Genomic DNA, 72,089 nt, shown 5'->3' on the forward strand with positions numbered 1-72,089 from the left:
GTGACTTGTATGTGGTACTGTGGCCACTAACTTGTGCAAGGTACTGAATGCCTCCCAACTTACTAATAACTGAAAAGTTGAACGTGATCCACACATCACGGTAAACACGCACCACCCGTAAGGGACTGGTCGTCTCTGTCGTTTCCTACATGACTGGGTTAATGATCCAACTGGATAATCAATTCCTTAAAAAGGTGCACCGTATGTTTCCCCCCCTCCTCCTCACCCCACCCCTGCACTCCCCCTTCAAACCACCTGCCTCTCGACCCACAGCTACTCCCCACTAAACCTTGCCTCTCTACCCACAACTACTCCCATACCACCTCGCCTCTCCACCCACAACTACTCCCCCATTCCATTTGGCCTCTTCATCCACAGTTACTCCCCACACCACCTTGCCTTTTCACCCACAGTTACTCCCCACACCATCTTGCCTCTTCACCCACAACTATCCCCCCCTCCATACCACCTTGCCTCTTCACCCACAGCTACTTCCCACACCACCCTGCCTCCCCCCATCCCACAACTACCTCGTGTGGATGGTCAGCCACTAACAGCCTGTGGTACCTGTCGCTCAGGAGGGACCTGTTCGAGTCGACACAGGCCCCTCTGGGCACGACCTACGTGGGCGGCCTCTGCCACCCGAGCGCCTCCTGCTCCGTCGTCGAGGCCCAGTCCTTCAAGGCCGTGTACATCGCCGCCCACGAGCTGGCCCACTCCATGGGCGTGCCACACGACGGAGGCCCCGACGCCGCCCACTGTCCCAGGGAAGGATTCCTCATGGGCCAGAGTCTCACCCAGGCGTCCTACCGCTGGTCCAACTGCTCTAAGGACGCACTCGCCGCTCTGATCAAGTACGTTGTCAACTCCAGCAGCACTAAAGGATCTTGAAATAAGAAGTGTCGTTTACTTAAGACTTTAGCATTGTGTAGAATGAGGTATAACATGTTATTATGATTCAGTCTTTGTAGCCCAAACTTGTGAGACTTTCCATGACTCACTACAGGTTACGAGAGGGGGGATGACCCACTCATGTAACGCTCAGGTACATACATAGCTCACGGTGAAGCCCCACGCACAACCCTTACAGTTCTTCCCTTGTCTTGGCTCGGATATACGCCAAGCTGCCTGGAATCACAGGTGTATATAGGATAACAACAGGACTTACGGCAACAGTGGTTAACTACGACCAAATATAATCTAACCCAGATTAGTCAAATAACGAGACCCAGTTGACTTCATGAAATGCACTTATTGACAGCACATTCCACAGGTTCAACCAACCCCCGTCATTGTTCAAGCCCCCTCGAAGACGATCCTTGGCTCCAGCCTTCCATTAGTACTGTCTGAATCATTTACCACAGGCCAGTGATGGTCACCGACAGGTTTACACGTAACATGAGCTTCTCACAATGAATGACACCCTTTATTCATCCCTATGTATACACACGTTCATGCCCACAAGAAGGTTAATGCAACCTCCACATTTTGTCAGAAAGTTCAGTAACTTAAGGACGTGTTGTGGTGGCTAGCTAGCACCAGCGTTCGCCAGACCTTCGCCCGTGATCCAAACACTCGCGTCGTAGGGCGGCTGGCTCTCCTCCCTGCCGTCCTCCAGTCCTAACTCTTCCCCCCTACAGGAAAGACAGATGTCTGGAGGTGTCCCAGGAAGACGGGAGGATCGCTGGGGTACATGAGCTGGACCATAGCAGTGGGGAACTCCCTGGACAGATGTACCCTGCCGACGAGCAGTGTCGCCTAGCCTTAGGGCCAGAGCACAAAGCCACGCCCTCCAAAATGGTGAGTTCAAACGCCATCCTGTACTTTAGAATTGTAAACGTAATGATGTAACGTACTGTAATCAATCTATCCTGCTCCTGAGGTCGCTTAAACGTAATTATGTACCGTACTGTAATCAATCTATCCTGCTCCTGAGGTCTGTTAAACGTAATTATGTACCTTGCTGGAATCAATCCATCCTGCTCCTGAGGTCTGTCAAACGAAATTATTTCCCGTACTATAATTGACTGACGTATTCCATACCCATGGCCAAGGTTGGAGCAACAGCGGAGTCCACCTAGGCTAGGTATATGGCCATGCCTGTGAAAACAACGCGAAGAACGGCTCTCACGAAAGAATAATACGTACCGTATCCATATTCCACTTCGTTCATCATTAATTTTGGGTATCAAATACCTTCACGAAGGCTAGACAGTATCACACCACGACAGCAACTCATCTACAATTAATTCTTTTAGGGTTCTCTCGTCTTAACATTTGAGGGAAGCTGATGAAGTATCTGTTTGCTGAAGATAACTAAATAGAGGTTTGTAGTCTTCCAGTCAGAACAGCTCCTGCCTCCTGTAGAGGATCTGTCTGTGTCTGACTTGTCTCATGCCCTGCAGAGTGTCTGTGATTACCTGACGTGTACGGACGGCCTCAGGACCCAGGGCGTGCACCCGGCCCTAGAGGGCACCGCCTGCGGCAAAAACCACGTCTGCATCGCCGGCACCTGCCAGGATTACCAGTTCCCTGAGGGCCCACCACCAACACTACCACCACAACCACCCACCAGGATCCCTGGCTTCCCTACTAACCTGGGACCCGGTGAAGGCTCCGTCTTCCCCCCGGCAACCATTCCAGGCGAAGTAAGGCTTTGTGACAATCTCGTTGATACCCTGAGGCAGCCTGACCATATACTGGCTCCTCCTGCAGGAGGCCTGACCATATACTGGCTCCTCCTGCAGGAGGCCTGACCATCTACTGGCTCCTCCTGCTGGAGGCCTGACCATCTACTGGCTCCTCCTGCAGGAGACCTGACCATCTACTGGATCCTACTGCAGGAGGCCTGACCATCTAGTGACTCCTCCTGCAGGAGGCCTGACCCTCTACTGGCTCCTCCTGCAGGAGACCTGACCATCTACTGGATCCTCCAGCAGGAGGCCTGACCATATACTGGCTCCTCCTGCAGGAGACCTGACCATCTACTGGCTCCTCCTCCAGGAGACCTGACCATCTACTGGCTCCTCCTGCAGGAAGCCTGACCATCTAGTGGATCCTCCAGCAGGAGGCCTGACCATAAACTGGCTCCTCCTGCAGGAGGCCTGACCATCTATCATAAACTTTAAATCAATCAGTCTACACACACATACACACACACACACACACACACACACTCATAGGAATATATATATATATATATATATATATATATATATATATATATATATATATATATATATATATATATATATATATATATGTATGTATATAATGTAATTTGCATAAATGTATAACCCTTTAAGCACAACGATATGTCTTTGCCTGGATTTTCAGTCTGACGCATAAGGTTCACGTTTAAAACCTATTTGTCCCGTTTTCCTCAAAGGGTCAGTGGTTACCACTACATTTCTACCTGGTCTGGTCCAGAGACCCAAACATCGCACACAGTCTATGGTGTCACATATGGACCGTCTTCATTCGAATATTCGAGTATTTCACCCATAACTCTTGGCAGTCGATATTTAAGAATATTTTATAAACAGAAGACGATGTATGTAGGGGGAGGTTGGGGGAACCCCGTTTTCTTCTATAGAAAACAGGTTCTCGGACAAAGCAAGTCTTCGTCACCTTGCTTACAACAGCCTGATACTGTGTTAGCTTGATCTGACTCTTCACATCTTGCCCCTACAGGTGAACAGTGTCCCTGTGCCACTCCGCTGCAGCCTCATGGCTCCCTTCCTCCACGCCTTCATCGGCTGCGCCTCCCCCGTCAGCAGCCCCACGGGACAAGGCCCGTCTCCTCCTTCAGCAGCGCCCACAGGCTCGGACACCCGTCGATCACTGAGCCTCACATCCATCCCGGCCTCCAGCCGAACGGGAACTCTCGCTGTCGATGGCGGCCTCAGTGGCCTCCAGTCGAGGTCGACAGGCGACCTCCAGACACCTGGGGAGGTCTCAGGAAAAGCCTCTCGTCTTTCCCTCGGGACTCTGCCAGACTCTCCCAGCTCCGTCCCATCCTCTCCCAGACCCGCCACATCCTCGATAAGCACAGCCACGACCTCCTCCGCCACCGTCAAAGCCTCTTATCCTCCCGTCATAGCCAATGCCAACGCCAACGCAGCCTCCCCCAGCACCGTCACAGCTCCCGCCAGCAAGGGCGCAGCCCCTCCCAGCACCGTTCCAACTACTGCCAGCGGTGACAGAGCCTCCTCCAGCAACGTCTTGGCTTTTCCTGACGATGACTTCGCTCCTCCTGGCAATTCGGTGATTGGCGAAAGAGAAAACTCCGGAGCTGACGGGAGAAATGCCACGACTGGTTACACTGACGACAAGACTTGCGCCGAAGGGGACAAAGAAACGACCGCGACAGAGGACAGAAAACGCGCCGGGAGTGAGACAGAGCTTCAGGGAGCAGCCCTTGCCGAACATCCTGACGTGGAGACCCGGAATACGATGACTGAAACCGAAGAGGACGGAGGAGACAACAACAAGGGAATGGATGAGACGATGTCCAGCGACCGGACGACCATGGACTCGAACTTCACATTGAGCGCCCTGACACACAAGACCGCCACAGACCGGAGCCTCCAGCAGCAGACGAATGTCAGTCAAGGCGCAGCAGACAGGATCGCCGAGTTCTCTCTGCGGGAATTCAACGTATCGGGTTCTGGCCTCAACATGGCCCTCCCGCTGGAGTTCCTCCGCGGTTTATTTACCGCGCTACTCCACCACCAACCACAGGCGACAGAGGCCGTCTCGTCTCCCTCCTCGAAGACGGCGACGGGGAAAGCCGCGTCTTCCGCGACGAAGGAACCAGCCTCGAACAGCTTCAGCGCCTCCTACAGGAGCGCTGGTGCTGACGCGCCCCTGAGACTGGCCCATCACCGAGGGACTAAGCCTATCAGGTAACACTATGGCCACGAACCCTGGCGGGTACACTAGGGCGCGTGGGAACACCAGGACACGTACTATATTGGGGATACTTGGACACGTAGCCATAGTGGGTACACCAGGACACGTGACCACAGTGGGAACACCAGGACACGTGACCACAGTGGGAACACCAGGACACGTACTATATTGGGGATACTTGGACACGTAGCCATAGTGGGAACACCGGGACACGTGACTACAGTGGGAACACCAGGACACGTACTATATTGGGGATACTTGGACACGTAGCCATAGTGGGAACACCGGGACAAGTGACTACAGTGGGAACACCAGGACACGTCACCACAGTGGGAACACCAGGACACGTGACCACAGTGGGAACACTAGGACACGTGACCACAGTGGGAACACCAGGACACGTCAACACAGTGGGAACACCAGGACACGTCACCACAGTGGGAACACCAGGACACGTCACCACAGTGGGAACACCAGGACACGTCACCACAGTGGGAACACCAAGACACGTCACCACAGTGGGAACGCCAGGACACGTCACCACAGTGGGAACACCAGGACACGTGACCACAGTGGGAACACCAGGACACGTGACCACAGTGGGAACACCGGGACACGTGACCACAGTGGGAACACCAGGACACGTCACCACAGTGGGAACACCAGGACACGTCACCACAGTGGGAACACCGGGACACGTCACCACAGTGGGAACACCAGGACACGTGACCACAGTGGGAACACCGGGACACGTCACCACAGTGGGAACACCGGGACACGTCACCACAGTGGGAACACCAGGACACGTCACCACAGTGGGAACACCGGGACACGTCACCACAGTGGGAACACCAGGACACGTGACCACAGTGGGAACACCAGGACACGTGACCACAGTGGGAACACCGGGACACGTCACCACAGTGGGAACACCGGGACACGTCACCACACTGGGAACACCAGGACACGTCACCACAGTGGGAACACCGGGACACGTCACCACAGTGGGAACACCAGGACACGTGACCACAGTGGGAACACCAGGACACGTGACCACAGTGGGAACACCAGGACACGTCACCACAGTGGGAACACCAGGACACGTCACCACAGTGGGAACACCGGGACACGTCACCACAGTGGGAACAGTAGAACACATCGAGTGAAATGACAACAGCGGCAACACTGCCGATGTTGCAGTACAAGCAGTTTTCCCCTCGATAGATACACTGACACAAACACAGACAAACAGATAGATAAAACAGGCAGGAAATAGAGCGACAAAGAAAAATAATCACAATGATTGACGAATACAGAGGCGATCATACCTTAAGTGAAGGGCCAAGACAGATCCAGGAATCAGGTCGCTGATAATTAGGAAGGTCAATTTATCAGTTCGCTAATTACTTGACTGATCCAGTCATCAATTCGTTAATAACTAGACAGGTCCAGTCATCAGTTCGCTAAGCAGACATCTAGTCATCAGTTCGTTAATAACTAGACAGGTCCAGTCATCAGTTCGTTAAATAGACATCCAGTCATCAGTTCGTTAAGCAGACATCTAGTCATCAGTTCGTTAAGCAGACATCTAGTCATCAGTTCGTTAATAACTAGACAGGTCCAGTCATCAGTTCGTTAATAACTAGACAGGTCCAGTCATCAGTTCGTTAAGCAGACATCTAGTCATCAGTTCGTTAATAACTAGACAGGTCCAGTCATCAGTTCGTTAAGCAGACATCTAGTCATCAGTTCGTTAATAACTAGATAGGTCCAATCATCAGTTCGTTAAACAGACATCTAGTCATCAGTTCGTTAATAACTAGACAAGTCCAGTCATCAGTTCGTTAATAACTAGACAGGTCCAGTCATCAGTTCGTTAAGCAGACATCTAGTCATCAGTTCGTTAATAACTAGACAGGTCCAGTCATCAGTTCGTTAAACAGACATCTAGTCATCAGTTCGTTAATAACTAGACAGGTTCAGTCATCAGTTCGTTAAGCAGACATCCAGTCATCAGTTCGTTAATAACTAGACAGGTCCGGTCATCAGTTCGTTAAACAGACATCTAGTCATCAGTTCGTTAATAACTAGACAGGTCCAGTCATCAGTTCGTTAAGCAGACATCCAGTCATCAATTCGTTAATAACTAGACAGGTCCAGTCATCAGTTCGTTAAGCAGACATCCAGTCCTCAGTTCGTTAAGTAGACATCCAGTCATCAGTACGTTAAGTAGACATCCAGTCATCAGTTCGTTAAGTAGACATCCAGTCATCAGTTCGTTAAGTAGACATCCAGTCATCAGTACGTTAAGTAGACATCCAGTCATCAGTTCGTTAAGTAGACATCCAGTCATCAGTTCGTTAAGTAGACATCCAGTCATCAGTTCGTTAAGTAGACATCCAGTCATCAGTACGTTAAGCAGACATCTAGTCATCAGCTCGTTGATAACTAGACAAATCCAGTCATCAGTTCGTTGTTAACTTCGTGGGCCAGGGAGAACCATAGCCAGTGTGTCCTGGTACACATCCCCTGCCGACCTGACGCGCCGTGTTGTTCCTTGCCTACAGGCCAGCCTTCCTGCAGGAGGGGTCGAGCCAGGAACCCATCCTCGCCGCTACCGCCCCAACCCACACCCGCGCCGCCCGCACCGCCCCTTGCAGCCACCGCTGCGGGGGAGGCACCCGCCTCGTCACCCAGGTACGTCTCCACAACCATACCCTCACGACAGCCATACCCTCGGTGTAGCCACACCCTCACACACCCACCCTGCGTGTGAGGGTGTGGGGGAAGGGGTTGCCACGCACCTCCCGGCTCTCCAGGAACACGTAGTCCACCCACTTTAATCCCCCCCCCCCCGCGCCTGGGACAGTGTTCACTCTGCCACTCTTCTTACTTTTTAATGCATGACCTATTGGCCCCTTGACCCATGCTGTCTCTTGCGTAGATGGTGTCTCCTTTGCACGCACCAGTCGTTGTGTGTGTGTGTGTGCGTGTGTGTGTGCGTGTGTGTGTGTGTGTGTGCGTGTGTCTGTGTGTCCTCGTGCGTGTGTCACTATGTTTGTATAACACTGACACCTGTCCCCGTGCGACAGGTGTGTGTGGAGATCACGGAACCCGAGCGTCAGGTGTCGGAGGAGCTGTGCAACGGCCTGCCCAACTTCGTGGCGCCCTTCTACCAGTCCTGCAATACCTTCCCCTGCGCCTCCCCCAGGTAGGTCTTCCCCTCCCTTGTGGGCGAGGCGGAAGCGTCTTGTTGTTCACGTCCACCTGGAGATATCAGAGTGGGGGTCACTCATGACGGTAGGTCTGCTGCCGTTATGGGGGTTCACTTCGAAGCTCCTTATGGAACTTTTGACGCCAGAGTCGCCCTAAAAATTGCATGATAATGTATGGGAATTCAGGGTCGGTAATTTTCTATGGTCTTTTGTAAAGCCTTCTCACTCTCGCTGGCCATCAAATGAGGGTAGTTACATACTTGTATCTGTCAGATTAAAACCTTTGTTGTGATGACATATTAAGAATGTTCGTGGCCGTCATGTATTCACGGGCCGCCCAGGGTCGAGAGCATAGGTTCGAATCCTGGTTGCGGCAATCGGGCCACAGTCAACACAGCTCTTCGTCCACCAGTAGGGTATGGTCGATAGAATTGATACCTGGCTTAGGATAGTATATATATATATATATATATATATATATATATATATATATATATATATATATATATATATATATATATATATTGCGTTAATGGAATGGCTTTGATTAGGACCTTGGCTGCCCGTGCCGTCTCAGCTAAAAAAAAAAAAAAAATATATTATGTCAGACATTCTGTGCTTCTTGGGGTTAGGTTAGAATCGCCAGGCCGAAGCCTATTCACGGGACCTGGTATTACGACATTCCGTTGGTCCAGGTGTCGACGTATCACAGTAACCTGTTTACTGACACAATTGTTGCATTTGTAAACTGTTTACTAATGCAAGTGGTTGAGGGGGGGGGAGGAGGAGGTCGTCTTTGTAAACGTCTACTGACGCAAGTGATTTGGGGTCGTAGTTGTAAACTGTCTACAGAAGCCGGTGGCTTGGCGTTTGTCGTTCTTGTAAACTGTTTACAGACGCTTGGTGTTGTGTGTTGGTGCAGGTGGGTGACAGGGCCGTGGGGTCAGTGCTCGACCTGGTGCGGCGTGGGTCTCCAGCACCGACTGGTCGCCTGCGGCCTCCCGCTCCTGCAGGACGCCTCCCCGCTCACCGCCGGGTACTTCCTGCCTACTAGGAGGTGCGAGGTGCCCCAGCCCAGAGCCGTCCGCCTCTGCAGTGGGCCCTGCCTGCCTGGTGAGTCGCCTCCTGAGGATGTATCGTTATAAACCAGAAATAAAATGACCACCTGAAGTACTGCATCAGCCACTTGAAATATTGTATCAGCCACCCGAAGTACTGTACTAGCCACTTGTAGCACTGTATCATCCACTTGAAGTGCTGTATCAGCCTCCTGAAGTATTGTATCGGTCACGTGTATTGTATCAGCCATTTCACGTGTGGACGATGATTCTTAGTGTTCATCATTACACTCTCTCCCACAGTTGACTGTAGCCTGCCCGAGAACGCCCTCCACCCAGCCTGCTATGACCTGCTGCAGGACACGCCCTTGGAGCACGACCATTTACCGTAGCCTGCCGTGGGACACCATCTGAGCAAGACCAACTGCTTCAGCCTTCTGCACAACCATTTACTGTAACCAGCCACAGGACCCACCACCAGAAGAGAACCATTTACTGTATCCTGCTACAGGAAACGCCACTGCAGCAGAACCATTTACTGTAACCAGCCACAGGACCCACCACTAGAGAAGAACCATTTACAGTAACCTACAACAGGAATCACCACTGGAGCAGGACACTAAAGCCTGCTGCATGAGCCACCATTGGAATGAGGCCATCCACTGGCCTTTCATCGCATAACCTGAAATATAATTCCTCCTGTTCACTTAACCAGACCTCTAACCTTACTGTATCAAGAGGCCAATGCTATTTCCATACTATTCTCACACTAATATCCTCAAACATTCTAACAATTAGGTCTACAATGCACCAGATGACCCCATCAGGATAATACATCCTTTCTACTTAGCTGTCATGACGAAGTTTACATAAATAAGTTAAGAGAATTATAGAAAATATTATACTGTGTTTTTATCAAATAAGCTTATTGAAACTTTTATTATGTAGTATAATATATTATTCATAGTTTCTATCATTTACTGCTGAACTGTCAAGATAGTAGGTATTAAAGCGTATATTCTTTATCATTACGTAGCCTTTAAATGAGATAAAATCGATAAAAGAAAATGCTCTTCATTGCCACCTATCTTATCAGTTATACAATACCCACATAAGAAGCATACGCACGGTACATGCCAAATATGTGACTCACACCTGTTACACATCTGGCTCTCGTGCACCTGGATGACACACATTATGCTCTCAACACCTGCCTCCATTAAATATGGTTCTGTCCGTCTACCTGACATAAGCCAGGCCACATTCTTGTACATACTGCAAAAAAAAAAAAAAAATATTCGCCTAGCCGGAGTCATACCATCCATACGAGTCAAAAAAAAATTCATTTCCAACCTAATCGTCAACATATACAAAACAGGAAAATATAAGCACAGGAAGAAAACGGAACTATGATATGTCTCTCCGTTCCCCCTTACATTATCTACATTTATTGTTATCCCTTTACAGGTGATGTAGACGGTGGGATATATATCTTTCTAGTCACATTATTTATCATCATACCTGATAATACTGTTCTCATCATTGTATTTCGAAGGTATACACATATTTGTAGCATTCTGATATCCTGTATCACATTTCATAATTGTACATCACATACCAAAGACACATGGGGAAAATTTCGCACTGGTACCAACTTTGAAGTGGGTTCTAGTTGAACAAGCAAGTATGCGGTAGTCAGTATGAACAATTACAGCCTGAATCATGCACCACTTAAAAAAACTAATAAAAAAATTAATCTTTATCATAATGATAAACGTTACTGTATTTAATTCTAACTGCGGACCTCGGCTCGACAAACGCGTCACGGCTCCCGGGATGTAACAGTGGAGCAGCTTCTTCCTGCCTGCCGCGCTCACTCTGGGAGCAACTCGTCAACCGTAAATTCGGGGAAGCACAAAGTCGCACCTCCTGTGAAAAGACCTATTGGTAAAGTACGTGGAAAGAGTTCTGCACTCGTGGGGACCCACTGAGTAACCTTTGAAATTTCAGCCAGCTGCAGTAACCGCACTTCCGTTGTTCAGTCCATAACCGGACGGCGCTGTAAAACAGTACAACTTTCCATCCTTTTCACTCAACTTCACACCGTGGCCTATGCTAACCCTGGTACTGCAGTTCATGATTCTGAACTGTCCACTTAGTTAACCTCGTCCATCTGATATCACAAATAGAGGTTTGTTCGATGCTCTGTTGTATCTCGGTTATCGTACATCTAGAACTCGTTCAAAACGACCTGTTTCCAGTCAGCTTAATTCGCTCGCCTCGGATCAGAGAGGACCAAGATGCAGTTTTCAAGGAATGTTTTCACTTCTGTTTTTGCATTAAGCAGGTGTACCTCGTGGTGAGGCGGTCAAAGACAATATACTGTCATTAATGGTAATAAGTATATTGTTATCTAAAGAAGTTCCAAACCTCCATCGGTCTCGTCCCACTAACCTCTTTTTCTTTCTTGCATCTAAAATTTTATTTCAATATGGATTAACCAGGAACGTATCCAAGTGGTATGTGTGTGTGTGTGTGGGTGGGGGGGGGAGGGTGTAACAAAATGCACAATAAACTTTACAATGTTAATTTCCTATGTTCTTACTATTATTCTAATCATTCTAGTCTTTTGAAAAGAAAAAATCTAATGTATATGTAAGACATCTGTTTTTAAGATTTACATAACGGCTACTGAAACATGTTCGTCTCATTACATCAAAACACTGACCTTTGCATTACAATAACGAAATTTCCTGCCTGCAGAAATATGTTAATTTCATTCATCGAACAAGACCCCTTTGGTTATAACTATCAGCTGTTTAATATCATCAAACATCTTAAACCTATAGTCATTCACAAACAGTCGCTGGGCTCAGAACTATGTGTACAATGGCTATATTCAGTTTCAAGAGAATCTAATATCTGAATACATTTCCCAACTCAAAAAGTGCGACATTCTTAGCAATACCATGTGTTCTTACATACATTCTTTTTTTTTTTTTTTTACTTTTCATCATATGGCCAATTTTGTAATTCATCCCTCCCCCTCTTGGAGAGCACTAAGATAAAATACGTTACGGATGAATAAGTCTTGCGGTTATATGATAGTAACTAAAAGAGAAATGTGGTAAAATATACCATTCAACACTCCATAAATCTATTAATGATTGAAATTTGCTATTAATGACTGGAATTTCTAAGACGAACATATAGTGTGTGGACGGCTCCTGCATAATACTGGCGAGACGTGCTAGGCTGACAGTTGGAACCAGGGGCGCCCCTGGGGAAGGGAGGCACAGAGGGCTTCCCCACTAACGGTATTTGGGGCCAAGGTACAAATAAGTCAGGTATGCTCGAGTTTACCAGGCTCCTGCTACACGTTATGTTACTAAATTTGGGCAGCGACTGGATGGCTATCCTTGGAAGTCAGGGCCTGAGGAGTTTCACAAGTTTTAGTTCAAGCGTCCGTCCTCACCAGGTAAACGTGTGCTTTTAAGCCTATCGTCAACCGAATAATATTTAAAGTTCTTAAACTAATCACATTTTGTCATTACTTCTGCGTGAGGGTTACTTATAAGGATGACTGTTAACTTATCATTGCTGCAATTTTGCCACTTTGGATTTTTGGGATAAGTGCGAAATCTGAAAAAGCTACATTCATTTCCATCAATTGCCTTCAAATGATATATAGAAAATGTGACTACAGTAATACATCAGTACATGATATCTATATGATGCCTTGCACCCCCTACCCTTTCAAATTTCTGCATGTGCTCTTGGTTGGAACTACTCATGGAAGAGATAGACAGAAGCTGTTTCGAGAGCTAACCACAGCAACCTTACGACAATTTAGCTCAACTATCTCCATGCCTGCCAACTTTTACACACTAATCTGTGAGTTTCTGGTATCTTCCACTATCACAAAACAGCCTCGAAAGGACCCAGTAGTATGTTGCTGTTTGGATGCCTTATTCCTTTGCAACTAACAAATTTGTATGTTGAATTACCTCCCGATGCTTCACCGTTCTAGGAGCCTTCCACTGGAAGATCTCTCCACTATTTAGCTCAACACAGCCAGACCTGATGGGGATATGGAGGTTTCTTTCCCCACCTCAAGGTTCAAGATGTCAGGGGTATAAAGAATTTGTCCTCAAATTTTAGTTATTCATCATCTACGAAATCATCTAGGCAAGGACAGGGGACTGGGCAGCTGTACCACCCATTCTCTACAGCTTAAGTAAAATTACCCATCTCTCCACGCCAGAATACATGTGAAGGACAGAAGTTGAGACCTGGTGGTCCATGACAAGGATATCAATATTGTTCTAAATCGTGGTTGAAACAAAGAGGAAAGCAGGAGCACTGTTCTCTGGTCTCCTAATCACACGGTACCTACGAAACAATACCAGAAGACAGTAGGAAATATACTTATGTTGTTGGATTTAATGGCTCTCAACAACTTAAGATCATATGCCCGAATAAGCATCATACGTCATCCATTATAAGTACATTTTTCTTCTTATTAAACTTCGAAGGCTGGAACACCTATCAGACTACTTATTAAACTTCGAAGGTTGGAACACCTATCAGACTACTAGTTGTGAGTCCTTACAAATAAACCCTTGATATATGATACCAATAATGCAACAAAACATTTGAAATCATACTTAATATCAGGATACTGAAACTCGTAATATCTCTCAAATCAGCCATATAAGCGGCAAACCTCCAATGGTTGGCCATCTTAAAATACAAAATGACAGGCAGTAAGTATGCAATGTGTAGTATACTAGTTTGATAGTGGTAATAGGGTAATATGAAAAACGTGGCAAGCATTTTCTAAACTGGCCAAACCAAACCATCAATATATATAATACAAATTAAAGTCGTGCTTCTCTTGGTTGTACAGCAAGCTTTTTCGTCCTAGTCGCCGTTTCCCGCAATAGCAAAGGACCTTGAGCACACGATGAACAGCCCCATTAACCACTTAACAGCCGTCATGTGTATTACACCGACATCAAATCTACTAAGATTCAGAATCTAATAAAAGAACACAATGAGTAAAATCATCTTTACGCTGTTCTTTTCAACACTGTACTGCATTTGCTTTCCCTCTTAACACCTGTTTTTTTCCTCGTGATAGATGATAGCGATAATAATAATCATCAAAAACTCACTATGAATCATAGGTGATGATGGAGAAGAATATTAATAAACCAAAGTTACTTGTTCCCCGTCGCCAATTTGTCTCAGATTACAAATCATTCCCAAACATTTCCCAGTGTCAACGGGAGATTCGCTATCTATCTATCTATCTATCTATATATATATATATATATATATATATATATATATATATATATATATATATATATATATATATATTATATATTCTCTCACCTGAAATTCCTGGGACATCCCTAGATACAGTGGTTGTAGTTTCAGCAGTGACAGGTCCGGCCATAGTCGTTCCAACGGAATTGCTTGTTTTAAGTTTGTGTGTACTGGAGAAAGTTGATCAATTGTATTCAACACGTGATGACCATGGAAAGATGGTACTGGCCCATATCCTCGACTGGATGACTGTTTGAAACTGATTAGGCGATTTGATTTCAATTTGAACAAATAACGATTATCATACCCATAATATTACCACGGTGAAAAGACATATGATAAATCATGTTCTCATGTTCTTTAGGTGTGTAAAGTGCTGCGATTGGCAAAATATGATGGCTGTGAAACCAACCAAAAATTTTCCTCGGCCATTGAAGAAAATGTATAGAAAGTGACTTTCAAATATGGATATATAATTTCTTTTTCTGAAGCTGATGCTGGTGAAGTAATTTTAATCTTTCCTTAAAAGGCTTCTTACGTCACTTCAGCCATTTCCTGGAAGTTAAATGTCCTAGAGGTTCAACATGCAAGGATTGGTGTTGCTATGCGACCAGCCTTACCACGACATATCATGAAATATTCAGTGATACTTTAAATACATATACTCACAAGAAAAGTAAAATGTCCAACTGATTCTTACTCATACTGGATTATCAATCATGGAGGTTCTTATTTTTCCCATAAGCCTTTCGTACTCTCCCTTTACTTCATAGAGTTAGATATATATTTACTTTATTATGAGTATATCATATCGATTTAAGACCTCCACAAGGTGGTTTCAGAAATCCATAGAAAGGTCTAGCTTTCATTATCTGCAACCTTCTCCTACCCTTCACAAAAGCGAGAATTACTCATACGACTGTCACCAAAATTATGATAATCTGTGCAATTGAATCATTTCCAACTATTCAATTGTCTTCACATTTTTAAAGAAAGTAATTAAGATAGAAATTTAACTGATTTATCTCCTTTTATAGGATCAGATACAAGGACAGATGAGTTACATTCTCAGGTACGCAACCTTGGTTTAAATGGTCAGTGTTAACATTTTATGACAGTTGTGTGATTTCATCAGGTATTAAGTTGCGTTTGTAGGATTTACAACTCTTCCGAAATGTCGGAATCATATGGTGAGTGATGTTTTTAACTTGTTACTTTGTAATTGCTGCCCTAAGGGGAAAATTATTGTACCTGTAGTATTAGAGTCTTGGTGAAATTGGTCGCTTCTCTGGTATGGGGGTACTTGGTTGAAAGGTAAGTCCTTATTTTTCCTCTACCTTAATCTATAACATTCGAGATGATTACTGGCTACTCATTCTACATAATTCTACAGTTAGCATTTCCGGAACTCTGAATTTGATTATATGATATAGTAAAGTTTTCTTACGTTTCGTTTTTTCCTTATAGTGTCAGTGTTGAATTAACTAGTCGTGTAGTAGAATAGTTTAGTTCAGTTATGGTTGATTTGATAAGGTTAAAGTTTCTGATCATGCTAATGTCCTTCTACTTGTGTAAGGTATAATCTAATTGAATTTCCTCTCCATCCTGCAAGATTGTCTTTGAATCATTGAAATTTAAAGATAGAATGTTAAGAGTACACGGACGTTCTTTGAAGGTTTAGTAGGAAAGAGTAAGATGTGAAGCACTGTGTTGATATGGGGAAAATGCTGAAATTTTGGTAATTCATAACTTAAAGGGTGTGGCAGTTTTAACTTAATATACACCATATTCTTGGACTCATTACGTTTGGTAGAAGTCTGTTCCATTTGTAAAAAATAGTTTTAATCCTGCCTCTTAAGTTTCTCTGTGGAATTGGATGAAATTGTTGCAGTATCAGTTATCATTACCAATGTATGTTGTACAAGTAGTAAAGTGAATTAGACTGGCACCGCATTATTTGCATTATTTCCTTAGCCTAAGATTATGAATAACATAGTGTCTCCTATTTAGAAAGTTTCCCCTTTGCAAGTAGTCATTCATTTGCTTGATGTTATTTTTTCAGTGTTTTAAAACCACACTTGTTAATGAGGCTGGCCTGTATTTTAGTGCATTTTCCTTATCCCCTTAACTGTGGGCACAACATTTACCTTCTTCCTCATCTTTGGAATTACACTTCCCATCACTGACCAGCAACCATACCTTCCCCCTTCATATTATATTGTTAAACGAGACACTAGGATTCTTTCTTGGTACTGACATTGTTGCTTCCCTCCCACGTGATAAGTTATAGAGCTATATAGGTAGCTATGGCTCTCGGATTTTTTCCTGGTGCAAATTACTGTGGCTTGTGATGTAAGACACCTTTTCACAGTAATATGCAACTTTGAGTTTAGATGAGGATGGAAAGAGTTATCCTGTAAAGGTATGGTTAGAGTTTATATACCATAAAACATTCAGGCGTGGCTGTGGTCCTCTAGGGATTAGTTGTGTTCGTCCTTCTTGCAGAGAGAAAGAAAATTTCCTTTTAGCTAAGAACTTGCGTGATAATATCAAATAGAGTTTCATGTAATGCCTATGGTAACCAAAAGTTTTGGGAATGAAACAAAAGTGATCTCCAATCATGATACACCTTGATACACCCTTTTAATTTGGTCACTAAATCAAATCTGATTATATATATTGTTCTTGGAGTTTTGATACACTCTAATGCCTCAAATCTGTCAAACTTTGGGCTAAGCAGTTACCAGATTCCACACTTTGCTGGATTGTGGGTATCAGTATAGTGTTGGAATTTTGTTTTCCCAGTGTATAAGTTAAAACTGTTGAAGCTTTGGGCAACATTATGACTTTAATTATTTGTCATGCCTACCCAAGATTCTTCCTTGTTTCTGATCTCAGAATAATTATTTTAGAAAAAGGCAGTTATGGAGATTTCATAGAAGTTGAAGTGTTTTTGCTAGCATCAAACCCAGTTTAGATTGAAAATGAATAAACATAAGTTTCATCTTGCTGCTTTAAGGTTTATTTCTCAGGAAAGACAGGAGGCATGTCTTACATTTCAACCATCTTAGGAGCTGGTTTGGATATTGAAGGATTATTGAAACTTGACTCAAGATCAGGAGCATCAGGCATGGGACTTGGTGAAGGGATTCAATTTGCTTTATCTGGGCATGTGCAGTACTTTGATGCATCCTTACACAGTCCTTCTATTGTCACTTACTTCATGTAATTATCAAACTTAGCATTTCAAAGCAAGGCAACCAGTAGACAGTGGTGATGTGCAAATGCCTGAACAGTGCCTAAATAGTAGAATGGTGAATTCTGCAAAGATGAACATTATTTTACTGTGCTCCTATACCTTTTCAAGTGCTGGATTATGGGAGTTGCCAGAGTTTGAATTGTAAGACTGGAGGTTGGGTGTACCATGTGGTATCAATCTTGGTTCCTTACACTATAATGTAGTACTGTTGTAACTGAAGTATTACTCTTAAAAAGAATGAAATTTTTCACAGCTGGTCTATTAATGATGTATTACATTGAAAATGAATTGCTTTTGTTTTTCACTGGTCAACATATTACATTATATGATAAAGTCCAAGAGAATATTCTTTAAAGAGATTGTGCTGTTTGTGGCTTAGATCTTTATGGGTAAAAGTGACAGTACAGCACTATATAGATTTGTGTTTCATTCTTGATTCATAAATGAAAGAAAATAAGCATTTTTTGTGATATTATTCATCTTTGTTGATTTTTGTGATGTAACCAAAAGGGTTTCTTATCTGATGCTGTGAGATAGCTTAAATGTCATGCATCAAAATGATAACCACTTCTTAGGTAATTTTTCCCAACTGTGTACCTACAAAATGGCAAATGTTAGAGCAGCTGCTGCTAGTTTCATTTACCTCATATTATATGGAATTTTATCCTTTTCTTAATATATTTTGTTTAGATTTCTTGTGACTGGAAGTGTTTGGCACCTACAACTTCCAAAAAGGCAAAAGTGACAGTTCTGCAGTAAATAAGTTTGTGTTTCGTTCAAGATTCAGAGATGAAAAAAAATTTAACTTTTTTGTGATATTTGTAATTTTTGTTGAAACTGTGATGTAACCAAAAAGGTTTGCTACCTGATGCTGCAAGATAGCTTAAACATCATGTATAAAAGTGGTTACCTCTTGTTATTTAATTTTTTTCTAAATGTATGTCTACAAAATGGCAAATGTTAGAGCAGGTTGCTAGTTTCATTTACCCCATATTGTGTGGAATTTTATTTTTTTTTTTTTTTTCACAGATTTTCTCTTCAAATTTCTTGTGATTGGAAGTGCTGGCACTGGGAAGTCCTGCCTTCTTCATCAGTTTATTGCAGGCAAATGTAAGTATACCCATTATTTTCATTGTGTGAAGACTGACTAATATTAGATTTTTTTCAAGGGAACTGGAAATACAGTAGTGGTAATATGGGGAAATCAGCCATTACCACATAGCCAAGATTGTCTTTTCCCACACACCATCTCCACACTTTTTTTAAATCGGCTCATTCTTTAAGCAGATCTTCCTTATAGTCTCAACTGTTCTCTTTGCCTCTCCACTCCTTAGATTATTTTATTATTTATAATGAGAATCTACATCTAGTTATGTCAGTATAAAACTCAGATACACTTACAGGTTGATAGCAGCTAGCTAGTTCTGAACTTAGAAAATCAGCCTATATTTTCTCCTCTGAAATGGACTGTGATATTCACATAGAAATAAAACTCACTGACGCTTCAGTCACTAAAGTTGACAAGATTCTTTGATTCATATTTTTAATTTCTCAACCTGCATAACATCTACCAAAAAAACCACTTTATTCACATTGCTGGTGTGCTGGTTGTCTCAAAATAATGTTTAGATGCCAAGTAATATTCATAGTAATGAACACAGTCAAAGTGTAGTCTGTTTTTGTTATATATTGCATATCTATCTATGTATCTATATCTCTGACACCTGTTCCCTTCTGGAACTCCCTCAAGGGGATGGCCATGGCAATAGAGTCTTCATATGTAGTGAACTCCTGTGCCACTGCTTAGCCTAAATTTAGTGCCTCATAACAGGCCAGTGGCAGAGGGTAAGTCTATCCCAGTGCTTGCAGAGGCTCCTACCTAATGCTCCTTTGGCTACTACTACTACTACCAAATGCTCCAGCCTAACATTCCTACCTACTGCTTCTACCTAATGTTTCTATCCAATGCTCCCACCTAAATGTTCCTATTTACTACTTCAGTCTATTGTTCCTCCCATTTTGCCTAAAAGCAGGGCTAGCACATAGGGCTCACCACAAGAAAATCTAGAATTATAAAGAATGAGATGTGTGAGTTAAGTGTTGTCAAGTGTTGTGTGACAAGGAAAGATTTTATGTTTGTGGAAAGTATTGCATATTGATGATAGATTAAGGTTCTCTAACCAGAATAATTATTTCTGCTTTATTTAGAATCTGACATAAATGATAATACGGTAGCAGTGTGTTTATCATGTATGATATTTGTGTATGTATGCTATGCTAAACATTATGTGATAAAAATCATTAGCATGTTTGATGTTCCCTTCATAATGCAGTTAGAAGACATTACAGGCAGAGCAAGAATGTAAGCTTGCAAACTGATTGTTTACTTCACACTTGTATGATATAATTATTGTAATACTTTTATTGTTTTTTTTTTTTTTTTTTTTTTTTTTCAAACTATTCGCCATTTCCCGCGTTAGCGAGGTAGCGTTAAGAACAGAGAACTGGGCCACTGAGGGAATATCCTCACCTGGCCCCCTTCTCTGTTCCTTCTTTTGGAAAATTAAAAAAAATTGAGAGGGGAGGATTTCCAGCCCCCCCGCTCCCTCCCCTTTTAGTCGCCTTCTACGACACGCAGGGAATACGTGGGAAGTATTCTTTCTCCCCTATCCCCAGGGATAATTTTTATTGTATGTAGAAGAATACAAATATCCCTTTCTTATCCGACACATTTTTTACTTTGGTTTATGCTGCCTTTTTGAGCAAAAGAATTCAAGTATCATTTGCACAACACAGGAAAAATAGAATGATATAGTCAGGTTAAAAATTATTCAGAATTGCTTGTTGTGGTAACGTTGGCAGGGTGAAGAGTGACTACTGTAAAGGAAGCTGTATAACAGTGGAAAATGATCAGTCCTGAATGTAACTTGTTTCTTTTTACAAGTAGATAAAACAAAATATCAATGAAGAAACAAGTAACATTCATGAGAATGTTCCATCATTACTGTTACCATGAGAGTGGTGGATATAGTGGGAGCATTGGCAGTATCTGTGGCAACACCAATATTTTTCAATATTTCAGATCAAACTCTGCTGCTTATGTGGTTTTAATTTGCTTTTACTGAAGAGATAAGCCATCACATGCTCTGCTCAAATGGGTACACGATAGCAAGAAAGGAAAGAGAAGATAAAGGAGGAGGACAATTAGTTCCTCAATAAAAGAAAGCCTGAAGTCTCAAGAAATGGTGAAAGCTGTCCCATTCAGACAATACATGATAAGAATAATAATTTTAGGGAAGAAGAGCATAATGGTGTTATTATTATGTAATCCTCCTAAGAATTGCAGTTAACTGAAACAAATGTACAATGATAAAAATGAATAGACAGTAATGAAGGTCCTTGAAGTAGTGAAACGTTTACTTCTTAAGAGATGGTAAAGTACCAGCAGTGGGAGATTTCCGTTATGAAAAGACAGACTGGGGGAATTTAGAGTCTCATGTTGATAAGGAGTCATGGTGACACAAGGAAAATTTCCTTTATCAACTTGTTACAGAGCACACTAGGATGAGAAGAACTGATACACCATCATTACCATGTCTTATTTTCATTCATACCAGTGTTGGTATTTAGAAGATTATATACAAGACACCAGTTGGAAGAAGTGTTCTTGTGATACTCAAATCTGAATATGTCATTAAAGAAGATATTAAAAGAACGAATGTGAATTAAGATATAAAAAGGGGATATGATCATGGAAACAACACAAAACCAATCATTTTTGTGATAATATAGACTGGGAAATGGAATTCTCTGGCCAGGAACTAGGGCTTTGTGTTTAGAGGTTTTGTGAATCTTGCAATGAAATTTTGTGAAATTTGCAATGAAATTTATGTTGGAGATGCCATTCACTGACAAGTTCACATCAACACCAGGCCTTAATTGAAATATAGAGAGACTAATGAAAGGGAAGAGAAGAGACAAGGGAAAGTATTTCTAGATTTTGTAGGAAGTTAAAAAACTGTGCTTCAAAATGTGCCAGGTTATAGGTATTGGGAAAGACGTGAGATGGTAGAGAGTTCCAAAGCTTCGAGGTGTAGGGACCGAAACATTTATCAGAACAGCCCACCTAGAGTTGCCAATGGCCATACGGCCATGCAATAATCATGTGACACTGCATCTTGCGGAGTATTGTGTGGTCTATATTATTGGTGAGGACATGAGCAGTCAGCTCTTGGGAGCAAAAATCAAAGTATAACCTATAGAAGAGGGAAAGTGATCCATCATTGCAGTGCAGGGCGTGAGTGAAGTTTTGGAGTTAGCCCAGGAGAGTTTATAATTTGGACTGCTTTCTATCAGTTAAGGATGCAAAGCTAGAGCCACTTCAGATGATACAGCTGGCAAATATGGTAATAGCTTTCAAATATATGGATAAGGAAATAGTTAACAAGCTCTTCACATCCTACACTAAGCCAAAACTGAATACACTTCTTAGGTTTGGTCTCCGTACCTAAAGAAGTACAAAGAGCTCATAGAGAAGGTCTAGAAGAAGGCAGCAAAGCTGGTGCAAGAATTATGAGAGCAGAACTACAGGGAATGGCTGGAGGTTCCAAATTTGCCCACCTTGAAAGAGACAAAGACTGTGAGGTGACTTGATCACATCCTTTTAAGTTTGTAAAAGGATTGATGTAGTGGACAGTGGACAGTTCTTTAAGAGATGAAGGGATATAGCAACCAAAGGACATACTGTGAAATTAAGTAAGAAACTTACATATAAAGTTGTAAAGAAATACCATTATAGTATGAAAGTGGATGAATGGAACAGAATGATGTAGGACGTCTAGAATTTGCTTTTCAGATTTGGTCACCACACTTAAAGAGGTACAAATAGCTCATGGAAAAGGTCCAAAGGAGAGCAACAAAGATGGTGTCAGAATTAAGAGAGCTAAACATCAGAGAAAGGCTGGTGGCTTAATGCAGACAGCATACTTAGATTTAAGAGACTGTATGATAGTGTGTTCAAGGGATGGGGCCCCTTGAGTGTAAAAGTCCTTCCCTGTACAGTACAAAAAGGTGAAATAGGTTGTTGAATATATATGTACATACTCTAGGGTGTGTGCATGCATACATAGGTGTAAAGAAATGGTAAGTATATACAGTGTTGTGTTACACAAAAGATGCCTATACATACACACATATTAACTGTCAGAACTGTATGTTACTGAAATCTGCCTGTATGAAGTTACACCGTGATTCTAAAGTTACATTTGGCAAGGATGCATTGTTGTCAAAGAAGTTCTTGTTTCAATATTGTAATTAATAATATCATAATCAAAAACTTGCTTGAAAATTCTGCAGTATGTGTTTACAGAATGCTTTGTAAAAACTATATTTTATTTTGGGCAGACTGATAAGGATCTGTGTGTTATACTTAAGCAACATGAATATAGTGCAAGAACAGGAAAATAATCAAATGCTTTATTTAATCGTATTAAGAATTATGACCATTGGATTGATTGGAGTAATTTGATTCAGTTATTAACTGTACTCTTTGATCAAGAGAAATATCATTGAATCTCCTCTTATTAGATTCACCAAGAATTATAACATGAATATTAGTGAAGGTCTTACAAACTGGATAGCTTTGATGTAGGCAGAATTTTTAAACCATTCCCTGTCTTGTCCACATAATAAGATTTTATGACAGGCCTGGTGCCAGACCAGAACACCACCAACCAGAAACACATGTTTGCAAACAGCATTTTAGCTCCACCTCTTCTTTGTATAAAAACTGACAGTTCCAAATCTTTTGTTTCATTCTTATATCTCCCATGACGATGTCAGCATTACACGAAAGTGTCTTTGGGGACTTGTTGTGTTTCATTTTCTTTGTGGTTATCAGCTGATTCGAGTGAGAAACTGCAAAAGTTTGTGACAGTTTGGAAAAATATGTGAAAGGAGAAAGTTGAGAGTAAATGTGAATAAGAGCAAAGTTATTCAGTTCAGTAAGGTTGATGGACAAGTTAATTGGGATATAAATTTGAATGGAGAAAAATTTGAGGAAGTAAAGTGTTTTAGATGTCTGGGAGTGGACTTAGCAGTGAATGGAACCATGGAAGTGGAAGTGAATCACAGGATGGGGGAGGGGTAGGGGTGAAGGTTCTGGGAGCAGTGAAGAATGTGTGGAAGAAGAGAACGTTATCTCGGAGAGCAAAAATGGGTATGTTTGAAGGAATAGTAATTCCAACAATATTACATGGTTGCAATGCTTGGGATATAGATAGGGTTGAATGGAGGAGGGTGGATGTGATGAAAATGAAATGTTTAAGGACAATATGTGGTGTGAAGTGGTTTGATCAAATAAGTAATGAAAGGGTGAGTGAGATGTGTCGAAATAAAAAGAGTGTGGTTGAAAGAGCAGAAGAGGGTGTGTTGAAATGGTTTGGACATATGGAGAGAGTAAGTGAGGAAAGATTGACATAAAGGATATATGTGTCAGAGGTGGAGGGAACAAGGAGAAGCGGGAGACCAAGTTGGAGGTATAAGGATAGAGTGGAAAAGATTTTGAGCTATTGGGGCCTGAACATACATGAGGGTGAGAGGCATGCAAGGAATAGAGTGAATTGGAAGGATGTGGTATACCGGGGTCGACATGCTCTCAGTGGACTGAACCAGGGCATGTGAAACATCTGGGGTAAATCATGGAAAGGTCTGTGGGGGCCTGGATGTGGATAGGGAGCTGTGGATTCGGTGCATTGCACATGACAGCTGGAGAACTGAGTGTGAATGAATGTGGCCATTTTTGTCTGTTTTCCTGGCACTACCTCATTGAAGTAGGGGGTAGCAATGCTGTTTCATGTGGGGCAGGGTAGTACCAGGAATGGATGTATGTGTGTTTATATATGTATGTATATGTTGATATGTATATGTATGTATAAGTGCATATATGGGCATTTATGTATATAGATGTGAATATGAGTTTATGGGCCATTCTTCGTCTGTTTCATGGCACTACCTCGGTGACGCGGGAAACAGCGATTATGTATAATTAAAGTAGATATATGTATATGTGTGGATGTGTGTGTGTGTGTGTGTGTTTGTGTATTGCATGTATATATACATATATTTCTTTCTTATGTGTTTGCCATTCACCATGTCAACTAGGTATGATATGGAGGTGGTAAATGAGCCTTAGAGAAAAACTTTGCTCATTCCTCTGTTCCTTCTCTTAGAAAGCAATACAAGAGTGAAAGATTTCCAGCCCATTGTTCCTACCCCTCATTGTCCCCTTCTGCAAAATGCAGGAGATACTTAGGCAGCACTCTTTCTTCGGAACTGAGCAATGTACTGTGTTCCAAGTGAGATCTGAGGGAAGGAGTGTAGGGAATGTGGGACATGTAGAGTGAGGGTAGGGGTATGAGATGGAGAGTGAGGGGTAGGAGCTTTTAGGTGGAGAGTGATGGAAGGAGGGTGTAGGAGGTGAAGGGTAATGGGTTCAGTATATGGAGGGTAAAGGAAGGAGGGCAGGAAGTATAGGAGATAGAGAATGGGGTTAGGAGGGCTGGGATGTAAGAGGTGGAGAGTACTGATAGGGGTTGTTAGTGGTGGAAGGTGAGAAAAGGAGGGCAGGGAATGCAGGAGGTGGAATATAAGAGTGAGAGATGGAGAATAAGGGAAGGGGGGCAAGGGGTTTGGAAGGTGGAGAGTGAGTGGAAAAGGTCAAAGGTTGTGGAAGGGAGAGAGTGAGGGAAGGAGGGCAAGGGATGCGGGAGATACAGAGTGAGAGTACAGGGTGTGATAGGTGGAGTGAACATAGGAAGAATATATAACACAATACTTGATGGTCCATCACAAGGTTGTATGATTATTAAGCTAATTTGCGTTAGAAGCAGAGTAGTAAAACAGTAGACATTTCCCCCTAACCTCTCCCTCTGAAGAAACACCATATAGTATGGGGAAAACATACTCTCATAAGTAATGATATAGAATTATGAATGGGGAATAGTTCCTTATCAACTAACAAACAGGAAAGACTGAAAAAGATGGAAAGGGAAGAAAGACATGTTTTTAAGATGGCTTATTTGTTGGTAACATATCATTGAAATATTTATCTAGCCTTGATTTGAAAGTATTGACAGTCCTTGTATATACTATGTCTGAAGGTAGATTATTCCATCACTCTTCCACTCTACTCCTGGAAAAACTTTGCCCACATTGCTGTTACTTATCTATCCTTTTATCCACATACTGTTATATCTGGTCATTAAGTTACTGTCTAAAGTGAAGAAATTTTCTTACCGTATGTTGTAAGAATTATTGAGTATAGATCGTAGCTGGAGATTTAGTAGTTTAAAGAAGCAGCCTTGGATGGGTAGGCTTCAGAGAGAAGAAGGTCAGGGGAAGTAGTTGAGAGATGGTGTTATATGGAGATGTTCAATTTTAAGGCCATGAGTATTGCTGAAATGATTAGAGAAAGATCATGGTGTCGGAGCGATGTCAGAAGAAATGAGGTGGGATGCTGTCCATTGAGAATGGTTAAGGAGGCCTTAGGAACTTTCCCGTCCTCCTTGACTGGTGGCACCATTCTGATTTGGTACTAGAGAAGCTTTAAACTGGTGTGTTGTCAGGAATTTTTATTAAATGAAAAATCAGGAAAATGAGTAGCATCATAAGTTACTTTTGTGAATTATGAAGTGGGGAAAAAAAGCAACCTGGGCTGGGGAGGAGCATAGCACCACAGTGCTAGGTCACTGTATTACTGTTACCTCTCCTAATGATACCTTAGCAGTAGTTTAGTCCCTACCTGATCAGTAGTTGCCCACTGCATACCCTATTTATCCCTTTAACCAGGTCTTTCGTAGATTTGTGGTGCTCACTAGAGAAGGCATCATATAGATCAGTTATCCGCGTTTTTGTGCCAGGAATTGAATTCAACTGATGTATGACATTGGTACAAGATGCTGAAGGCTTCATTACTTTACAAATGAATTCTCGGTTATCCCTCTGCCATGACATTAAGAGGATATTTCAGTAAACTGCTAGCTGCACGTGAAATCAGACGGTAACTGCTTCATAGGAATGTTGACTCGAGTAATTCAGGTAATAGTTATTTAATGATAACACTCATGGATCTGATAAAAGTTTGATACTGAAAAGTTACGTCATAAAGACAGGGCTGTGTAGCAGTCATTACTGCCTTAGCAAATACTGTGTGCTCCCACCAGAAGCTTTGATTTTTCCAGAGTTAAATTTAGGCCTGTGTCACTTGTTTTTCTTGTTTTCCTAATCTTATATGATGTTCTTTCATTGGGTGAGAGAATTTTTTTTTCCCTTGTAAAACCTACTTTTCAGAAGTACAAGGAAGTTTGTAAGCCTGTTTGTGGTGCTTAGATATAATTTCATTATAGAGATTATGTAGTATTTTTACTGTGTTTATCTAACAGTATTTTTATTGTGTAAGCCATATGACTGATGTGTTATCATCCTTGAAAGTGGTATGCTAACTGTGTGGCTGGTTCATTATTATCAGTTAGGTTATTCCGGTGACCCATCTGGTTAGTATTCCATGTACAGTATCCTAAACCATACTTATAAGAGCACACCTTTCACGTTGATTTAGATAAGTTAGTGTCTTTTCCACATAACAGCACACCCTTTACATTGATTTCAATAGGTTAGTGTCTTTTCTATCTATTCTTCTGCCCTGAATTCCCCCTTTTTGTGTGTATGAGTTTTAAATTAAATGAGCATTTCTTTTCATCTGCTAGTTAAAGCTGAAAGCAATCACACCATTGGAGTGGAATTTGGGTCAAGGATTGTCAATGTTGGTGGGAAGTCTGTCAAGCTGCAAATCTGGGACACTGCTGGCCAAGAGAGGTTCAGGTCAGTGCAGAGATGTGTAGTTCCTGGATTTTTCTTTTCATTTTTTGGTTGAGTATTTTGTAATTCACTTTAATCATTGATGTGCCAGTCAAATTTCATTGTTAACCATAATGATGGATATTTATTTAACAGGTCAGTAACTCGTTCTTACTACCGTGGAGCAGCTGGAGCTTTATTGGTATATGACTTGACTTCTCGTGACAGTTACAATGCTCTTGGTAACTGGCTTGGTGATGCACGAACTCTGGCATCACCAAATATCATGATCCTGTGTGTAGGAAACAAAAAGGATTTGGAAGAAGAACGGCAGGTTACCTTCATGGAAGCCTCTCGATTTGCACAGGAAAATGGTATGGATTCTCATAAGTATCACTTTATTTTGTAATGGGTGGTGTCAATTTATAGGAAAAACAACCAAAAACCTATGTCTATTAAGTTTAGTGATTTAAGATTGGATTGGGAGTTTCAGGCATGGTACAAATAAGCAAGGAGACCAGAACCAAACCATAGAGATGGCTAGGTTTGAAAGTTGGCAGATTAAAGAAATGATTTAACCTCTATTAAGGAAACACTTCATGGTACTTAGAAACTGGCTAGGCCACTGAATGAGCTCTAATACTTTTAGTACTGTTTTAATCTGGGCTGCAGAAATGTACTATGTATTGTTGTTCCAAAGTAATGTTTTAGAAAACAATTTAAACACTCCAGCATTCGGTCTGTCAGTATTACTGACCTTGCATTTCCTAAATCCTTATTAAGGAACAAACATTAATCCTTTGCCAAAGGACTTTTTTAACTCTCACTCATTTCATTGCTCTGAGCCACAGTGGTGGTGCTAAGATCATGGCTTTGGTATATTGTGTCCCATTTCAGTTTCCCAGCCAATGCATGTTTCCATATCTTATCCACAGATGTCACTAGTGACGTAACAACACAGGTGGAAAAAATATCATGCATCACAATCACCTTTAAACTTTCAAGGAATATGTAACTAAATCATCATTGTAGGAAAGTAGATTTATGCAGCAACTGTTGTAGACAGATTTACTGTAAAAAAACATAATTTCTCTCATATTTTTATGAAAATATGGCTATTTTTCTTTTTTTTTTTTCTTTTTTTTTTATTATACTTTGTCGCTGTCTCCCGCGTTTTTGAGGTAGCGCAAGGAAACAGACGAAAGAAATGGCCCAACCCACCCCCATACACATGTATATACATACGTCCACACACGCAAATATACATACCTACACAGCTTTCCATGGTTTACCCCAGACGCTTCACATGCCCTGCTTCAATCCACTGACAGCACGTCAACCCCGGTATACCACATCGCTCCAATTCACTCTATTCCTTGCCCTCCTTTCACCCTCCTGCATGCTCAGGCCCCGATCACACAAAATCTTTTTCACTCCATCTTTCCACCTCCAATTTGGTCTCCCTCTTCTCCTAGTTCCCTCCACCTCCGACACATATATCCTCTTGGTCAATCTTTCCACACTCATCCTCTCCATGTGCCCAAACCACTTCAAAACACCCTCTTCTGCTCTCTCAACCACGCTCTTTTTATTTCCACACATCTCTCTTACCCTTACGTTACTCACTCGATCAAACCACCTCACACCACACATTGTCCTCAAACATCTCATTTCCAGCACATCCATCCTCCTGCGCACAACTCTATCCATAGCCCACGCCTCGCAACCATACAACATTGTTGGAACCACTATTCCTTCAAACATACCCATTTTTGCTTTCCGAGATAATGTTCTCGACTTCCACACATTCTTCAAGGCCCCCAGGATTTTCGCCCCCTCCCCCACCCTATGATCCACTTCCGCTTCCATGGTTCCATCCGCTGCCAGATCCACTCCCAGATATCTAAAACACTTCACTTCCTCCAGTTTTTCTCCATTCAAACTCACCTCCCAATTGACTTGACCCTCAACCCTACTGTACCTAATAACCTTGCTCTTATTCACATTTACTCTTAACTTTCTTCTTCCACACACTTTTCCAAACTCAGTCACCAGCTTCTGCAGTTTCTCACATGAATCAGCCACCAGCGCTGTATCATCAGCGAACAACAACTGACTCACTTCCCAAGCTCTCTCATCCCCAACAGACTTCATACTTGCCCCTCTTTCCAAAACTCTTGCATTTACCTCCCTAACAACGCCATCCATAAACAAATTAAACAACCATGGAGACATCACACACCCCTGCCGCAAACCTACATTCACTGAGAACCAATCACTTTCCTCTCTTCCTACACGTACACATGCCTTACATCCTCGATAAAAACTTTTCACTGCTTCTAACAACTTTCCTCCCACACCATATATTCTTAATACCTTCCACAGAGCATCTCTATCAACTCTATCATATGCCTTCTCCAGATCCATAAATGCTACATACAAATCCATTTGCTTTTCTAAGTATTTCTCACATACATTCTTCAAAGCAAACACCTGATCCACACATCCTCTACCACTTCTGAAACCACACTGCTCTTCCCCAATCTGATGCTCTGTACATGCCTTCACCCTCTCAATCAATACCCTCCCATATAATTTACCAGGAATACTCAACAAACTTATACCTCTGTAATTTGAGCACTCACTCTTATCCCCTTTGCCTTTGTACAATGGCACTATGCACGCATTCCGCCAATCCTCAGGCACCTCACCATGAGTTATACATACATTAAATAACCTTACCAACCAGTCAACAATACAGTCACCCCCTTTTTTAATAAATTCCACTGCAATACCATCCAAATCTGCTGCCTTGCCGGCTTTCATCTTCTGCAAAGCTTTCACTACCTCTTCTCTGTTTACCAAATCATTTTCCCTAACCCTCTCACTTTGCACACCACCTCGACCAAAACACCCTATATCTGCCACTCTATCATCAAACACATTCAACAAACCTTCAAAATACTCACTCCATCTCCTTCTCACATCACCACTACTTGTTATCACCTCCCCACTTGCGCCCTTCACCGAAGTTCCCATTTGCTCCCTTGTCTTACGCACTTTATTTACCTCCTTCCAGAACATCTTTTTATTCTCCCTAAAATTTAATGATACTCTCTCACCCCAACTCTCATTTGCCCTTTTTTTCACCTCTTGCACCTTTCTCTTGACCTCCTGTCTCTTTCTTTTATACATCTCCCACTCAATAGCATTTTTTCCCTGCAAAAATCGTCCAAATGCCTCTCTCTTCTCTTTCACTAATACTCTTACTTCTTCATCCCACCACTCGCTACCCTTTCTAATCAACCCACCTCCCACTCTTCTCATGCCACAAGCATCTTTTGCGCAATCCATCACTGATTCCCTTAATACATCCCATTCCTCCCCCACTCCCCTTACTTCCATTGTTCTCACCTTTTTCCATTCTGTACTCAGTCTCTCCTGGTACTTCCTCACACAGGTCTCCTTCTCAAGCTCACTTACTCTCACCACCCTCTTCACCCCAACATTCACTCTTCTTTTCTGAAAACCCATACAAATCTTCACCTTAGCCTCCACAAGATAATGATCAGACATCCCTCCAGTTGCACCTCTCAGCACATTAACATCCAAAAGTCTCTCTTTCGCACGCCTGTCAATTAACACGTAATCCAATAACGCTCTCTGGCCATCTCTCCTACTTACATAAGTATACTTATGTATATCTCGCTTTTTAAACCAGGTATTCCCAATCATCAGTCCTTTTTCAGCACATAAATCTACAAGCTCTTCACCATTTCCATTTACAACACTGAACACCCCATGTATACCAATTATTCCCTCAACTGCCACATTACTCACCTTTGCATTCAAATCACCCATCACTATGACCCGGTCTCGTGCATCAAAACCACTAACACACTCATTCAGCTGCTCCCAAAACACTTGCCTCTGTTGATCTTTCTTCTCATGCCCAGGTGCATATGCACCAATAATCACCCACCTCTCTCCATCAACTTTCAGTTTTACCCATATTAATCGAGAATTTACTTTCTTACACTCTATCACATACTCCCACAACTCCTGTTTCAGGAGTATTGCTACTCTTGCTACGCTATTTTTCGTATGTATATATATATATATTGTGCTCTGTGTTTATATGTTATAAAAATGAATATACAGTGCATGTAGAGTATAAGAAATACATAAAATATACCACATATAAAACACATAATTGATGTGCATGGGACATGTGAAATGATGGTGAGTGAAAAATTGTAATGTGAAGTGTTTAGTTGTATGTAGAATGAAATAAATTTCGGAAAAAAATGCATAATCATCATTCACTTTTATGAATGAGGAGGGTCTGTGCTGCTATCCAGTGTCCCCACACCCCACATTAATGTAAAGGAAATTGCACTGAAGTTTTGGGTATTTTCCTCACTAATATATGATGCAGGGGATATTCTGTAAAGGGGAAAAAGGAAATTTGCTTTTTTTTTTTTTTGTATGTGCATATGGTACCTAACTTAGCAGATTAGATACAAAATGAAAGGATTAAATGCCAAGCTTGATCCAGGAATTCAGTTTGTGGAAATAAAATGACAAATTAGCTCTTAATAGGAAATGCACTGAAAGTTATATTATTACCTCTACATAAGTCTAGTCCTCTGCTGAGTGAGGGTTGGAGGAGGATGTAGATGACTTACGTGACAATTTCCAATAAGAGACAAGGACTTGTTGTTTTTTCTTTCTATTGAGCTTGTTTTCCTTTACTCATATATCCTACATAGGCATGGCATAGATGGTAAGTAACTTGAATGTTGTTTAGAGATATTATACCTTTGCACTAAAAATCATTGTCAGGGATATTGGCTGTTAAGTGTAAAGGATATTGAAAAGTTTATTTCCTTTTCTATAGATAGGAATCGTTTATGATTGTATATTTTAAAATTTTTTAGTTTTCTTTGTGCATTGCTTTATTATTAGCTGTGAATCACTTGGAGTAATCTTTGTTGGGTTGTTGTTTGTTGACAAAGCTGTTGGAAGCGATGGCCCTTCAGTTATTGGTTGTCATTGTGTTTAGGGTACTTGCCTTTTATTCACTATGGTATCCAATCTATTAATTTTGAAGCTCACGCACATCTGATTTTTTTTTGTGTTGAAAAATCGTTCAAATTTGCAGGACCCCTAAATTTGATTAATTTCAATAAGGTTTGCAGAGAGTGCTCAGCTTTCAACCAGAATTAAGAGCAATAATACAGAACATGGAAATTCAGAAATTTTATATTTCAGAACACCTTACCATTCAGGCCTCTCTTTCATAATCCTGCTAAAGTTACTCTCTCTGATTGACTGATTTCTTCAAGTTTCTCATGTTAATCTTCCTCACTTTCCTCATTAACTGTTACAAATACTTCTTCAATCTAATCACCTAGGTCATCAGACATACTTGATAGTATTCCAGGGGTCACCATGTGAGTAGATTGATGGTCATGCATCTTTTAATGCAGGTTTTAGGGGTACTGAGGGGTGCAGAATTTTTTCCCTTGCCTTCTTGGTGATAAAAGAGACATCCATAGGCTGCCAATAATACAATACATCCACAAATTTTTAAAAAGATTTTATCCAACATTTTCCAAGATTTTTTCATTTGATGTGTACAGTCACTTGAAGGTTAAATGGGGGAGTTCATTTCATTTTGCAATAAGTTTTTACAAACTTTTGTTATTTTTTGACAGTGCTTAGTTGACACTATTGTCAAGTACTTTTCTTTATTTTTGTGTCACACCAACTTATCTATGTATTATGCTAATTTATGTTGTTTCAAAGAACTGTCTGAGTTTGCCTTCACACTTCACATTCCTGTATGCATTGAAAAGTATCACTTTCAGTGCTTTAATGTGATCCTTTGTGTTCTCCAGCACTAGTTGTACTCTCTGTATCAAATTAGTCCTGAATGTGTTGTTTGAAATAAATGAAATCTTCATCTTAGAGCAGAATTTCCATGCACATTGCTTTGCTGAGCAATTAAGTGAATGAGAAATGGAAGGTATTTACAGATGCTGTGCTGACATGTGTGAGAATAGTGTGCAGCATCCAGAAGGTGGGTGGTGTGCATTTAAGAAAACAAAGTGAGTGGTGGGATGGTGAAATTTCATTGCTAGAGAAGGAAAAAAAGAGGTGAGTGGGGATTACTTGAAGGGAAGGAGTTCAAGTGATTGAGAAATGTATAAGAGAAAGTGGCAGGAAGTCAGAAGGAAGGAGCAGGGGCCTGAAAAAGAGGGCAAGTGAAAGTGGGGTTGAGCGAGTTAAGCAAACTCCAGGATGGAAGGCGCTTAATTATGTGATAAAAGCAAAAGAACAAGTGTGAGCACCAATGAAAGGGGCAGAAATGAGCTGAAGAAGGGAAGGAGTGGATAGTATGAAGAATTGTTAAATGTGTTAAATGAAGGCAAGCAGATGGTGGGTGTATGGGTCAAGGAGATATGTGAATTGAGATTGAGAGGACCAACACAGTCGTGCTGAAATGGTTCAGGCATTTAGAAAGGATTTATGAACAGAGACTGACACACAACTTATGTTCAAGAGTTGTAAGTGCAAGAAAGAAAGAAGCAGTCACAGTTAACCATAGAGTGGATGCTAGCCACTGGTTTCAGTGTTGTGTACATGACAGCAAGAGATGGAATGTGTGCAGATTGAGAAAGATGGCTATTAAAAAAAGGCTATCTCACTTCATTGACATTTTTGTTTAAGTAGTACGTATTTCAGCGTTTTAATGAATTTAGGGTAATGTGTATCCCAGGGAATAAAATTGAACATCCCTTCCATTTTGCCATCTGTTGTGCTTGGGCCTTGGAGCCTCATTTCTGAAAAGTCATTTTCCATAAAAAGAGCATATATGCATTTAATCCACCGCATATATTGGAATTAATATGAAAAACTAACAGATAGATAAAATTGATCTTTTGATATATAATGCATTTTGATGATTGATTGATTTAACTTTTCTTCACAGAATTAATGTTTCTGGAAGCCAGTGCACTGACTGGAGAGAATGTTGAAGAGGCTTTTTTGAAGTGTGCCAAGAGTATACTTGCGAAGATAGAAACAGGTAAGTGGGAAGCTTTTGGCTTTTTCATTATATGGTTTTTTTCTGGCAGTGGCAAAAAGTCCTCAGAGAGGGTGCCCACTTTCTTCCATATATGAGAAACGAAAGAGACTAGCCTTATCAAGCAATGGGTCTTAGAATATTTTGCATGCAATCCCAGTTTCACTTCAAGTTATATGTGTATACAGATAAAATAATTGAAAAGTGCAGATGAACTTGTGAATGAAATGCCAAATGTGTACAGACATTTTAAAGAAGTTTTGTTACCATGAAATTAGAATTCCAATCTTCAGTCATAGCATTCACATATTAATCAATAACTAGTATGTTGTTGCTTGAATAGTGCTGTATTGTTCTCTGATTACGAGGTCATCTGCCTGTGAGAGGAATTTCACACTGTGGTCCTAAGGAGGTGACTGAGAGTCATTCAAGAGAAATTTAAAAGAGGTTAAGTAAGAGCTGCCCCTTGAAGGATCATCATTGATCTCAAGGATTTTAAAGGAAGAACCTTAGTGAATGACTTTGCTCCCAGCTATGAACTTGCCCTGCCATTTTTTTGTCATGTTTTTTTAGGGTGATGTCACATATCATTTGCATAAGGATGTGCTAGGGGACAGTGTCATCGACTTTGATGGTATATTTTGCCAACTATACTGTGTTGGTAGGGGATGTAGTTGGTTGAATCCAGGAAATGTTGTGAGGTCCATGTGTAGCATGCTAATGGTGTAATAGGGTCTTAAGCCATGATTTTTGGATGGGAGTAAGACATATTTGGCTTCTCATTTGTGATTTTTGAGGAATTTGGATAGTGATGATAGTATGATATTACCATGCACCCTTTTTTATGGGGCTCCTTCAACTTCATTGCAGCTTTCCACTCAAAAGCAAGGAAATGTTATACTCATTTGGAGCAAGAGTTTCTTGACACAACTATACTATATAGTCTCATGGTTTGGTGTGGTGTGGTGAAGTGTGGGTGATTCTTAGTTTTGATTATTGAATTTTCACCCACTGTTCATATTGAATGTATATTTTCACTGAAGAAAATTTCTTTTTTCATTTTTCTTTTCTTTCATACTTGATCGCCAATTCAAATGTTAGCAAGGTAGCATCAGGAACAGAGAGAGAGAGGCCACACCTGCTCACATCCATTCTCTAGCTGTCATATGTAATGCACTGAAACCACAGCTTCCTGTCCATAATGAGATTCCAATGACCTTTCCATGGTTTTCCCCGGATGCTTCACATGCCCTGGTTCGGTCCACTGACAGGATTTGGACCCCAGTATAACACATCGTTCTAATTCACACTATCCCATACATGCCTTTCACCCTCCTACATGTTCAGGCTCTTATCATTCAAAATTATTTTCACTCCTTCCTTCTCCAATTTGGTCTTCCTGTTCCCCTTGTTCCCTCAACTTCTGAAACATGTATCCTCTTCATCACCCTCTCTTCACTCTCCTCATTCATTCTCTCCTTATGTCCAGAGCATATCAGCTAACCCTCTTCAGCTCTCTCAACCATACTCTTTTTAATACCACACCTCTCTCTTACCCCTTTATTACATACTCAATCAAACCACCTCGCACCACATTTTGTCCTCATGAATTTCAGTTCCATGACATCCACCCTCTTCTGCACAGCCTTATCTATAGCCCATGCCTCACATCCATATAAAATTGTTGGGACTATTATTCTTTCAGAAATACCCATATTTGCCCTCCGACATGACATTCTATCTTTCCACACATTCTTTGGTGCCCCCAGAACTTTCACCCCCTTCTCCATCTTGTGACTCACTTGTACTTCCATGGTTCCATTTTCTGCCATGTCCACTCCAAGGTATTCAAGGCACTTCACTTTCTCAAGAATTTTTCAGTGCAAACGCACACCCCATTCACCTGCCCCTCAACCCTGCTAAACCTAATAGCGTTAATTTTCTTCACATTCACTCTCAGCTCTCTCCTTTCACACTCTCCCAAACTCAGTCACCAACTTCTGCAGTTTCTCACTCGAATTTGCCACCAGTGCTGTATCACAAGCCAGCAACAACTTACTTTCCAGGCCCTTCTTCCCCCTAAGACTGCATACTCACCCCTTTCTCCAAGGCTCTCACATTTACCTCCCTCATCACCCAGTCCATGGTGACATCACACACCCCTGCCACAGACCAACCTACACTTGGAACCATTCACTCTCCTCTCTTCCTTCTCATACACAAGCTTTACATCCTTGATAAAAACTTCTCACTACTTCTCCCACACCATATATTCTTAAGACCTTCCACAAGGCATCCCAAGCAACACTTATCATATGCTTTCTCCGGATTCATACAAACCCATCTGTTTTTTAAATTTTTCTCACACATTCTTCATAACAAACACCTGATCCACATATCCTCTGCCACTTCCGAAACCACACGCTCCTCCCTTATCTGGTGCTCTGTACATGCCTTCACCCTCTCTCATACAACTTATGGGGTATACTCAACAAACCATTAACTCTGTAGTTTGAACACTCACCTTTATACACTGGTGCTATACATGCATTCCACCAATCCTCAAGCACCCCACCAGTGAACAACACAGTCAACCTCTTTCTTATAAATTCATCTTTAATACCGTCCGCTCCAGCTGCCTTGCCACGTTTCATCTTACATAAGGCTTTCATCACCAAATCACTCTCCATGGCTCTCTCACTTCACATGCCACCATGAACAAAACATGCTACATCTGCCACTCTATCATCAAACATCTTTAATAATCATTCAGAATGCTCACTCCATCTCCTCCTACTACATTACTGGCTTTTATCACTCTCCCTTTTGCCCCCTTCACTGATGTTCCTATTTGAACTCTTGTCTTTCACACATTATTTACTGCCCAAAACATTGTATGTATATATTTTCCCTCTTAGGCACAGTCCTCAGTTTTTAACGCTACCTCGCTAATGTGGGAAATGGCAGATAAGTATGAAAAGAAAAAAAACAGCGACAAAGTGTTAGTGAGAGGACAAGAGCAAGGGAAGGAGTAGCACCACTCCTGAAAAAGGAGTTGTGGGAGTATGTGATAGAGTGTAAGAAAGTAAATTCTAGATTGATATGAGTAAAACTGAAAGTTGATGGAGAGAGATGGGTGATTATTGGTGCATATGCACCTGGGCATGAGAAGAAAGATCATGAGAGGCAAGTGTTTTGGGAGCAGCTGAATGAGTGTGTTAGTGGTTTTGATGCACAAGACTGTGTTATAGTGATGGGTGATTTGAATGCAAAGGTGAGTAATGTGGCAGTTGAGGGAATAATTGGTATACATGGGGTGTTTAGTGTTGTAAATGGAAATGGTGAAGAGCTTGTAGAATTATGTGCTGAAAAAGGACTGGTGATTGGGAATACCTGGTTTAAAAAGCGAGATATACATAATGGTGATTGGGAATACCTGGTTTAAAAAGCGAGATATACATAAGTACACATATGTAAGTAGGAGAGATGGCCAGAGAGCGTTATTGGATTACTTGTTAATTGATAGGCATGCAAAAGAGAGACTTTTGGATGTTAATGTGTTGAGAGGTGCAACTGGAGGGATGTCTGATCATTATCTTGTAGAGGCGAAGGTGAAGATTTGTAGAGGTTTTCAGAAAAGGAGAGAGAATGTTGGGGTGAAGAGAGTGGTGAGAGTAAGTGAGCTTGGGAAGGAGACTTGTGTGAGGAAGTACCAGGAGAGACTGAATACAGAATGGAAAAAGGTGAGAACAAAGGAGGTAAGGGGAGTGGGGGAGGAATGAGATGTATTTAGGGAAGCAGTCATGGCTTGCGCAAAAAATGCTTGTAGCATGAGAAGCGTGGGAGGTGGGCAGATTAGAAAGGGTAGTGAGTGGTGGGATGAAGAAGTAAGATTATTAGTGAAAGAGAAGAGAGAGGCATTTGGACGATTTTTGCAGGGAAAAAATGCAAATGAGTGGGAGATGTATAAAAGAAAGAGGCAGGAGGTCAAGAGAAAGGTGCAAGAGGTGAAAAAGAGGGCAAATGAGAGTTGGGATGAGAGAGTATCATTAAATTTTAGGGAGAATAAAAAGATGTTTTGGAAGGAGGTAAATAAAGTGCATAAGACAGGGGAGCATATGGGAACTTCAGTGAAGGGGGCTAATGGGGAGATAATAACATGTAGTGGTGATGTGAGAAGGAGATGGAGTGAGTATTTTGAAGGTTTGTTGAATGTGTTTGATGATAGAGTGGCAGATATAGGGTGTTTTGGTCGAGGTGGTGTGCAGAGTGAGAGGGTTAGGGAAAATGATTTGGTAAACAGAGAAGAGGTAGTAAAAGCTTTGCGAAAGATGAAAGCCGGCAAGGCAGCAGGTTTGGATGGTATTGCAGTGGAATTTATTAAAAAAGGGGGTGACTGTATTGTTGACTGGTTGGTAAGGTTATTTAATGTATGTATGATTCATGGTGAGGTGCCTGAGGATTGGCAGAATGCTTGCATAGTGCCATTGTACAAAGGCAAAGGGGATAAGAGAGTGCTCAAATTACAGAGGTATAAGTTTGTTGAGTATCCCTGGTAAATTATATGGGAGGGTATTGATTGAGAGGGTGAAGGTATGTACAGAGCATCAGACTGGGGAAGAGCAGTGTGGTTTCAGAAGTGGTAGAGGATGTGTGGATCAGGTGTTTGCTTTGAAGAATGTATGTGAGAAATACTTAGAAAAGCAAATGGATTTGTATGTAGCATTTATGGATCTGTAGAAGGCATATGATAGAGTTGATAGAGATGCTCTGTGGAAGGTATTAAGAATATATGGTGTGGAAGGCAAGTTGTTAAAAGCAGTGAAAAGTTTTTATTGAGGATGTAAGGCATGTGTACTTGTAGGAAGAGAGGAAAGTGATTGGTTCTCAGTGAATGTAGATTTGCGGCAGGGGTGTGTGATGTGTCCATGGTTGTTTAATTTGTTTATGGATGGGGTTGTTAGGGAGGTAAATGCAAGAGTTTTGGTAAGAGGGGCAAGTATGCAGTCTGTTGTGGATGAGAGAGCTTGGGAAGTGAGTCAGTTGTTGTTCGCTGATGATACAGCGCTGGTGGCTGATTCATGTGAGAAACTGCAGAAGCTGGTGACCGAGTTTGGTAAAGTGTGTGAAAGAAGAAAGTTAAGAGTAAATGTGAATAAGAGCAAGATTATTAGGTACAGTAGGGTTTAGGGTCAAGTCAGTTGGGAGGTAAGTTTGAATGGAGAAGAACTGGAGGAAGTAAAGTGTTTTAGATATCTGGGAGTGGATCTGAAAGCGGATGGAACCATGGAAGCGGAAGTGAATCATAGGGTGGGGGAGGGGGCGAAAATTCTGGGAGCCTTGAAGAATGTTTGGAAGTCGAGAACATTATCTCGGAAAGCAAAAATGGGTAGGTTTGAAGGAATGGTGGTTCCAACAATGTTGTATGGTTGCGAGGCGTGGGCTATGGATAGAGTTGTGCGCAGGAGGGTGGATGTGCTGGAAATGAGATGTTTGAGGACAATATGTGGTGTGAGGTGGTTTGATCGACTAAGTAATGTAAGGGTGAGAGAGATGTGTGGAAATGAAAAGAGTGTGGTTGAGAGAGCAGAAGAGGGTGTTTTGAAATGGTTTGATCACATGGAGAGAATGAGAGAGGAAAGATTGACAAAGAGGATATATGTGTCAGAGGTGGAGGGAACGAGGAGAAGTGGGAGACCAAATTGGAGGTGGAAAGATGTAGTGAAAAAGATTTTGAGTGATCGGGGCCTGAACATGCAGGAGGGTGAAAGGCGTGCAAGGAATAAAGTGAATTGGCACGATGTGGTATACCGGGGTCGACGTGCTGTCAATGGATTGAACCAGGGCATGTGAAGCATCTAGGGTAAACCATGGAAAGTTGTGTGGGGCCTGGATGTGGAAAGGGAGCTGTGGTTTTGGTGCATTATTACATGACAGCTAGAGACTGAGTGTGAACGAATGTGGCCTTTGTTATCTTTTCCCTAGCACTACCTCGCACACATGAGGGGGGAGGGGGATGTTATTCCATGTGTGGTGAGGTGGCGATGGGAATAAATAAAGGCAGACTATGAATTATGTACATGTGTATATATGTATAAGTCTTTGTGTGTATATATATGTGTACATTGAGATGTATAGGTATGTATATTTGCATGTGTGGACGTGTATGTATATACATGTGTATGTGGGTGGGTTGGGCCATTCTTTCGTCTGTTTCCTTGCGCTACCTCGCTAACGCAGAAGGCAGCAACAAAGCAAAATAAATAAAGAAATAAATAAATAACTTAGAAAAGCAAATGGATTTGTATGTAGCATTTATGTATCTGGAGAAAGCATATGATAGAGTTGATAGAGATGCTCTGTGGAAGGTATTAAGAATGTATGGTGTGGGAGGCAAGTTGTAAGAAGCAGTGAAAAGTTTTTATCAAGGGTGTAAGGCATGTGTATGAGTAGGAAGAGAGGAAAGTGATTGGTTCTCAGTGAATGTAAGTTTACGGCAGGGGTGCGTGGAGTCTCCATGGTTGTTTAATTTGTTTATGGACGGGGTTGTTAGGGAGATGAATGGAAGAGTTTCGGGGAGATGGGCAAGTATGCAGTCTGTGGTGGATGAGAGAGCTTGGGAAGTGAGTCAGCTGATGTTCGCTGATGATACAGTGCTTGGCTTATTCAGGTGAGAAACTGCAGAAGTTGGTGACTGAGTTTGGTAAAGTGTGTGAAAGAAGGAAGCTGAGAGTAAATGTGAATAAGAGCAAGGTTATTAGGTACAGTAGGGTTGAGGGACAACTCAATTGGGAGGTAAGTTTGAATGGAGAAAAACTGGAGGAAGTGGAGTGTTTTAGCTATCTGGGAGTGGATTTGGCAGCGGATGGAACCATGGAAGTGGAAGTGAGTCACAGGGTGGGGGAGGGGGCGAAAGTTCTGGGAGCGTTGAAAAATGTGTGGAAGGCAAGAATATTATCTCGGAAAGCAAAAATGGGTATGTTTGAATGAATGGTGGTTCCAACCATGTTATATGGTTGTGAGGCGTGAGCTATAGATAGAGTTGTGCGGAGGAGAGTGAATGTCTTGGAAATGAGATGTTTGAGGACAGTATGTGGTGTGAGGTGGTTTGATTAAGTAATGAAATGGTAATAAAAACGAGTGTGATTGAGAGAGCAGAAGAGGGTGTATTTAAATGGTTAGGACACATGGAGAGAATGATTGAGGAAAGGTTGACAAAGAGGATATATGTGTCAGAGTTGGAGGGAACGAGGAGAAGTGGGAGACCAAATTGGAGTTGGAAGGATGGAGTGAAAAAGATTTTGAGCAATCAGTGCCTGAACATGAAGGAGGGTGAAAGGTGTGCAAGGAATAGAGTGAATTGGAACGGTGTGGTATACTGTGGTCGACATGCTGTCACTGGATTGAACCAGGGCATGTGAAGCGTCTGGGGTAAATCATGGAAAGTTTGTGGTGCTTGGATGTGGAAAGGGAGCTGTGGTTTCAGTGCATTATCCATGACAGCTAGAGACTGAATGTGAATGAAGGTGGCCTTTGTTGTCTTTTCCTAGTGCTACCTTGTGCACATGTGGGGAGAGGGTTTTGTCATTTCATGTGTGGCAGGGTGGCGATGGAAATGAATAAGGGCAGACAGTATGAATTATGTAAATGCGTATATATGTATATGTCTGTATGTATATATATGTATACGTTGAGATGTATAGGTATTTATATGTACGTGTGTAGACGTGTATGTATATATGTATGTATGTGGGTGGGTTAGGCCATTCTTTTGTCTGTTTCCTTGTGCTGCCTTGCTCACACGGGAGACAGTGACAAAGTATAATAGAAAAAATAAAGATATTATATCATATATATTTTGCTTTGTCGCTGTCTCCCGCGCCTGCGAGGTAGCGCAAGGAAACAGACGAAAGAAATGGCCCAACCCACCCCCACACACATGTACACACACACACGTCCACACACGCAACATACACACCCACACATGCCTACGTACACACATACACACACAGACACACACACATGCACACAATTCACACTGTCTGCCCCTACTCACCCCCATCGCCACCCCACCACACAAGGAATAACATCCCCCTCCCCCCTCATGTGCGCGAGGCAGCGCCAGGAAAAGACAACAAAGGCCCCACTCGCTCACACTCAGCCCGAAACCACAGCTCCCTTTCCACATCCAGGCCCCACAGAACTTTCCATGGTTTACCCCAGACGCTTCACATGCCCTGATTCAATCCATTGACAGCATGTCGACCCCGGTATACCACATCGAACCAATTCACTCTATTCCTTGCCCGCCTTTCACCCTCTTGCATGTTCAGGCCCCGATCACTCAAAATCTTTTTCACTCCATCTTTCCACCTCCAATTTGGTCTCCCACTTCTCCTCATTCCCTCCACCTCCGACACATATATCCTCTTTGTCAATCTTTCTTCACTCATTCTCTCCATGTGCCCAAACCATTTCAAAACACCCTCTTCTGCTCTCTCAACCACGCTCTTTTTATTTCCACACATTTCTCTTACCCTTGCATTACTTACTCGATCAAACCACCTCACATCACTTATTGTCCTCAAACATCTCATTTCCAGCACATCCACCCTCCTGCGCACAACTCTATCCATAGCCCATGCCTCGCAACCATACAACATTGTTGGAACCACTATTCCTTCAAACATACCCATTTTTGCTTTCCGAGATAATGTTCTCGACTTCCACACATTCTTCAAGGCTCCCAGGATTTTCACCCCCTCCCCCACTCTATGATTCACTTCTGCTTCCATGGTTCCATCCACTCCCAGATATCTAAAACACTTTACTTCCTCCACTTTTTCTCCATTCAAACTTACCTCCCAGTTGACTTGACCCTCAACCCTACTGTACCTAATAACCTTGCTCTTATTCGCATTTACTCTTAACTTTCTTCTTTCACACACTTTACCAAACTCAGTCACCAGCTTCTGCAGTTTCTCACATGAATCAGCCACCAGCGCTGTATCATCAGCAAACAACAACTGACCCACTTCCCAAGCTCTCTCATCCCCAACAGACATCACACTTGCCCCTCTTTCCAAAACTCTTGCATTCACCTCCCTAACAACCCCATCCATAAACAAATTAAACAACCATGGAGACATCACACACCCCTGCCGCAAACCTACATTCACTGAGAACCAATCACTTTCCTGTTTGTTTATTTATTATTCCTATTTATTTATTTATTATACTTTGTCGCTGTCTCCTGCATTAGCGAGGTAGTGCGAGGAAACAGACGAAAGAATGTCCCAACCCATCCACATACACATGTATATACATACACGTCCACACACGCACATATACATACCTATACATCTCAACATATACATATATATACACACACAGACATATACATATATACGCATGTACATAATTCATACTGTCTGCCCTTATTCATTTCCGTCGCCACCCCGCCACACATGAAATGACAACTCCCTCTCCCCACATGTGCGCAAGGTAGTACTAGGAAAAGACAACAAAGGCCACATTCATTCACACTCAGTCTCTAGCTGTCATGTATAATGCACCGAAACCACAGCTCCCTTTCCACATCCTGGCACCGCAAAACTTTCCATGGTTTACCCCAGATGCTTCACATGCCCTGGTTCAATCCATTGACAGCACGTTGACCCCGGTATACTACATCATTCCAATTCACTCTATTTCTTGCACGCCTTTCACCCTTCTGCATATTCAGGCCCCGGTCACTCAAAATCTTTTTCACTCCATCCTTCCACCTCCAATTTGGTCTCCCACTTTTCGTTCCCTCCACCTCTGACACATATATCCTCTTTGTCAATCTTTCTTCACTCATTCTCTGCATGTGACCAAAATATTATAATTTTTTTTTATTATTATTATACATAGTCAGTTTCCTGTGTTAGCAAGGTTGTACCAGGAAACAGACGAAGAATGGCCCATCCACTCGCACATGTATATATATATAAATGTCCACACACACTCACACACACACACACACACATATACACATGTACATATTCCTACTTGCTTGCCTTTATTCATTCTTGATCCTACCCCACCCCACAGGAAATAACATCAGTACCCCCTGCTTCAGCAAGGTAACACGAGGAAAACAAACAAAAAGGGCCACATTCATTCACACTCAACCTCTAGGGGAGAAAGAATTCTTCCCACATATTCTCCGTATTCCCCTTGTGTTGTAGAAGGCAACTAAAGGGGGCTGGAAACCCCCCTCCTTGTATTTAAATTTCTCAGAAGAGAAACAGAATATATATACTTGATCAAACGACCTCCCCACACAACATATTGTTCTCAAACTATTCATTTCCAACACTTCCACCCTCCTCCATACAAATCTGTCTATAGCCCATGCTTCGCTCCCATATAACATTGGAACTACTATTCCTTCAAACATACCCATTTTTGCTCTCTCAGATAATGTTCTCTCCTTCCACACATTCTTCATCACTCCCAAAACCTTTGCCCCTCCCCCACCTTGTGACTCACTCCCTAGAACTAGGGGAGAAAGAATACTTCCCATGTATTCTCTGCATGTCATAAAAGGCGACTCAAATGGGAGGGAGTGAGGAACATGAAATCCCCCAGCCCCATTTTTACTTTTCCAAAGAAGGAACAGAGAAGAGGGCCAAGTGAGGATATTCCCTATAAGGCTCAGACCTCTGTTCTTAATGCTGCCTCGCTAATGCGGGAAATGGCGAATATTTATGAAAAAAAAACATATGTATGTAATGAAATGGATTTTTGTAGGGTTTCAAAGAAAGTAGATACTTGACAGCCATAGATATTCATCTCCTGTGCATTGAAACAAAATTACTTAAAATACAAACTCACCACAACATGCTTGGCTCTTAGTCCTTTGTAGCAACATTAAAACTCCCCCACTCAAATCACCTCATAACCAATCATCAGCCCCTTGATGTAAAGAAAATAGCTTCCCTTGCTTCTCAGCTCATTATCTTATACTTATCCATCTCTCCAATATTACAAACATCTCAACAACATATTGCAAGACCCCTTATACCGAGGATGCACCTTCCATACTGAAGACAGTGAACATGTGATTACCATTTATCTTGCAGTCATCCCAGAAGGACATACATGCTAAATTGTTGCACTTCTATACATTTGGGCCCACCCATTGGACACTGCCAGCTTCTTAAGCATTTTGGGAGCCCCTTAGAGGAGAATCCTTGGATATGATAGAATAGGGTATATATGAATGTCTGTATCTCTCTATGCATATCTAATATGATAGTTTCACTGAATATCCATCCTGTGACTTTGTCTGTTTTGATCTGTGAATTATTGTTAGGAGTTGTCTACTTGAACTTTCAGTCTAACCTCATCTAAATGGTACAGCAGGCTCTGTGGACTGAATACTAGTGTACAATTGTCATTTTGTAAGATAATTTATTAAGGTATTGTAGAATAGTATCTCGTCAGTCAAAACACAGAGACATTAGTCATACTATAACAAGACTGACAGGTGGAGATTTCTTTCCACAGAGTTTATGTAGGCTTAAAGTCACTCTTATCTTGCCATTGTGTCTAAACAATGATTTTTTGCAGGTGAACTGGACCCAGAGAGGATTGGCTCTGGGATCCAATATGGAGATGCCACTCTCCGTCGCCTTAATCGAGCAAATAACCAGCGACCTAAAGCTGGAGCAGAATGCATGGGCTCATCCTGTAGGATTTGAAGGATGTCTTTAGGGTTATGATATAAAGTTTACGTAATGATTTGCTGTATGGCTTGGTTATTCATGACATCTTTGGCAGACTGCTTAATGATGTCTAATTTGGTAAGTGTAACCAAGTGTATTACTATGTTCTTTACTTATTTTAAGTTATTGTAGAGATTTTACCAAATCATTATTTTATGGCTCAATGACTCATGAATGTTTTGGCAGTCTGCTTAATGTTATCTAATTTTGTAAGTGTATCCAATTGTATGACTGCAGTCATCATTGTAGAGAAGTACTTTGGCTCCTTAGACTATATAACTTTCCTTTTTTTTTTCAGTTTTACATTCATTTTAACCATTTTCCCAAAATGAATTTTATTTTGCTGTTTATTTCAGGAAAAGAGATTTTATTGTAAATAGATTAAGTTTAGGATTTTCAAACTCGATTCTCATCAGTGGTCTCATGGCCCAGGTTTTCAAAAATGATTTTAAAAGAGAACCTCACAAATAGAAATTTCTTCAACTGTAAACTGCAAAAATTGAATATGATATTTTTATGAACTTCTTCAAACCTGGTATTTGAATGCTGTGGTCAAAATTTAGTTGTAGATTAAGTGAAATTTTTTAACTACTTTGCATGAAAAGTTATTGCTATTATACACAGCTAAGCATGATGTTTATGGCAGAGGGAAATAATCTGGATCAAACTCCACATATAAGAATTTTGAAGATTGGCATTTAACAGTATCATGTTCTAAAAATTTAGTGGTAAATAGTGAGAGAAAGACAAAGTAGCCTTTCAGGTTTTCATTTTGAAAGTGATAAGGAGATACATACATAATTACTGCTCATGCATCTCTTTCATCTCACATGTACACAGACCATAGATATGTAGATATGCAGTGTTAATTGCAGATTCACAAATCATTATCCATCACTCAAGTCCAGCCTGTCATTGATGCAGATACCAAGAAAATAGAGCCACTTAAGGAACCCATGACTAGTTACCTTTGTCACATGCTAACATGTTTTCTGCACATATATACTAATAGCTAAATGGTACAACAAACTAAACAGATTTAATTATTACTGACTGATGGAAATGATTGATTTTCCAAATGCATTGTATTATTACGATTATTATTTTTTCTCTTTTTTGCATTTGTTTAACATTTATTACGTTAGCAAGGTAGCAGGAGGAACAGATGAAGGCTGCATTCACTCACATCCTTTCTTTATCTGTCATGTGTAGTGCCGCAAAACCACAGCCTCCTATTCAGGACAAGGCCCACATTATTATTATCATTATTATTATCATTATTGATTGCTGTGTAGTCAGCCAGGACTTAGGTGGTTGTCAAGTTGCACTCCTTGCTGTCCTTTCTTTCTGCCTCACCTACTTGTGGAGTGCTAACATTCTGTCTGCAAACATACAGTCGCTCCTTGTCACACATAGCACTTGACAACACTTAACTCTCACAGCTCATTCCTCATAACTAGATTTTCTTGCAGTGAGCACCATGCACTAACCCTGCCTTTTGGCAAAAAGATAGGAGCGCTAGATAGAAGTGGTCTGTTTATTATTATATCTGATGTCCGTTCCTTCTGGTAACTCCCATCAGGGGGGGTGGCCGTGGCAAAAGAATCTCCACTTATCGTTATCCTTACTGCCTCCCACACAAATGTTATTTAACGCATTCTTCCACCATTTTTCTCCACCCAATAGTTTTGCACAGTATTTCTCCATGTCACAGGTGGTCTTCCTCCCACACCAACCCCTTTGATTGTACTATCATGCATTCTTGTAGATTCCCTGTCTCGCATTCTTTCCACATTCTCAAACCACCTCAAAGTATTTAATTTCATTTGTACTATCATGCACTCTCCTTGTTGACTCCCTGTCTTGCATTCTTTCCACATGCCCAAACCACCTCAGAGTATTACATTTCAACTACTTTACCACTTTACAGTTCATTCCTTTTGCATTCCCTGCCATACGACATCTCGCATACACCCCTTCATTTCTTTCTTCATTCTGTCTGGTCATACCACATGTTCCTCTCACATAGCTCATTTCCACAGCCTGGATTCTTGACATCTATGACTCATTTCATGTCCATGTTTTAGCTGCCTAGGTCAAGGTTAGGAGGACTGTACTGTCCCTTAATTCTTTCTTCACTTCAGTTGATAGGAATATTAGACAGGGGCATTTGGTAGAAACATTAGGTAGAAATAGTAGGTGGGAGCATTTGGTAAAAGCAGTAGGTTGGAACATTAGGTGTATGCGTGAGGTAGTAGTAGTCAATAGGAACATTAGGTAGAACCCTCTGAAAACATGGTGCTGGAGGTCTCCCCTGCCGGTGGCTTGATAAGGGCGAGGCATTAAATGCTACTGGGATTCACCAGTAATGGAGACCCTTTGCCATGGCCACCCCCTCGAGGGAGTTTCAAAAAAAGGGAATGGGCATCAGAGAAATAGGTAGATAAATCAGACTATTGCCCATACATAGTACATTTGTCCAGTAAACCCATTCTTATTCATGATTCTCACTTTCTGAATGTTCAGGCCCCAGTACCCTGAACCACATTCATTCCATTCTTTTATCTCCTTAATCTCCCATTCCTCCTTGCTCCCTCAACTTCTGATACACAAATCTTCTGTCAGTGTTTTGTTTTCCATGTGTCTGACCCTTTTCAGCAGCCTCTGGTCATCTTTCCCAATGAGACTATGCTTACTATCAGATCTCTTGCTTATAATGTAAGTCCTTATATGATCATCCCAAAGCCCACATACCTTACCATAGGGTTTCCTAGGGAGTAGTTCCTTCTCCACTCTTCAGTTTCTTCCTACATAACCTTCCATCGCCTCTTGCAGACCACAGTTTGAAAGCCCTCTCATATGCAAATAATCTCAGAAGAACAATACCATGACTGTTAAAGCAGCAACAAGCATGCAACAGTAGATCAAACACTTAGAACACTGAATCACTCAAAATAGACAAACAGAAGTTTTTCAAAGCATTCTTAACCCAGACAGACATGAATCGAACCTGCATCCTTCCATATCCCAGAATGGTCAGCTATTCCCTTCAGCAGATTTTTAAGCCATACTGGGCATCACATATTACACACACATGACTTACATTCCCAACACCAAAGACATAATGCAAAGTCCATAAACAAGTCAAATGCCCACAGACAAGAAAAAGGATCGCTTAGTACCCTTTACAAACAATTCATTTGTTCCACCATAAACTGTGCTTCACCTGCCTGGTCATCCACCATGTCAAAAGAAAATATAACAAAACAAAGCTCTCAGAAAAATCCCCTTGTAATCACAAACACTTAACACCTGCATAACAAAACAGAAACACTACTCACAATGCAATCTCATCTCGGTATGCTTAGTATTCAGCTCTGTAACAGCAGTAAGCCCTTTCCATCCAGACCACTGCATAACCAATCACCAAACCTCAAGTTTAACCTGTACATGACATTGACAGAACACACACACTGAGATGACTTGATAACCACTAACCGAGCTTCCAGGCATTGTGCTCTTGCCGCATTACATTTTTTGAGATAAATACGGCAGAACAATTTTTCTTAAAAAAAGATATACAAATTTTTTTTCTAAATTCTGGTTGTAAATTCATGTATTGTGTATGTAATGTATGGGAACTTCACGGGGGTGCACATATATAGTGTACGTTCTCATTGCACCCACAAGCACTAATGCTGCAGTGTACAAAATAACGGTCAGACATCGGTCAATTTCTGACTATTTCGCAGAAGTGACTGCACAGATTGCTGCATGGATGGCCTTACCGTCTGATCGTATCTTTAGCTTGTGTAACCAGGCTGATCCTACTCCAAGGTCAGGCCCTCCTGAGGCTTCAAAAAGTCAGGAAAAATTATCATGTATATAAGTGGATAAGAAATTACTAGTTTCCCACCATAAGTTACATTGTCACATCAGTGTATTTGGGCCCTGACCATTAAGTTACAAGGATAAAATGAACTACTATGTATAAACCCGATCCTTTCCTGCAGAATTTAGTGCGTCTAATCTCTAACAAACCAGTGCAAATGTCTTATTACCATTACAAATGCCAAATCATGACTAAAGTGATATAATAATGAAAATCAGTTTGACAATGACCAATTCATAATGGAAGAGTTTGAAGAGGTCAAAAAGTTTCAGCCATCCCCTACATGGGAAAGCTTCATCCTAATGTTTTGGCTTGCCGTTGTTCATATAGTTGTGCTAAAAAAAAACAGTTGTCATCAAGAAAAGTTCAGTGAAAGATAAGGTGAGATGTCTTTATTGTCAGATTGCATACATGATACAAAATGAAATTCTCTATGGCTAGAAGCTCATTTCAAGGATAAAAAGTATAAGAATTATATAACAGGAGTTGTGGGATTATGTGATAAGAGTGTAAGAAAGTAAGCTCTAGATTGATATGGGTAAAACTGAAAGTGGATGGAGAGAGATGGGAGATTATTGGTGCCTATGCACCTGGGCATGAGAAGAAAGATTATGAAAGGCAAGTGTTTTGGGAGCAGCTGAGTGAGTGTGTTAGTGGTGTTGATGCTCAAGACCGGGTTATAGTGATGGGTGATTTGAATGCAAAGGTAAGTAATGTGGCAGTTGAGGGAATAATTGGTGTACATGGGGTGTTCAGTGTTGTAGATGGAAATGGTGAAGAGCTTGTAGATTTGTTTGCTGAAAAAGGACTGATGATTGGGAATACCTGGTTTAAAAAGAGATATACATAAGTATACGTATATACGTAGGAGAGATGGCCAGAGAGCATTATTGGATTACGTGTTAATTAATGGGTGCGTGAAAGAGAGACTTTTGGATGCTAACGTGCTGAGAGGTGCAACTGGAGGGATGTCTGATCATTATCTTGTGGAGGCAAAGGTGAAGATCTGTAGAGGTTTTCAGAAAAGAAGAGAGAATTTTGGGGTGAAGAGAGTGGTGAGAGTAAGAGAGCTTGGGAAGGAGACTTGTGTGAGGAAGTATCAGGAGAGACAAAGTGCAGAATGGAAAAAGGTGAGAGCAAAGGACGTAAGGGGATTAGGGGGAGTGGGATGTATTTTGGGAAGCAGTGATAGCTTGCACAAAAGATGCTTGTGGCATGAGAAGCATGGGAGGTGGGCAGATTAGAAAGGGTAGTGAGTGGTGGGATGAAGAAGTAAGATTATTAGTGAAAGAGAAGAAAGAGGCATTTGGACAATTTTTGCAGGGAAATAGTGCAAATGACTGGGAGATAAAAGATGTACAAAAGAAAGAGGCAGGAGGTCAAGAGCAAGGTGCAAGAGGTGAAAAATAGGGCAAATGAGATTTGGGGTGAGAGAGTATCATTAAATTTTAGGGAGAACAAAAAGATGTTTTGGAAGGAGGTAAATAAAGTGTGTAAGACTAGAGACCAAATGGGAACTGCTTAAGGGAGCTAATGAGGAGGTAATAACATGCAGTGGTGATGTGAGAAGGAAATGGAGTGAGTATTTTGAAGGTTTGTTGAATGTGTTAGATGATAGAGTGGCAGATATAGGGTGTCTAGGTCAAGGTGGTGTGCAAAGTGAGAGGGTTTGGGAGAATGATTTTGTAAACAGAGAAGAGGTAGTGAAAGCTTTGCTTAAGATGAAAGCCAGCAAGGCGGCGTGTTTGGATGGTATTGCAGTGGAATTTATTTAAAAAGGGGGTGAATGTGTTGTTGACTGGTTGGTAAGGAAATTTAATGTTTGTATGGCTCATGGTGAAGTGCCTGAGGACTGGCGGAATGCATGCATGGTGCCATTGTACAAAGGCAAAGGGGATAAAGGTGAGTGTTCAAATTACAGAGGTATAAGTGTGTTGAATATTCCTGGGAAGTTATATGGGAGGGTATTGATTGAGAGGGTGAAGACATGTACAGAGCATCTGATTGGGGAAGAGCAGTGTGGTTTCAAAAGTGGTAGAGGATGTGTGGATCAGGTGTTTGCTTTGAAGAATGTATGTGAGAAAAGAAAAACAAATGGATTTGTGTGTAGCATTAATGGATCTGGAGAAGGCATATGATAGAGTTGCTCTGTGGAAGGTATTAAGAATATATGGTGTGGAAGGCAAGTTGCTAGAAGCAGTGAAAAGTTTTTATCAAGGATGTAAGGCATGTGTACGAGTAGGAAGAGAGGAAAGTGATTGGTTCTCAATGAATGTCGGTTTGCGGTAGGGGTGTGTGATGTCTCCATGGTTGTTTAATTTGTTTATGGATGGGGTTGTTAGGGAGGTGAATGGAAGAGTTTTGGAGAGAGGGGCAAGTATGCAGTCTGTTGTGGATGAGAGGGCTTAGGTAGCGAGTCAGCTATTGTTCGCTGATGATGCAGCACTGGTGACTGAAACTGGCGACTGAGTTTGGTAAAGTGTGTGAAAGAAGAAAGCTGAGAGTAAATGTGAATAAGAGCAAGGTTATTAGGTGCAGTAGGGTTGAGGGACAACTCAATTGGGAGGTAAGTTTGAATGGAGAAAGACTGGAGAAGTGAAGTGTTTTAGATATCTGGGAGTGGATTTGGCTGTGGATGGAACCATGGAAGTGGAAGAGAGTCACAGGATGGGGGAGGGGGCAAAAGTTCTGGGAGCATTGAAAAATGTGTGTAAGTCAAGAACATTATCTCGGAAAGCAAAAATGGGTATGTTTGAAGGAATAGTGATTCCTACAATGTTATATAGTTACGAGGCATGGGCTGTAGATAGGGTTGTGCTGAGGAGGGTGGATGTGTTGGAAATGAGATGTTTGAGGACAGTATGTGGTGTAAGGTGATTTGATCCAGTAAGTAATGAAAGGGTAAGAGAGATGTGTGGTAATAAAAAGAGTGTGGTTTGAGAGAGCAGAGGAGGGTGTGTTGAAATGGTTTGGTCACATGGAGAGAATGAGTGAGGAAAGATTGACAAAGAGGATATATGTGTCGTAGGGGAGGGAACGAGAAGTGGGAAACCAAATTGGAGGTGGAAAGTTGGAGTGAAAAAGATTTTGAGCGATCGGGGCCTGAACATGCAGGAGGGTGAAAGGTGTGCAAGGAATAGAGTGAATTGGAACGATGTGGTATACCGGGGTCAATGTGCTGTCAATGGATTGAACCAGGGCATGTGAAGCATCTGGGATAAACAGTGGAAAGTTTTGTGGGGCCTAGATGTGGAAAGGGAGCTGTGGTTTCGGTGCATTATACATGACAGCTATAGACTGAGTGTGAACGAATGTGGCCTTTGTTGTCTTTTCCTAGTGCTACCTCATGCATGTGCGGGGGAGGGGGTTGTCATTTCATGTGTGGTGGGTTGGCGAGGGGAATGAATAAAGGCAGTAAGTATGACTTATGTACATGTGTATATATGTATATGTCTGTGTATGTATTCCTATGAGTCCACTGGGAAAGTGAAACACTTATCATGTTTCATTTTCCCCGTGGACTCATAGGAATATCTTGATCACGCGCAAAATTGTGATCCTTTCTAACTGTGTATGTATATATATATGTATACGTTGAAATGTATAGGCATGTATTTATGCGTGTGTGGACGTGTATATTTATACATGTGAATGTGGGTGGGTTGGGCCATTCTTTTGTCTGTTTCCTTGCGCTACCTGGCTAGCACAGGAGACCGACAAAGTATAGTAGGTGAATGAATAAATAATAAAAGTTATGAAATATTATAGAATATCTCATACAAGTACCACATAAAGAATCATCTGTTGCTCTCAAAAGCTATATCACACAAGTTACAGCATCTTTAGATGGTTAAACAGTAGAATGCTTTTAGATACAAATGATTTCCTGAATCTATCAGTGCTCTGTATTGGCAGAGTCAGTCTTCCTGACCTTGAAAATGTATAATATTGTTATAGAGGATGGGTTGCATCTTGCATGATCCTCTCCACTAGCATCATTGCACATTCCCGATACAGAATATCTGATGTTTTAGTGTTTGCACCCAATTTCATAGCTTTCTTAACAATTTTCTCCACGTATTCTTATCCTTACTGATTAGCTTGCAATACCATGTAGTAATTAAAAAAATATGAATTTGATTTTATAGTTGACCTACGAAAAAGATTAATATTTGCGTTGTCTATGTGTAGATTATTTAAGGTTCGTACAAAGTGCAAGCTTTGATTATGTTTCTGATACAACATATCAGTATTTGCACCACCTTTTAACTGGTCATCTATGATAAAGCCTAGATACTTGTACTGACTCACTCTTTCTACATATTTATCTTTAGTTGTAATTAAGTCTGGTACATGTAGTTTTTCTGGAGACATGCAAATGGGTAACCACTGCCCATGATAAGACCTCTCTAACCAGGACTGAATATGTGTGGACAAACAAACATTAGAACTTCTGTTGACTTAGTTCAAGGACCAAAAAGTGAAACATTACTGACTAGATAGTTTGTTGGTTTTAAGGTGAACAATTGTGGACTATTTACATGTAGATAACAAATGGAGATGATAACTTGAGCACTGGACATCACAGTTTCCTGAATTGAAAGTGCAGCCTGTATTGTTCTTGGTTGTAAGTTTTGTTTTGCAAAATTCCTTTTTCTTTTTTTTTATCCTCAGAATTTCTTTTTTTTTTCTTTTACAAGGTTGGCATCTCTGTGCTAATTAACTGCTCTTCCAGTACAGTCTTGCATGCTACTTTTTTACCCATAAATTCAGCTTAAGCTCTACAATCTGACATGTATGAGTTATCCCGTATTTGTCCTCAGTCTAGACACCATCCATCTCTCCAGCATTGCAAACATTGATTCAGCATATCACAAGACATCATAGGTTACTAACAAAAATTAAGTCACCTGGAATAGTTGGTTTTGTAATTAAAATTGTTTGAGAGCTGGTTGACTAGCTGTAAACAAAGATTTGTGAGGAATGGTCAGACCTCGAAGTGGTTAGACATAACAAACAATGTGCTGAAGGGACCGTTCTTGTTAGATATCAAAATTCATTGAAGATATGAAGTTAGGGAATACATAACAACAGATATTGAAGGTCTGCAGCCTCAAACTGACAGAGACAAACTGATAGAATGGGCTTATGGGTGACAAGTAAATTTCATTATTGATAAGTGCACTGACATAGACAAACTGATAAATTGGGATTGCAGGTGACAAGTAAATTTCAGTATTGATAAGTGCAAAGTTTCACATATCCAAAGTAAAATGAAAATACAGCCTATAGTATGAGTTCTTTTGAACTACAAAAGGTATATGAATAAAAACACTTGGGTGTAATGATCTCTGATGACTTAAAACCAAGTAAGAAGTGTGCATAATTAGTGAAAAGGATAAAAAAGTATTGACTAATAGGTAGAGCTTTCGAATTTGAGTCTAGGGAAATTAACCTCTATCTTTACAAGTCATTTAATTAAGTTCTGGTTACCGTCCTTATAGAAGCAAATCCCATGAGTGCTGACTAAGTGACTTAAATTGATTTGCATAGAAAATAGATGGTTAAAGGGTGATCTAATACAGGCATTAAGAATTATTTTGGACTTTGATAAGCTAAATCCAACAAGCTACTTAAGAATAGATTTATCTAGTTTCACTCTTAGTATTGGATACAGCCTTTTGGGCAAATATTTTACCCCACATGAGACGATGTACTTTTCCTTCACCAGGATTGTTGACATATGGAATTATTTACCCATCTGAGTAGTTGAAAGCAGTACCATAGATTCATAAAAGCATAGACTTGATAAATGGTTTGCTTCAGATCTGTGACATTATTTCTGCCTCCTTTGGTGTATGAAAAGTTTAATGGCTTTCTCTAAAAGGTCTGTGTGTTGGCGTACTCTTACCAAACTAATCTATGAATTTCTGCTTTCATCCACTTTCACAAACAGCCTTGCTTTTTTGATTCCTTTGTAAGACCTTGCTTACCAAAGATACACACTCCACAAAGGCACACACTCGCCCAGCATCAGCAAATTGAATGACTTGTTGTCTCTTACCATGAATGTGGCCAATTTCCTGATTACCTTGGGAGCTCCATAAAAGGGGTTCCTGGGGCATCCCAGGTCCCCATTTTATGGGGCTCTTAGACCTTCAAGGCTTTGCTCCTCATAAGAGCTGGATGGAGTGGGTTTCTTTGGGGCAGGAAGGTCATCAGTGATGCATTACTCTCCCATATGTGGACATTGATACAGCCTTATTGATGGTGACTTCTTATTAGTGGTGCTACCACTTGTAGTTAGAGACCACTGACACCTTAGGTACATATACAGGTGTGAAAGAATACTGCCTTCATATTGCCTTTTTGGTGGTGAAGGCAGCTAAGAAGGGATGGGCATGGGGAGCATGAAATCCTTCCAAGAAGCCTAGTAAGGATTTATTCGCAAAGGTGGAGTCATCTTGTATGTATGTACTGTAATTGTTGATAGATCTCTCTACCAGATTTTGAATGAGAACCTGAAAAGACTTGTATTTCTCATGATCTAAACTTAAACCTGTTGAGCTTGATAACTTCCTGGGTCTGGGCACCATTTTGTTACTAAGAGGTTTATCTTTTTGATCTTTCCTTTGCAAATTTTCATGAAAAAAGGCAAAGCCCTTCCTGTACTCTTAAAAGCCTCTACTTTCACTTCAGCAGTTTTGGCTTGTTTTGGTGAGTGCCAGACACCTATGTTTGATGTAACTGCCTTACAACAGTTTGTTTTTAGTTCTTGTGTAAGTACACTTCTCTGTTCCTTATTGCCATTGTTTCCCATAAAGTCTATAAAAGATAAGGACCATTAGACTCAGATTAATATTGATTGCTGCCATGTCTGTAAAAGTCCTTTACCAACTGGATAAAGAGGTATTTTAGCCCCCTAAGCATAAAATATGCTGTCAAAAATATATATATATATATATTTTTTTTCAGTTTATGTAGTTTCAACTGTGTGGTTATTTAGACAACTTTGTTTTTGAAATATATTCTCTTAGTGTAAAAAGATATGCACCATATAATCCATAATCATTTGTTTATGATGCTGGGCCTTTTTGTAGTTTCGAGCATTTTTTTTGTGCTCTGTTATATACTGTATATGCCATCATGTAGGCATGATTCATTTATGTAATAGTTACACCTTTTAATCCACATTTTAATAAAGTATTTTGTATATTAATAGTTTGTTAAAGTGAGGATGGGACCATTACAAAATATATTGTAATCTCCCATTACATCAACAAATAATTAAATTGAGATGAAAGCCCTCTACAGACTGGCTTTATAGCATGAGTTTAAGGTATGTTGCTTTAATATGTTGAATCACAGAAAAGCTTATTTCACTCAAAGATGTGAATAGAGAATACCAGAAAAGACATTGATATGTCCTGTGATTTTGTGTGTGCTGCTCTTAATAGGTACATAGAATTAAAGTATTCCGAATGTTGCAGGCAAGCACAGTGTCATAGAACCCATAAGATATAGGATTGGTGATCAGCTGTTGAAAGTTGAGGCAGTAGAGACCCCATATATTTTCTTCATCTGTAATTAAGGATGGTTTCTGTGACATATAAGCCTTTTAGGAAAATTATGAAACTTGTACAAACCACCTTCAAGAGCACAACCAGCATGGCCACTCCACTTCAAGCTGGTTTTCAATCAGATTTATATCAGTGTCATTGCTGTGTATGGGCCTGACTAAGGAATCTTTCCCTTTGGGATGGTTAAAAGGAAATAAGAGTTGAAGAGAAAGTTGATAGAACTAGACTGTCCATCTTTTTATAGTCAATACCTTTCTATTAAGTAACTGTTGTTGATCATGAGAATGGTTCATCTGGAATGTCATAGGTAGAAGACCTGCCAGCACCTTAAGATTTTGAGTGTTTGTTTCTCATCAGCAAATAGTAGTAGGTGAAACAACCGTGAAGCGATATTCATCATGTGTTTGAATATCTTGGTTGAATGTAAGCCTGCAGTTTGTGGTTAAATTATGGTACATTGATGATTTTCAAAACACAAAACTCAGGTACAGATAAGGATATTTGCACAGGTTAAGTTTACAGAAAAAGTCACTCTTGTCATTTTTTCTATTTGAGGTTGATGCAGAAGTTCTAAACTGAAAAATTCCTTGCCAAACAAAGGATTATACAATACCCAAGGCTTTCAGCAGCTCAGTAAATGCTGGAGATGCCTGCAAATCATCATCATCATATTATTGTGCAGGGGAGGTATCAGTGAAAGGTAAGACATTTTGAAGATGTCGATGAAACTGACTTTTTGAAATCTTTGTTTGTCAATGAATGCTCTTAAGTTTTCAATAGGCAGTGGAACATATGTAGAATTAGATAATTCTTTTGATATAATAGTTAGTATGTCTCAGCTGTCATAATATTATATGTTGGTGAGAAGTGCCATCTCCTGTGTTTCTTATTTCATTTGTCAAACAAGTGAAGTTTTCTCCTCAGCCAGTATCTACTAGTTTGAACTACCAGCTTGCAATGCTAGATGCCCACTTTTCAGATAATCAGGTTTTAAAAAGCAAAATTTTCATCATTTTTAGTTCAACTACATATCTTTTGATAACAATATTCCCAAATTCATGGAATGGATCAGGTGCATACAGCCTATCTTTTCAGTTCTACACATCCCCACCCCATGCATAGTATGTTAGAATCAAAGATGGTCTATGCATAAACATAAGCATTTCATAATTTTTTGCCTCAGAGAGGACACACCCCTGGACCACTCAGCTCGGGGAAAGACAGTGGAGGGAATTTGTAGGCTTTGCCCTCTATTCAGAAGAATGTTCTGTACCTGTTAATTTTCTCATGTATGTCCTTCACCAGATATAAATAAGGTAATGCGTATTGATCTGATTTTGATAGTAGATGTATACATTTATTTGTTTTCTATGAAAGAATTTGCTATTTCAGTCAAGTTTAGTTATTAAGTGAAACAAGACAAAAACTTTAGCTCATTTTTCATATTTATTACTCTTTTCCCCACATGCGCTCTAAAAAGGTGCCTGGCACAACAACCCCATATATAAACAAGGTAATGCGTATTGATGTGATTTTGATAGTAAGTTGATACATTTATTTATTTTCTATGGAAGTATTTGCTATTTTGTCAGGTTTTGTTATTAGGTAAAGTAAGACAAAAATGTTAGCTCATTTTTTATATTTATTACTCCTTTTCCCACATGCATTCTAAAAAGGTGCCTGGCAAAACAGCCCCATAAAGTCTGCCAGTTTAGCACACTTAAAGGCTGACATACAGTTTGACAGTGAAAATCATATTCATAAAACAAGAATGCCAGTGAACCAGCAGTTACCAAAAACGTAAAATTGGTTACTTAAACTTTTTGATAGCCCTCAAGATAGTCAGCAGTTGAAGTAAACATTATCACATCATTTGACTAGATATGACCCCTGGAATAGAATGTGTTAGGCTTATATACTTTTTTAGGAAAAAAGAAAAGACAAGGAAAGTATTTATGAATTTTAAAGGAAGTGAAAAACCCTTCTTGTAAAATGTGCCAGGTAATAGTTACTGGGAAAGTCATGACATTTTACCAAAAAGAATATTGATTTAGCTTTTCGAATATTTCATAATATTCAGGGTAGTATCCTTTAAGTATTTGCTGACAAAGTGGTGTTGGGCTTTTTTAATTTAGTATGATTTTTCAAGCAAAAGTGATACATGAAAGCATTCCATTTATTTACCATAAATTTTTTTTATCATTGTGTAACTTGTATTTTTTAATTCTTGTAAATTGTTTATAAGATAATACATTTATGTGCAATTATTGATGGAATATTTATCTCATTTTCGTACAGAATTATTGAGAAAAGAATTTCATCTATCTATCATCTTTAACTGTTCTAGTTACTTGAAGTGAATAAGGTCCAAAGAGCCTGCCATTTCTATCGTATCTCAATCCCTTTTGCTCAAATTGAGCTGCTGGAGGGAAATTGTGCACCTGTAATTGAAGATTACTGCTAAATGACCAGAAAAGAAGTAGTTTTCTTCCCCATAGATATGAGGTTGATTGTTTACAATTCCCAGATTTGAGAGAACATTTCTGGCTAGTAGCTAAGTAATTTGTTTAGACAAATTCCTTAAATTTCCAGAGTTCATTATAGAATCACTTCATACAGTTGTCAAAAAACTTTCAAAACTAGTATGGATATTCCTTGCAGATGTACAGGAATCTCAGTTTCGTATTCACATCTACTTGAAGTTCATGAAGTTTTAGCATCCCCCCCCCCTCTCTCTCTCTCTCTCTCTCTCTCTCTCTCTCTCTCTCTCTCTCTCTCTCTCTCTCTCTCTCTCTCTCTCTCTCTCTCTCTCTCTCTCTCTCTCTCCATACAAGTTGGATCTCCATTGAGATTATTCTGTGAATGAGTCTCATTACTTCATGTCTAGTGAGGGATACTATAATCCTGCTAGGAGAAGCATTGTTACAGGTTCCTTTCCAAGGTTTTATGATAATACCCTTATGTCATTGCTTTGTCCATTCCTTGTTTCTGAAACTTTACAGAAATGATGTTAGACCCCTCTCTTCCTTCTAAAAATAATTGATTTTTGTAAAACTAGGGGAGAAAGAATACTTCCCACATATTCCTTGTGTGTCGTAGAAGGCGACTAAAAGGGGAGGGAGCAGGGAGCTGGAAATCCTCCTCTCTCGTTTTTGATTTTCCAAAATGAGGAACAGAGAAGGAGGCCAAGTGAGGATTTTCTTCAAAGGCTCAATCCTCTGTTCTTAACGCTACCTTGCCAATGCGGGAGATAGTGAATAGTATGACCTTATTTTTCTTACTGTCTTTTTTCTTTCATACTATTCGCCATTTCCCGCCTCAGCGAGGTAGCATTAAGAACAAAGGACTGGGCCTCTGAGGAAATATCGTCACCTGACCCGCTTCTCTGTTCCTTCCTTTGGGGAAAAAAAAAGAAAAAAAAAATATATATATATATATATATATATATATATATATATTTTTTTTTTTTTTTTTTTTTTTCATACTATTCGCTATTTCCGGCAATAGCGAGGTAGCGTTAAGAACAGAGGACTGGGCCTTTGAGGGAATATATATATATATATATATATATATATTTTTTTTTTTTTTTTTTATATATATACTTTGTCGCTGTCTCCCGCGTTTGCGAGGTAGCGCAAGGAAACAGACGAAAGAAATGGCCCAACCCACCCCCATACACATGTATATACATACGTCCACACACGCAAATATACATACCTACACAGCTTTCCATGGTTTACCCCAGACGCTTCACATGCCTTGATTCAATCCACTGACAGCACGTCAACCCCGGTATACCACATCGCTCCAATTCACTCTATTCCTTGCCCTCCTTTCACCCTCCTGCATGTTCAGGCCCCGATCACACAAAATCTTTTTCACTCCATCTTTCCACCTCCAATTTGGTCTCCCTCTTCTCCTTGCTCCCTCCACCTCCGACACATATATCCTCTTGGTCAATCTTTCCTCACTCATCCTCTCCATGTGCCCAAACCACTTCAAAACACCCTCTTCTGCTCTCTCAACCACGCTCTTTTTATTTCCACACATCTCTCTTACCCTTACGTTACTCACTCGATCAAACCACCTCACACCACACATTGTCCTCAAACATCTCATTTCCAGCACATCCATCCTCCTGCGCACAACTCTATCCATAGCCCACGCCTCGCAACCATACAACATTGTTGGAACCACTATTCCTTCAAACATACCCATTTTTGCTTTCCGAGATAATGTTCTCGACTTCCACACATTCTTCAAGGCCCCCAGAATTTTCGCCCCCTCCCCCAACCTATGATCCACTTCTGCTTCCATGGTTCCATCCGCTGCCAGATCCACTCCCAGATATCTAAAACACTTCACTTCCTCCAGTTTTTCTCCATTCAAACTCACCTCCCAATTGACTTGACCCTCAACCCTACTGTACCTAATAACCTTGCTCTTATTCACATTTACCCTTAACTTTCTTCTTCCACACACTTTACCAAACTCAGTCACCAGCTTCTGCAGTTTCTCACATGAATCAGCCACCAGCGCTGTATCATCAGCGAACAACAACTGACTCACTTCCCAAGCTCTCTCATCCCCAACAGACTTCATACTTGCCCCTCTTTCCAAAACTCTTGCATTTACCTCCCTAACAACCCCATCCATAAACAAATTAAACAACCATGGAGACATCACACACCCCTGCCGCAAACCTACATTCACTGAGAACCAATCACTTTCCTCTCTTCCTACACGTACACATGCCTTACATCCTCGATAAAAACTTTTCACTGCTTCTAACAACTTTCCTCCCACACCATATATTCTTAATACCTTCCACAGAGCATCTCTATCAACTCTATCATATGCCTTCTCCAGATCCATAAATGCTACATACAAATCCATTTGCTTTTCTAAGTATTTCTCACATACATTCTTCAAAGCAAACACCTGATCCACACATCCTCTACCACTTCTGAAACCACACTGCTCTTCCCCAATCTGATGCTCTGTACATGCCTTCACCCTCTCAATCAATACCCTCCCATATAATTTACCAGGAATACTCAACAAACTTATACCTCTGTAATTTGAGCACTCACTCTTATCCCCTTTGCCTTTGTACAATGGCACTATGCACGCATTCCGCCAATCCTCAGGCACCTCACCATGAGTCATACATACATTAAATAACCTTACCAACCAGTTAACAATACAGTCACCCCCTTTTTTAATAAATTCCACTGCAATACCATCCAAACCTGCTGCCTTGCCGGCTTTCATCTTCCGCAAAGCTTTCACTACCTCTTCTCTGTTTACCAAATCATTTTCCCTAACCCTCTCACTTTGCACACCACCTCGACCAAAACACCCTATATCTGCCACTCTATCATCAAACACATTCAACAAACCTTCAAAATACTCACTCCATCTCCTTCTCACATCACCACTACTTGTTATCACCTCCCCATTTGCGCCCTTCACTGAAGTTCCCATTTGCTCCCTTGTCTTACGCACTTTATTTACCTCCTTCCAGAACATCTTTTTATTCTCCCTAAAATTTAATGATACTCTCTCACCCCAACTCTCATTTGCCCTTTTTTTCACCTCTTGCACCTTTCTCTTGACCTCCTGTCTCTTTCTTTTATACATCTCCCACTCAGTTGCATTTTTTCCCTGCAAAAATCGTCTAAATGCCTCTCTCTTCTCTTTCACTAATACTCTTACTTCTTCATCCCACCACTCACTACCCTTTCTAATCAACCCACCTCCCACTCTTCTCATGCCACAAGCATCTTTTGCGCAATCCATCACTGATTCCCTAAATACATCCCATTCCTCCCCCACTCCCCTTGCTTCCATTGTTCTCACCTTTTTCCATTCTGTACTCAGTCTCTCCTGGTACTTCCTCACACAGGTCTCCTTCTCAAGCTCACTTACTCTCACCACCCTCTTCACCCCAACATTCACTCTTCTTTTCTGAAAACCCATACAAATCTTCACCTTAGCCTCCACAAGATAATGATCAGACATCCCTCCAGTTGCACCTCTCAGCACATTAACATCCAAAAGTCTCTCTTTCGCACGCCTGTCAATTAACACGTAATCCAATAACGCTCTCTGGCCATCTCTCCTACTTACATAAGTATACTTATGTATATCTCACTTTTTAAACCAGGTATTCCCAATCATCAGTCCTTTTTCAGCACATAAATCTACAAGCTCTTCACCATTTCCATTTACAACACTGAACACCCCATGTATACCAATTATTCCCTCAACTGCCACATTACTCACCTTTGCATTCAAATCACCCATCACTATAACCTGGTCTCGTGCATCAAAACCACTAACACACTCATTCAGCTGCTCCCAAAACACTTGCCTCTCATGATCTTTCTTCTCATGCCCAGGTGCATATGCACCAATAATCACCCACCTCTCTCCATCAACTTTCAGTTTTACCCATATTAATCGAGAATTTACTTTCTTACACTCTATCACATACTCCCACAACTCGTGTTTCAGGAGTATTGCTACTCCTTCCCTTGCTCTTGTCCTCTCACTAACCCCTGACTTTACTCCCCAGACATTCCCGAACCACTCTTCCCCTTTACCCTTGAGCTTCGTTTCACTCAGAGCCAAAACATCCAGGTTCCTTTCCTCAAACATACTACCTATCTCTCCTTTTTTCACATCTTGGTTACATCCACACACATTTAGGCACCCCACTCTGAGTTATATAAAGAATATAACTCCAATGATTCCAAATGCATTACTTTTACTAAAAACTATCATTCATTTTTTTCTGCGTATCAGCTATTTTTTTTCATTTGAATAACTGCTGATACTGGGAATGAACATGAACTTTTTTTTTTCTTTTCTTAGTCACTTTCAAAAGATTCATACACTTTAATTTAATGAATATTGCACAGACTGAGGTTTAACTTTTTCTAAAAGAAGTTTCTGCAGATATTGCATCTTCATTAGTGCTTATTTACTCTTTAAGTGGCATCTGCTCTTTTAGAACATTAACTCCTTCATGCATATTGAATGGCATCATAATCATTGTTTACCTTTACCTGATATTGGACACCACTGTGGTGTCATAATAGAGCCTTACTTTTATCTCGCATTGGCTGCTGTTGCATCATTATAGGAAGAATTTGCCAAAATTCAGTGTTATTACATGGCATGGGTGGAAATAGCTTACTTGCTGCTTCGTAATTATAAGTTTTCATTTGTTCCCATAATATCATATGGAAACTATCATTGTTTATATATTTATTCTGCACTGTTTTCTTTTATAGGCTTTTAGCTCACTCCAGAACTAATAATGATTGCTGTATGGGTGGGCAAAGCTTATGCAGGAACCTTAGCTACATGAACATAAATATTTTACATATGCATGCAAAATTATATGGAAACTATTGTATATCTATATTTTTTTTTCTGTATAATTCTCTTCTATAGGCTTTTAGCTAACTCATGAACTATTTTATTTTTATTATATTTTATCGGTCTCCCGCGTTAATGAGGTAGCGCAAGGAAACAGACAAACGAATGGCCCATCCCACCCACATACACATGTATATAAAATCATTTACATATTTAGAGAAATAATGGAGAACATAGGTGGAAGAGGCAGAGTGATCCTTTGTGGAAACAAAAGTGAACAGATACTCGATATCAATTTTAACAGATACTTATTATTACTACTAAAATTTTCATTCATACTTTTATTCATTAGTTCATATTCTAACTCATAAATCAATGATGATTCAGATAACCAAAAACATGACTGGGAAATATAGAAAACATGAAATTATTTATGTACACTAGCTATGTCTTGTTGTTGAGCAGTTGGCCGGTAACTAAAATTAAAAGTTGACCAATGTATATGATTAAAAGATTCAGCATGAATTAGATCTGATTCTCTCTCTCTCTTTCAGAAATAGCCTATGTATTGTAATACAGGTATAATATCAATAATCCATGGGACCAAACAATGAATGGATTTTAGAATCTACAGATTTTAGATTTTATTTCATGTTTGTATACCATTCTTCACCTTAATGAGATAGCATCAAGAACAGATGGAAAATCCTCTCATGCTCACACCCATTCTGTATTTGATAAGTATGATGCATTGAAACCAGAGCCCCAGTTCACAGCCAAGACCCACAGACCATATTAACCATTTCATATGCTGTGGTTCAGCCTATTGACAGCTCAGTGCCCTTTCTATACCACATTATTCCAGTTTACTCTCTCCCATGTTTACCTGTCACCTTAAATATTTAGGCCATTGATCACTCAAAGTCTCTCAGAATATTTTGTAATTTACCATTCATGGGCCACAGATTGTGATGAGAACATGTCATAAGCCTAAAAACGTGTTTTGTGGACCTAATGCAGGTTCTGAATGTTATTTGTTTGTACACATATGTAAATATTTACTATACAAAACATTTGATAAAGTTTTTAATGAAATTTTTCACCAGAAACTCATGTTCCATGTTGACAGTAACCTTGAATGTAGCTGGACCACGAATTTTGGAAGTTTATAGATTTTAGAAATACGGATTCTTTATATTTTTTCAGTAGTTATAAATGTCATTCTTGGCAGGTGCAGAACTTTTGTAGATTATTTATTACTTGATTTCTTCCACTTCATAATATATTCTTTAGATTTTCATATCCTTCCACTACTTGTAGTGTATGTGGGACATAATGTTGTCATCCTTGTATACATCTGTCAATCTCCCTGTCTGTTGACATATTCTTTCAAGCATTGTAACTCAAGGATGATACATGATATAAACTTCTTAATTTTGATTTAAATACTCCTTGTTGTAATAATGAATTTATAAATTTTGGGTCACTTAGGTGCATAACTTGCTATATATAGTTTTTTCATGTGCTGTAACTCAGGAATACTGAATAGTGGGAAGTTCAGATTTAGAAAATTTAAGTATTAGGTAAAGACAAGTGTCATGATTAATTTTTACAGACCAACAAGCTCATTTCTTTTTTAACTTATGACAAGACATCAGGTGATGTAAGTGCCTCATATTATGGCATGGGACAATTTAGATGTCCATTTTCTTAACCCCTTCATTTTTTCTTTATCTTGCCTTTATTAACTGTACTTAGCTTCCTAAAAACCTGATTTCTTGACCTGTTTCTTTGAAACCTTGTATGCATGTAAAATCAACAGAAAAAGTATTGCTATCCATGGGTATAGTGGAATTAAAAAGAGTAGTGTTACTCCAGGTTTTGTGAAATAGTTGTGATAATTTTTTTGCATTTCTTTTACATCATAAAATTCCTTCCTCATGCCTAATTTTTTTACTTAAATCTTTGAAATAGTATTGAAAATTATTTTAGTGTAGGACACAAGTGTAATTCATTGCTTTGGTGATACTTATTTTAAAAAGTATGTTCGAAAGCTGAATGGTTGAGTTACCATTTATCAAATATTTTATGGTTAAGTAAAGAAACTATAAGAAAATAAATGGGTTGACTAACATATGTAGAAAATGCAATAATTTTGCTGAACAAAGTATTTAAGCAGGAAGACAAAAATATACTAAATATCAGGACATCATTATTTTATGATGGAATTATCGAATCAGTGCATGCTGTTTACTTTGATTACAAGTCCTTGGAGCGGGAATAACCAGAAATGTTCAGAAGATACAAATCTAGAATTAAAACCTGCATCTAAAGCAGACTCAAACTTGTATATGATTCCTGTATCGTGGCTATCCCATCTGTCATTAAACACCATTAGAGAATGGATGCAGAAAATATTATACCACGTGAAACACAAATGAAATATGTTGATTTAGCTGAAGTGTGAAGTGTTTTAGAACTGCTTGGTATTCCAAATATATTTGCATTGTGTATATTTGATTATGATATAATCGTATATTCCATTTTTGACAGAAGTAGATTTTTAGGTATGTTTTATAAACAAAGACGAAAGTGCTTATTGTAAAAGATAGCAGACAGTGGGAATATAGCTAATTCCATTAAGGAAGTTCCTTAACCTTGCATTGATACTGGATAGTTTACTATTTTCGTAGTGTCACTGCCGATTAAGGAGAGCAGGCATGCCATTAAAAGATGACCCCCAAGAGAATATATCAGAAGATTCAAAATGTAAAGCACATCAAATATAGTGATTCTTATATTTAGCTTATTGTACCATGGTTCAGTATTCCCTGACTTTTTGTATATTTTGATTAATTGTATAAAGAATTTCATGGCGTCAAAAGTAAACTTGAGGCAGCTTTTGCTCCTGAGAGGTGGCTACTCATGTACTCTCACCACGAGCAAAACCATGCAGTACTTGGCAAGCTGCTGCATCACGTGATTACTGTGTTGCTGTTGGCAACACAAGGATGAGCCATTTTGAAAATTGTTTCTTTCCCTACACCTCAAAGCTTTGGAACTCTTAACCTTCTCATATCTTTCCTAATAACTATGACCTGGCACATTTTAAAGACAGGTTTTTCGCTTCCTTCAAAATTCATAAATGCTTTCCCAAATTCTTTCCCTTGTCTCTTTTGTTTCCCTTTTATAATCATCTCTATATTTCAATCAAGGTCCCAGCCTTGATGTGGACTTTTGTCTGTGCCTGGAGCCTCCATTGTGAATAATCCTCAAAAGATAAAGTAGGTCTACGAGTCATATCCTTTATGGAATCACAGATAAATGGTGCATTCATCATAGTCTCTATAAGGGAGATGTATTGTTTTTGTTGTTTCTACTCTCCTCTCCTCTCCTCTTCTCTCTCTCTCTCTCTCCTCTCTCTCCTCTCTCTCTCTCTCTCTCTCTCTCTCTCTCTCTCTCTCTCTCTCTCTCTCTCTCTCTCTCCACACCCTGAGTCATATTTTCTCTGGTCTCACCTTACTCTGTATTTTACTTCACCCTATGTCTTGCCTCCCTGTGTCATGTCTCATGCTTAATCTTGCTTGTAAGTTGCCTCATCAAATGTGTCACTTTACCCTATGTTTAGCCTCATCCTAGTTATTATCACACCTAGGGTCTTGAATCATTCTGTCTTGCCTCATCCAGGGGTTTATTGGGACTCAGTACACAGATCTCTTACTTCGATTGCCACTTATTGAGGATGATAAATCTTGGCACAAAGATATTCAATATGTATTTGGAACACATATTGGCCTTTCTAGCATTTACATATATATTTCATCCACAAAATTGAAAAAAGAAAAAAAAAATTTTGTCAAATGATTGTAGTGAGTGAAGTTCATGTTTCTCTTTTATAACATTGGGCATGGGTTGGAGATGTGTGTGGATGATGGCAAAACTCTGTGTCCCTCATTCAATCCACTGAATTAGGAACAGAGTAAAAGATAGGTTTGTGTAGAGAGTTTGATTTTTCTTCAGTGCATATTAGGTCCACTCAGTTCTAAGGCTCCCATGTTCAAACAAATTAGCTTTTCTAAATCTTAGAACTGCACTTTGCCGAATAATTTGGTTATAATTGTTTACTATCATGGGTTTTCTAAATTTTTTTCTCCTGATACAACTGATAGAATTTCTGTCTTGGTCTTCTGATCATTCAATGTTTCCATTTACCTGTATGTTCTGGACAAGTGCAATTTCTCAGCAGACTGACTTTCGTATGTCAAATCATACAAAATGAAAGAGCATTTCACAGGTTTTCTTACATTGTTTTGCTTAGAATCCTTCAGCATCAACTAGGTAATAGTTTACCACAACTTGTATCCTCTTTTTGCTGATGCATTATCCTCAGAATGCAATTACTTTTTGTATACTGAAGTAGCATTCAGTTTTATTTGTTCCCTTCTGCTGTACTCTTGGTTCAGGTACTTTTACATGGGAAAGTGTTGATGATCACTCCTTAGTTTCTTCAAAGTTCTTGGTTTATTATAATCGATCTCTCAGAGATTCAAATAGTTTTTAGAAAGAAAATTTCATAACATGGTTTCACTCTTCCAAAACCTTTGATTTTTCTTAAGGTCCTTTTAGAAACTACTTGACTTAGGTATCCATGATTTTGCAGCTAAGATTGGTGAAAAGGTATTGAGATACCCTTCAGTTCAAGAATAACAATCACTGTGAAGTAAATTTCATGGATCTTTTGAATTATTTGAAAAGAAGCAACCAGAAATTTTAGTAATTACAAAACGTGCTTTCTTTGAAATGGTAACATAGGACTCTTGAGAATTATTGAATTGCTGTGGTAGTCACTATAAAATTGTTACTTAGTGTATTTAACTTTTATCATGAGAGGAATATTGAATTATAGTCCCCACTGAATGTTAAACCCTAATTTGTTTGACCTGAGAGAAACTCCTTTCATATGTGAATGTCATTTCTTCTGGACTATTTTGATGTGTAGATGGAGTTTTCAATTCTCAAAAAATGCATTGTTTATTGCTGTTTTCTGTAATTGGGAATTCAGTGAAACAGCATACTGTATATATATATATATATATATATATATATATATATATGAACCTTTTATTTTGTAAAATTCTTACTCTAATTTCAGTTTTTTACCATATAATTGAGAATTTAAGATGACTTTCTTTTTACATAAGAGATATTTTCAACACAATGTAGAGATTATTAAGGCATTGTTATGTTATGTACCATTATGGCTAATGACAATCCTGTAAGTGGATAATACTGTGTTGTTTGCTGAGAGTGAAGAGGAGTTGCAGAAGGTTGTGGGTGAGTTTCATGATGTGCAAGCTTAGGCAATTGAGGGAAAATGTGAGTAAAAGTAAAGCAGTGAAAAGTATGAATGAAAGTATAGACTTTGCAAAGCCATATAGATTGAGAAAAGAAAGTGTACTAAACTGTGTTATATATATGTATGGGGGAAGAAAGACTCTAAGAGGTGACAGAATTTAAGTATTTAGGAGCTACCTTGGGTAAGTTTGGTGATATGGAAGCAAAGGTAAGGGGGAGAATAGTACAGGGTAGAAGAGTCTTTGGATCCCTTTATAGAATAATGAAGGGTAGAGGTATACGTATGGAATTGAAGTAAGGATTAAGCGACAGCATATTCATCCTGAACCCTGACCTGTGCAGCCAAAATATGGACATGGAATGAGCCATGGAGGTCAAGAATCCAGGCTGTGGAAATGAACTATTTTTGAGAGGAGCATGTGGTATGACTATATGGAATGAAAAAAGAAATGGTGGGATGCAAGAAAGTTTTAGTATAGCAGGGAATGTAAAGGGAATGAATCATGGAGTGGTAAAGTTGGTGATGCACAATACTTTGAGGTGGTTTGGGCATGTGGAAAAAATGCAAGATGGGAAGTTTACGAGAAGAGTGTATGATGATACAGTTAAAGGGTTGGTGCGAGCAGAAGACCACCAGTGACATGGGAAAATAGAGGGGAAGAGTGCTGGAGGGAGAAACATTGGGAAAGAAAGAGTGGAATGGTTCATGCGAGGAAGGCATAAAAGGACAGGGATGAGTGGAGACTACTTTGTTGTGGCCACCCCAGGAACAGGCATCAGAGCTGTGGATAGTTGTGATATGTTAATTTTTTTTCTCTGTGAAGTATTTGCTTCGTAACCTTTCAGTTCGAAGTATGCAAATGGTATTTGAAATGTTAAGGTTCATTATTATTGCTATAATGGAAAGGTTTCAGTCTGTTAGTTCAAAGAATGCATCCCATGGAGTTCAGACATATCACTGTTTTAGCATTACTTTTTCATATTGCAAGTTTCAAGCTTCCACTTGTATTTTTCAAATGTATGGTGTTCCTTTTTCTTTAGTTTTAAGTGTCTTTTGTTTTATTTTTGGTCCTTTAGATGTTTAAATTGCTTTTGTAATTGAGAATGAAAGGATATGGAGTAAGTATCTGTGAAGGTTTGTTTCTTCCAAAAGGATTTACAGTGATACTAAGAGACGAGAGACTATTTTTGATAGTGTATGAATAGAATTGCAGAATTGCCACAACTTATTATCTTGGGCTTACCATCAGATTAAATTTGAGCACCAAACAATTTCCTTTAGTAATTGCTCTAGTGCAGAGTTGTTTTAAAGAGGAAAATAATTTTTATGTAATATGACAGTGAGTTACTTTAGAAAATTATGTCCATCACATG

The 72,089-nt window shown here is 40.3% G+C and overlaps 2 protein-coding genes across 2 annotated transcripts in view; both read left to right on the forward strand.

The window, feature by feature from the left end:
• LOC139748604 (uncharacterized) overlaps nt 1–10,255 on the forward strand; it is a 21,106-nt gene extending 10,851 nt beyond the window's left edge. The window contains exons 5-12 of the mRNA XM_071661739.1: nt 579–854; nt 1,641–1,800; nt 2,406–2,648; nt 3,694–4,907; nt 7,482–7,611; nt 8,007–8,125; nt 9,052–9,242; nt 9,491–10,255. Coding sequence (XP_071517840.1) covers nt 579–854; nt 1,641–1,800; nt 2,406–2,648; nt 3,694–4,907; nt 7,482–7,611; nt 8,007–8,125; nt 9,052–9,242; nt 9,491–9,579 — 2,422 coding nt within the window. The 3' untranslated portion in view covers nt 9,580–10,255. The remainder of the gene's footprint in view (nt 1–578; nt 855–1,640; nt 1,801–2,405; nt 2,649–3,693; nt 4,908–7,481; nt 7,612–8,006; nt 8,126–9,051; nt 9,243–9,490) is intronic.
• A 5,325-nt stretch (nt 10,256–15,580) lies between these two features.
• On the forward strand, nt 15,581–50,500 carry Rab4 (RAS oncogene family member Rab4). Its single transcript, XM_071661740.1, has 6 exons — nt 15,581–15,711; nt 18,810–18,890; nt 27,545–27,659; nt 27,792–28,009; nt 34,633–34,728; nt 46,345–50,500. Exons 1-6 carry the CDS (start codon nt 15,696–15,698, stop codon nt 46,473–46,475), a joined length of 657 nt encoding a protein of 218 aa, XP_071517841.1. The 5' UTR covers nt 15,581–15,695; the 3' UTR covers nt 46,476–50,500.
• The last annotated feature ends 21,589 nt before the right edge of the window (nt 50,501–72,089 follow it).

This window comes from Panulirus ornatus, chromosome 5, assembly GCF_036320965.1.
Source record: "Panulirus ornatus isolate Po-2019 chromosome 5, ASM3632096v1, whole genome shotgun sequence".
Lineage (NCBI taxonomy): Eukaryota > Metazoa > Arthropoda > Malacostraca > Decapoda > Palinuridae > Panulirus > Panulirus ornatus.

Excerpts from the sequence above, each read along its gene's own strand:
- Rab4 (XM_071661740.1), top strand. Across the intron at positions 18,891-27,544 it reads TCAGTTTATTGCAGGCAAAT|TTAAAGCTGAAAGCAATCAC; the intron begins GTAAGTATACCC and ends TTCATCTGCTAG. Across the intron at positions 28,010-34,632 it reads TCGATTTGCACAGGAAAATG|AATTAATGTTTCTGGAAGCC; the intron begins GTATGGATTCTC and ends TTTTCTTCACAG.